Source organism: Mobula birostris, chromosome 30 (assembly GCF_030028105.1).
Source record: "Mobula birostris isolate sMobBir1 chromosome 30, sMobBir1.hap1, whole genome shotgun sequence".
Classification (NCBI taxonomy): Eukaryota; Metazoa; Chordata; class Chondrichthyes; order Myliobatiformes; family Myliobatidae; genus Mobula; species Mobula birostris.
In genome coordinates, this window is record NC_092399.1 from 4,346,252 (window position 1) to 4,418,340 (window position 72,089).

Sequence of the window (72,089 nt, forward strand, 5' to 3'; positions counted from 1 at the left end):
CACTTAATCACACATTGCTCTGCGATGACACTGGTGCCAAGCTGTATGGGTCCTAATGCCCTTCCCTTGGACAACATCGGTGTCGTGGAGAGGGGAGACTTGCAGCATGGGCAACTGCTGGTCTTCCATACAACCTTGTATGGAGTGAAGACTTTCCAGGCACAGATCCATGGTCTCGCAAGACTAACGGATGCCTTTAAACAGTATCCAGTGATGTTGTGACCACAGGCAGTCCAGAGGAAGGTGCTTGCTAACAAATCAACCAGTTACACTAAAGCAAGGACAGATATGAGTTAGGCTGTAAAACTAATACGGCTGAGAAGCCTACCAAGCCTCACTGGTTCAGTCTGCTCATGGACATTGGCTGCGGTCCAGGGGAGATACCCAACATTCAGTCTTTAACTTGTTCAGGAGGGAATAGAAAACAAAGATGAAAATAGACACGCAAGCTAACTTATTCACTCTACCACAACACTTTCTGGTCCCACACTAGAATAAAGCATATTTGTATCGCAGACCGAAATCAGGGGTGTCCAACCTAGGGTCCACGGACCCCTCAGTTAAGGTGGGGGTCCATGGCATAATAAGGGTTGGGAATCCTTGGCCTAATTCAACACAGGCCTGAGCTAGGGTTGTCAACTCATGTGGATGTCCAGGAATTAAAGACTGATTCTCTAGAGAAGGTTGTGAGAAATTATTTGCTAGTTTTAAACAAGTACAGGAGACAGGGAGGAAGGAACAAATGGCTGTTCCATTTACAATTCATACAGATGGCATTGGAAAGTGGGTGAAATGAGTGATTTCTCAAACATCCAGTGACAGGAGTCTGAGGGTTAGAGCGCAAAAGGTCACACTGTGTAGCATGGCACGTGTGTAGCTTACCTTCATGAAGCAGTGGTTCCTTGAGGCCAAGAAGTTCTCCCCATCCTCCCCTAGCAAGGAGGCCACGTGTAGCCCGGCTGAACCGTACGAGTCATAGATGCGTTTCTTCCTTTGGTCAGAGAGGATCCTGTGGGCTCTGTTTATTTCCTTGAAATTCTCAGCTGCCGTGGGGTCATCGGGATTTTTATCTGGATGGTACCTCAGAGCTAGCTTTCTGCATTGCAATCAGACCAATCACCAGCAGCCAGCCAAACAAAAATTGTTTTGATGAAAGCACAAATCCTCCTTATTAAACGAATCCAACCCTCTTGGTCAGCCTTTCATCCAACACCTTCCAGAAAGCTGAGTCACCCAAAACCCATCTTCGATTCTCTCTGTACCAAGTACCTTCCCTCATTATTTATTTATTTATTTATTCTTAGAAATAACATACAAAGTTCCAGCCCTTCAAGCCACACAACCCGGCAACCCTGATTTAACTCTAACCTAACCACAGGACAATTTACAACGATCAATTCACCTCCAACAGGCATGCCTTTGGACTGTGGGAGGAAACTGGAGCACCTGGAGAAACCCCACACATTCCACGAGGAGAACGTACAGAGACTCCTTACAGAGGATGCCAGGATTGAAATCTGAACGCCAATGTCCTGAGCCTCATTTACATTCATCTGCATTCCTTCTTGGTGCAGAAAGGCCCAGATTTAAAAATTCTACATCCTTCTCTCTAAGCTCCCCACCCAGTCCCATAACCTTGTCTCTGCCTCATTGTCCCTGCACCTTTTCACCTTACCATAAGACGCAAGAGCAGAATTAGGCCATTCAGTCCATCGAGTCTGCTCTGCCATTCGATTATGGCTATTTATTATCCCACTAAACTGCATCCTCCTGCTTTCTCCCCATACCCTCTGAGCCCTGGCTAACCAAGGACTGATTCTTAAAGTGCTTAAAATTCTCTCTGCCAATATAGGCCGCTCACTAACTTCTGAGTTACATTCTTACACTTCAAGACCACCTGGAGGTTCCTTCAGGTTGTAATAGCTGGGGCTGGTAATGGGGATAAGCTCCCACTACCTATTAAATGTTCCCAGTGGTGTGAACCTCAAATAGCCTCTGACAACAAAGTCTAGCTCCTGGCTTTCACATGTGGCTTGGCTACTAAGCCCAATGAAACCATTTCTACTGACAGGAGAAGGGGCAAAGGTGGATTCCTGGTGCCTTAAAACCAGTTGCTTCAGGCAGATAGGGCTCATCAGCAATGGTTGACAGCTCATCTAGGAGCTCATCAAGGTCTGATCTCAAGTGTACGCTGCCTTGCGACAGTAAAGCCCAAGGGAAAATTCTGGAGCTGTAGTCCCTAAGGCAGCTCTATGTTGAGTTCAACACTGGCTGGCAACTCGTGCGACACTGCTGTGCCAGACTGTATTGGTCTCTGCCGTTCCTTTGGGTTCATCAGATATATGGAGAGGGGGAGCGTGCTACAAGGGTAACAGCTCGCTCTCCACATTGTACTGCCCAAGCTTGCGTACTGGATAGCTGGGTCACAACGTCTATGGTCAATCCTGACGGATGGAGGCCTCAGTCCCTCAGCCCACCGAGTCTCCAACTGACTGAACTCTTAGCTGAAATATTCCTTTCCCCTGTGTCTTACTGCTTCGCTGCCTCTTTTATTTAAGACACTCCTGGTTATGCAGTTTACAGCCAAATTTTATTGGGATAGAAACATAAGCAGCATATAAGTGCAAGTTGTTATCAGTTATGTTGGTAATATGTGTCACTTATAAAGTACAAAGTCACACGGATCAATTCTTGAAGATAGCTCTTCACCGAATTGCAGTGAAGATTTCATTACCTGGGACATGCTCGACTCAAATTGATTCCAGTTACTCAACTTACCTTCTCAGTATTATTTATTTGTTTATTTAATATTTCTTTTTTGTATTTGCATAGATTAACTTCTTTTGCACATTGGTTGTTTGCCGGTCTTGGCATGCAGTTTTTCATTGATCCTATTGTAAACCTTTGCTCTACTGTGAATGCCTGCTATAAGATGAATCTCAGGCCGGTATATGGTGACATATACATACTTTAAAAATAAATTTACTTTCAACTTAGAACTTCTGAATTTTGAATTGTGTCACATGTTTAAGAACTATTCTAGCCATTCTTACAGCTCAGTTACTCCTTCACATTTTTTCCTTTTTTCACTTTTTCCTCCCCTTTCCCTCTTCTTCTGTTCCCCGCTCTTTCCTCTTACCTCTTCTCACCTGCCCATCACCTCCTGCTGGGTCCCCTCCTCCTTCCCTTTCTCCTATGGTCCACTCTCCTCTCCTAACAACACACACAAAATGCTGAAGGAACTCAGCAGCTCAGCAAGAACGTAAACAGTCAACATTTCAGGCCTTCTGGATTCCTGAAGAAGGGTCTCGGCCCAAGTGTTGACTGTTTATTCATATCCATAGGTGCGGCCTGACCAGTTCAGTTCCTGCAATATTGTGTGTGTTACCCCTTCGGCCAGATTCTGCCTTCAGTGTGTCTGTTCTTTTGCCCTCACCCCTCCCCTGGCCTGGCTGGTGGCTTAGTGTGGTGCAGCCCCTCCCTTCCTCTGCAGGCCTGTGCCTCAAAATAGCTGCTTCCCCAGCCGAGCCCTGCTCTCTGCTTGATCACTCCCCTCACTAGGGCTTGTCTCTTTAGGGCGAAAGAAGGTGAGAGGTGATTTGACAGAGGTGATAAGAGGCATAAATAGAACGGACAGCCCATGCCTTTCTCCCTGGGCAGCAATGGCTAACACAAAAGGGCATCATTTTAAGCTGATTGTAGTGGTGTACAGGGGGATGTCAAAGATAGATTTTTTTCGCACGGGGAGTGTTAAGTGCATGGAATGCACTCCAGGTCTGGTGGCAGAAAAAGATAACTAGAGACATTTAAAAGGCTCTTAGATAGGCACGTGGATGAAGGAGAAATGCAGAGCTCTGTAGGAGGTGTATCTATTTTCTGTCTGCCTGTATTGTATTTTGCGTTGTGCATTTACTGTAGGTAATTTGTCAAATGGGTTGGGATGTGGTAGAAGCAAAAGAGTACAGTTACATATTCACACTTTGTTTCAGGTCAGCTTAGTCTGGTTAGAGGCAGGGAGTAGGCCGGGGAATGATCTTTTTTGTCGAACACTAACGCGTAAATACTTAAATACTATTGCTATCGCTTAGACTGCTTACTTCATTATACCACTAGTTTTCATTTCATTAATTTTGTATCGCTACAAAATTGTTTGTCTTTGCTGGTTTCTCATTAAAGGATTGAATATACTGTTGTGATCTTTGGAACTTTGTTATTATGGATAGCATCATACCATGTCAAACCCCACGCTTAGTTTCTGAACAGTTTTGGTTTGTTTTCAAGTAACCACTACAAGAGGGAAGGGCTGGATTGATAGAGTTGTAGAGTCATAGAAAAGTACAGAACAGAAATGGGCCCTTCAGCCCATCGAGTTGGAGTCAATCCATTTGAACTGCCTACTCCCATCGACCTTCATCAGGACCATACCCTACCATCCACGTACCTATCCAAACTTCTCTTAAACGTTGAAATCGAGCTCGCATGCACCACTGGTGCTGGCAGCTCGTTCTACACTCTCTCGACCCTCTGAGTGAAGAAGTTTTCATCATGTTCCTCTTCACCTTTCACTCTTAAACCATGACCTCCAGTTATAGTCCCAGCTAACCTCAGTGAAAAAGTCTGCTTGCATTTACCCTATCCATACCCCTGAAAATTTTGCATACAAACTGATCTTGGAGCAGACTGAAAGGTCAGCACAACATTGTGGGCTGAAAAGCATGTGTTGTTTTATGTTCTATGTGTCTTCTGTGTTCATACAGCCCCTCTGTTTGAGTCATTGAAGCGGAGTGCAATACAGTACAGAAATAGCTTTCAATCCAGCTTGTCTATACCAATCAATATGCTCAGCTAAAACCATTGCATTTGCCTGTGTCCGGCCCATATCCTGGAAGCCTTTCTTATTCATAATGCTGTCCAGTTGTCAGCTCAGCTCCTTTCTCTGAAATATTCCTGGGTAGAATGCCCTGGATTTTGATGTACCGGATATCCAGAGATGTATTGTGTCTGTTTTACCAACTTGTCCAACATCCAATGCAAGGAAACAATTTCACCTGCTGGAGCAGTCCAGAACAAACACACGTAAAATGAAGCTGAGACCTAGGTCACTCTCCGCTCTTGAGGCCAGAGGTCAATTGGAAGTTGAATACTGAGATCAGTAGATTTGCACAGAAAACAATCTAAAAGTACCAAAGAATGTGGTAAGGATTAAATAAATAGAAAAGATACAAAAACACTTTGATCTAATTTTAGAATGGAAGATCTGATTGGCCCCCTTATAGTCTTACCTATATGCTGCCTTGACCTCTTCCGGTGAAGATTTCCTTGGCAATTGTAAAATTCTGTAAAGAGTTTCACCTTGCATTGAGTTGGATCGCTCCAGTCTGTTGGTCATCGTTGACTTCCTTTGCAAAGTGAAGAGAACGTGACAGAGGATAACTTTCAGAAGTTCAAAGATCAAAGTTCAAAGCAAATTTCTGTCACCACGTACTATCCTGAGATTCCTTTTCATGTGGGCAACCACAGTAAATTTCTAGAAACACACTAAAATCCATGAAAGACCACATCCAGCAGGACAGTCAACAACCAAGGTGCGCAAGCAAACAAACGATGCAAATCCGAAAAGAAAGACAAAATAATAACAAATAAATAAACAATAAACATTGAGAACATGAGATGAAGAGTCCTTGAAAGTGAGCGCAGTTCAGTGGGAACATTTCAATGACGGAGCAAGTAAATATGAGTGATGTTATCCCCTCTGGTTCAAGAGCCTGATGGTTGAGGGGTAATAACTGTTTCTGAAGCTGGTGATGTGTGTCCTGAGGCTCCTGTGCCTCCTTCCTGATGGCAACAGTGAGAAGACAGCATGGTGTGGGTGATGGGTATCCCTTATGATGAACTTAAGATTGCAGGCTTGCACTCTTAGCAGAATAAGAGGTGAGCCCATGAAAGTAAAGTAAATTCTTAAGAGGCTTTCCAGAGTGGTGGTGGAGCTGATGTTTCCTCGTGACTAGAGTGTCTTCCCAGAGGAAGGTGTGCAACATTCAGGACAGAGATGAAAAGTTAATGCTTTATCCTGTGTATGGAATTTACTACCCAAGAGAACTGTGGAGGTTCAGTCTCTAAAACAGATTGAGATACTTTATCTCTAGATGTTAAATCAATCTGAGGCTAAAAGTTTAGTGGGGGACAGTGGCATCGAGCTAAAATATAGTCCAGAGGAGGTTCACAAGAATCATCTCAGGAAAGAAAGGGTTAACATATGAGGAGCATTTGAAGGTTCTGGACCTGAACTTACTAGAATTTAGAAGATTGAGTGGGATGGGGATCGTATTAAAACCTACTGAATATTGAAAAGCCTAGATAGAGTGGACATGGAGAGGATGTTTCTTGTGGTGGGGAAAACAGAGAGAACAACCTCAGAATACAAGGGCATCCCTTTAGCCAACCTTGAACTTTAATTAGATTATTAATTTTACTGTATCTCACATATACCGAGAAACAGTAAAAAGCTTTGTTTTACATGCCATCCATATAGATCGTTCAAAACATAAGTATATCGAGGCAACAGAAGGCAAAACTATAACAGGATGCAGAATATCAAGGTTCAAAGTAAGTGAACATTATTCAATTTTGAGATTCATCTCCTTACAGGCAGTCACAAAACAAAGAAACGCAGAAGAACCCATTAAAAAAAGATCGACAAACCCTTAATGTGCAGAGAGAACTCCAAAACGTGCAAGCAATGAAAGTAAGCAAATTGCATTTCGAATGAAAGTGAGTCCTCAGACACAAAACCTGGGGCAGCCGAAGCAGGCCCACATCCTCAGCCTCAGTGTTTCATACAGAAAGTGCAGAGCAGTGAGGCAGCTGAAGTGGAAGGGACCATGAACAGGTAAATCGTGACATCAGTAGTTCACGGTGAATGAATTTAGACGACATGGCTTTGTGGCCTTGAGATGAGCCTGTGAGTATTCGGTCACATGAATGGCCTGTGCCTACAGAGGTCATTTACAATCCCTGGCCCACACAGAGTGAGAGAAGGGACAAGATGAAAGCGAGCACAGAATAAACAGGAATCAATCTCTGGACCAGTTAAAATATTCGAGGAAATTAAATTTAATTGGTGTCAATGAACAACATGCAAGAAGCCCAGACTTGACCACATCACACATTACATATTGTGGTGACTGATCTGTACAAATTTCACTCAAATGGTCACTGGAAGCTCTATGACTGGCTAGTCCTGATTTAGATTCCAGATTGTCATAAATTTCCAAATTGTCATAAGTTTCCAAATTTTGTTGTCCAAACTCAACTCAAATCTCTGTCGTACTGCTCATTTTTAACTAAAATTAACCCCTATCTTTAACGATATGTCAATTCTTGATGTAATTTTCACTCCTCCCTCTCTCTCTCTACATTCTCGACTTCAACTTTACATTTTCCACGTCTGTATCTTACCTCTCCTCATTCCTGCTTTCTCATTTCCACCTCTGTATATTTTTCACCTGCGAGTTCCTCTTCCTTCCAATCTCCTCTCCTCTATTCTACAGTCTGTCATTCCCTCTCTCCCCTCCTCTCCCCCCACCCCCCAGCTCCATTACTCTGCTGCTCTCTCTCACCCCATCTTCCATCAGCGTCACGTTTGGATATTTTTTCAACTTTGCATTTTACTTGGTTTCCGGGAACAATCACAGGCTGAATTTGGTAAATACAACAGCTGCACCTGAGGCACCTACACAACACGTAACTGAGAGCTTTCAATAGAGTTGTGCTAGGCATTCGCTCTTCTTTTCATACCTGAAATCTCTGCTATTGTTGAGAGAATGCAGACAGTCACTTCAGCAGTTCGTGTATAACTGGGCTGAAAATCTTGAGCACTGACTTCTGCTTCCAAAGCTCTGTTCTGTATGTGTATTAGTCTTGTGACCAGTATCTAATAGAAAGTAAAATTGCTTTCCTCATTAGGGAGCATAAGACACACCCTCCTGATTGACTGACTGTATAGAAAGCAAGAATAACACACATAAAATGCTGGAAGAACTCAGCAGGTCAGGCAGCATCTACGGAAAGGAATAAACAGCCGAGACTTCATCAGCACTGGAAAGGAAAGGGGAAGGAGCCAGAATAAGGAGGTGAGGGAGAGGAAGAAGTGTAAGCTGGAAGGTCATAGGTGAAGCCAGATGAGGCAAGGCAGTAGGTAGGTGAGGGAGGAATCATAGTCATAGTCATAGTCATAGTCATAATTTATTGATCCCGGGGGAAATTGGTTTTCGTTACTGTTGCACCATAAATAATAAATAGTAATAAAACCATAAATAGTTAAATAGTAATATGTAAATTATGCCAGGAAATAAGTCCAGGACCAGCCTATTGGCTCAGGGTGTCTGACCCTCCAAGGGAGGAGTTGTAAAGTTTGATGGCCACAGGCAGGAATGACTTCCAATGACGCTCTGTGTTGCATCTCGGTGGAATGAGTCTCTGGCTGAATGTACTCCTGTGCCCACCCAGTACATTACGTAGTGGATGGGAGACATTGTCCAAGATGGCATGCAACTTGTTCAGCATCCTCTTTTCAGACACCACCGTCAGAGAGTCCAGTTCCATCCCCACAACATCACTGGCCTTACGAATGAGTTTGTTGATTCTGTTGGTGTCTGCTACCCTGAAGATGAAGTGAGAAGCTGGGAGGTGATAGTTAGAAAAAGTAAAGGGCTGAAGAAGAAGGAATCAGATAGGAGAGGAGAATGGATGATGGGAGAAAGGGAAGGAGAGGCACCTGAGGACAGGTGAGGAGAAGAGAAGCAGGAGAAGGGAGCCAGAATGGACATTGGGAAAGAAGAGAAGTGGGGGGGGGGGGGGCGGGGGTGGAATGACCAGAAGTATAGAAAGCAATATATTCTTTCAACCTTCAAGCATGGTTGTACTTGTGAATAGACCACCTAACTGGGAACTGATCTATGCTCTGGATAGAACCAGCCTCGATTCCAGACCAATCCAGTTAATGGGTTTTAGCCCGGAGAGTTAATAGGGAATGTAATGAATTCTGGTGCCCTGACCTGTATCATCAGAAAGCAGGAGCAAGGCACAGGCTGTAATGCTCTTTGTGGTTGAGTGGCCAATGCAGATCTGCCTCCTTGGCTCTTAATGACAACCAGGTTGTTAGTCAAGTTATCAAGGAACATCTAAATCTTTACCTCAGTAGGTCTTGAGATGGAAAAAAGAATGAAAAAGAGTAAGTACGCAGATATACACTATGTAGGAAGACACTAAAAATATTTCATGATACTTATTCAAAAAATTACACCGTTTTATTTGATCGGATTGAAGTTGCAGGCAAGGAATTCCATATGTAATTCAGGCTTACATTTGAACACTTACAAATACAGTTAATTGGGACTCATTGGGTCCAGTACCTTTTGGCTCAATTAGGCAGCTGCCCCAATTAGCCGAATCTTCATGGAAATAGTTAATAGGTATAAAAAAGATAAACTAAATATCAAATTATGTAGTTAAATGAAAAATAGAACAAATTAGAAACATAGAAAACCTACAGCACAATACAGGCCCTTCAGCCCACAAAGCTGTGCTGAACATGTCCCTACCTTAGAACTACCTGTGTAGGTTTACCCATAGCCCTCTATTTTTCTGAGCTCCATGTACCTGTCCAGGAGTCTCTTAACAGACCCTATCGCTTCCGCCTCCACCACCGCTGCCAGCAGCCCATTCCACGCACTCACCACTCTCTGCATAAAAAACTTACCCCTGACATCTCCTCTGTACCAACTTCCAAGCACCTTAAAACTATGCCCTCTCATGCTAGCCATTTCAGCCCTGGGGAAAAGCCTCTGACTATCCACACGATCAATGCCTCTCATTATCTTGAACACCTCTATCAAGTCACCTCTCATCCTCCATCACTCCAAGGAGAAAAGGCTGAGTTCACTCAACCTATTCTCATAAGGCATGCCCCCCAATCCAGGCAATATCCTTGTAAATCTCCTCTGCACCCTTTCTATGGTTTCCACGTCCTTCCTGTAATGAGGTGACCAGAACCGAGCACAGTACTCCAAGTGGGGTCTGACCAGGGTCTATATAGCTGCAACATTACCTCTCGGCTCTTAGTACTACTAGAGCACTATAAAACTGTGTATTAGTTCCTAATAGTTATCAATAGAGAAATTCATCCACTGTACACTGCCATGTTCTCTTGATTGACTGTAAATGAACAAAATCAGAGCAGACACTTACTGCAGATAATGGACTGCCTTCATACAATGCTTTTGATGATTACATGCTCCAAATCTTCATTTTCATTGTGATGTTCAAGGTGATTGTTGATACCTTCCAATTTTTTGTAGTTTCTCACTTGTTGAAGTAGTAAGATCATTTCATTTTCACTCCCAGCCATTTCTGGCATTTTCACCATGAAATTTGAAACCGCAGTGATCAAAACGGTTTTGATTTGTCTTACTGCTTATTTCTAGCCAAACATCAGTGACAAAAATTACTGCTTTTTGAAGACAAACACATGCAACTGACACGAGTTAAAGTTCAAAGTAAATCTATTATCAAAGTATATATATACCACCATATACAATGCTGAGATTCATTTTCTTGCGGGCATTCTCAGTAAATCCAGGAAAAATAATAGAATCGGAGAGACCTGTTTGCTTTAAGCATGGTGTAGTGTCCAATGGCCATGTAAGTGGTTAGAAACAGTTTGGCAACAGTCTCCTGTCCCAATTAAGCAGCATAATGTCCCAAATAAATGAAGGGAATCCTGGATTTTTCCTGGATATTTGCTCAATTAGTTTTTGTTCTTTAAGAGTTTTTTTTCCCAAAACTACTTTATTCAGAAGTATTACAAAATAAAGTTATATACTTATAAAAAAAACATTCATTGACCCTGAGTCCTTATTCAATAAATAAAGTTATTTACAATAAAATTATGTGTTGACTCTGTGGTCATATACAAATGAAAGATGTTTACAATAAATCATTCATTTACTCTCAACCCTTGGTCAAGAGTTAAGACTTACTTACAATAAAATTATCAACAATAAAGGCAGGCGTTGGCTCTAAATCCTTTTCCAAATTAACAATTCCACCCACTCCTGGGGCACCATGTTGATTATCTGTCCACACCGCTGATGAGGGTTATTCTCCTCCCCACCCGACCCCTCACACTCCCACGGGTGATGAACCTTAAACTGCGGTCCTTCCCCACCGGGCCTTCGCGGTGGCCGCACCAAGCTTGAGTGCATCCCTCAGCACGTACTCCTGCAGGCGAGAGTGAGCCAGTCGGCAGCATTCAGTCACGGACATCTCCATGGGCTGGCAGACCAAAGCGCGTCTTTCACTGAATTGATGATCTGCCGGCAGCACGGGATGCTTTGTTCTTTAAGAGTTGGCCCAAAAAAGCAAGTGCTCTGATTAACCAGAATCCACTGTATTATCTTTGAAATAAAACCAGAATACTCTGTCATGAAAGGCTCACTGACTGTATAATTATGATGTCAGCACGTTCTATTGCTATGGTTTCAGGAACAAGTTCTGATGGGCATAATGAATTCTCGTGTGAAAGATGTTGTGATGGTTACTACAAAAGAACAAGGCTGTGGAGATTTGTTCATAGGTCAAGCCGATACTGAAAATCTGAGGCAAGGGTTGAGTGCTGGAGGGTAGACAAATGCTTGTGGAACTGGTCTGTCGCACTGGCTATGCTCTTTAGGAAGAATATTATCGAGAAAAGGCAACATTTAAAAATGGCAGAAACACCAGAATATTTGCAGCCAAATAACAAATTCTGCAGTGGTTGACAGTTTCTACGTTTGTAGTAACATACCAGTGTACTTTTCCAATCACGGCTACATTAGCCTCTGCTGTTCCATGTTTGCTGGTCCTCTATTTCCAACAGCCTTTTCATGAAGAATTAGGGTAGTCCTGTTCAGGACAGATGCGGTGCAGGGACACCTACAACAGAGTGAGCAGATAGAGAATGCCGTCCCTCTGCCACTCTCAGAACGTCAAACTTCTGTGCAGTGGAGTAACTCCTGTTTATCCATCAACTCATTGTTTGCTGACTGTCGCACTGGGGTGTAATATTGTTATTCTTTTTGTAGTTTAACTTTCTTTTGCTTGATTTATATAAACAGATAAGATTCTACAGATGCTGGAAATCCACTGTAACACATGCAAAATGTTAGGGGAATGCAGCAGGTCAGGCAGCATTTCTGGAAAGGAGTAAAGTGTTGTTGTTTCTGGCCAAGACCCTTCATGAATGGTCTCAGTCTGAAATGTTGACTATTCCTTTTCCACTCCCTTTGGGTGACGGGATGGAGATCCGCCTCTTTGACCTTATGACTCGATAACATTGTGTGCGCCAGAATGTGTGGCAATACTTGCGGGCTGCCCCCAGCACATCCTTGGGTGTGTTGGTTATTAAACTAAGCAAAGCATTTTACTGAATGTTTATGCACATGTGATAAATAAATCTCATGGTAATCATCAGCTTAGCTAATCTCAAGCCATTGGGTAGGCCAATCTCCCACAGTGCCATTGATATCACTGATCATCAAAAACAACCCAAGTATTCCCTCTGATCTGCAGATCAACTGGTCATTAGCATCAATCCTGTGTCCTTCCAGGCAAGATGGTGCCTGCAGTCGACATCTTCTGGATAGATCATGAAACCATATATTTCACTTCTTTTTTGTCTTTTAAGATTGTTTCTCATCTTAAATGTGACTCTGGAACTGTTGGAGCCTGTGATTTGCAGTTTGGGGATAATTTGGGTGTTTCAGCACTCTGCAGTCTCCAGGGGCATTCCAGCAAGCAGGGACAGTGTGCGGGAACCTGGTGGCGAGAAGACTGCGAGCTGATGTTGAAATCCATTTTGCCTATTAAAGCTTCCATTGTTCATCAATCAAAGCGACGAGGGAGATTGAAACGCCAGCTTCATGCCTTTTTTTTGCTGGGGGATTGCTCTGCTGCTGGAGAGGGAGGACTGCCTTTTTATTGCTGGTGAGGGAAAATGTTCCCCGCGTTTTCTGTGTTTTGGATGTGGAGTTGGACTATGAACTTGTTTTCAGTGTTATGATTTTTTTGTATTCTGTGTTTTTGGCATGATCTTTCTCATTTTTTTGTGTGCGGAGGAGGGACTTGAGAGCTGCCGTTTCTTTCTTTCTTGGTTTCATGGCTATTAGGAGAAAAAGAACTTGAGAGTTGTGTACTTTGATAATAAGTGAACCTTTTAACCTTTGGATCTTGATTCATCCTAAAGTATCTGATCTCATCTGAAGTTATGTTAAGGATGATCAGTTTTGTTTGCAACACCCCTTTGGGATGGCATCCTTCAATATTTGCTAAGAGGTTCACATAACCCCATTATGCTACACTAGTCAAGTGATGTCTCCCTCATTCCCAGTTAAGAAACAGATCATGTTTTGTTTCCGTCAGCATCATTTTCCTCTCCAAAATTCAAAGAATATGGAAGACAGTGACAACATTGTGACCCCCTTGAGAATTACTGTCGAATTCCAAGAGGGTCTGTGAAAATCGTAGGGGTTGATTACCCAGACATCAACAGGTTTTGCAAATTTCAGCCCAATGACTAGTTGCTGCCCCCTACTGTACAGTCTGTGTATCGAACTGTTGCATCAGATGGATTTAAAGATTCAAGATTCAAGACTTAAGATTGCATATCTTCATTTGTCAGTACATGAGTGTAAAGGAGGACGAGTTGATTGTTACTCCGGATCTGATGCAGCACAAAAAAAAACCCCACAAAAGATAGAGAACATAATAATAATAAAAAATAAAAATACAATAAATATAAAAAGATAGCTTATATACATGATTGATTGTACGTCCATAAAGTGACACTAAGCTGTATGAAAGGTGACTAACAGTAAGCAATAAAGTAGTGGTGGAGTTAGTATAAAGAAGAATGAAATGATTGATACTCTGGGTCCAATGCAGCACAAAAAACATAATAAAACTCAATAAATATAAATTCATGATATTAGCTTATATTGTATGTCCATAAAGTGACACTACGTACAGGGGTGAAGGCAATAATCTGCAATAGATTTCCTGCATTCACATTTTATGAGTTACAATTCAGACATGATCTGGAGAGTCTGGGGGGATGTCTGCAAAAAGGAAATCATTACTGGGAGAGGAAAAAGAACAATTAAAAGTGGATTACGTAAAGGAAACTCACTTATACATAAAGTTTCTAATTTCTCAGATATCAGTCTGTGTTTGCATTGCAGATGGATGGGACAGTTAACCTACAACAGATATGTCTCACACTCATAGAAAATACATTCACCCATAAATAGATACTTGATTTTTCCATCAGTTATACATAAATCCACATGGCACCCATATGTATAGAAACTCTGATATTCAAATTCTCTCTCCCTCTCTTTTGGACACACATACTCCCCATACTTTCTCATACGTCCACATATACGTTCATGCACCCACACACAGATACACACAAATATGCACGTATTTGCACTAATAAACATCATCTCTCCATCAGATATACGTGCAGTGGTCACTTTATTAGGTACATCTCGTTAATGCAAATATCTAACCAGCCAATCATGTGGCAGCAACTCAAGGCATAAGAGCATGCAGACATGGTCAAGAGGTTCAGTTGTTGTTCAGACTATCAGAATGGCGAAGAAATGTGAGCTAAGTGACTTTGACTGTGAAATAGTTGTTGGTGCCAGAAAGGGTGGTTTGATTATCTCAGAAACTCCTGGTCTCCTGCAATTTCCACAACAGACTAGAGATTAGATAGAGTGATGCAAAACACAAAAAAAATCCAGCAAATGGCAGTTCTGTGGGTGAAAACGCTTTGTTAACGAGAGAGGTCAGAGGACATTGGCCAGACGGATTCAAGCTGACAGGAAGGCAACAGTAACTCAAATAAACATGTGTTACAACAGTGCTAGAACATCTCTGAACGCAAACACGTCGAACCTTGAAGTGGATGGGCTACTGCACATGAAGACCAGACCAGATTCCACTCCTGTACTTAATAAAGTAACCACTGAGTGTACATAAACACACAAGGCAGCCATATGTACAGACATTTATTGGTACTTTCACATACATATTCTCCTCTCTTTCTTATACACACATCCTCCACATTTTTCCCTCACCCACACATACAGATACACACTCAAGCATGCACTCATTCTCACAAAGAACAATCCCCAATTCAAGGACAGTTTCTCAGAGCACGTTACGGGGCAATGTTAAAATGTCAACTCTTTGCAGATATGAAGGAGCTGGTGTGGAATGAGGCATTCTTAAGTTCAAAATTTAAAGTAATGAGGGATGCATGAAGCTCATGTACTTAAGCAGCATCCATCAGCAGGTGCTTGCTTGGTCCCAGAAGGAAAGGCTGATGAAGGTAGAAGGAAGGAATGTGGGATGAGGAACAATGTGGTGCTGGGGTAATAGTGGAAACTCTGCCATGGACGGTCCCAAAACGGCAGGGAAAGAAGGAGGGTTGGGCAACCCTACCTGATAAAAACACTGAGCTACAGAAACGCCACCAGAAGCTCCAACGGTCTCATCCCTAGGAGAGGAAGGATCTTCACCAGTAAAACGTATGCAGTCATGTGGCAAACGTGGAAGCCACCACGCCAATCACCTTCCGTCAGCCCAGGACAGAAGACTCTGGCGAGCTTCTGTCGGTGGCCTATGGCCCAGTACGGGTGGTGAGCTTAAGAGTATGAAGAATAAGGAATAGCGGAAGTACTTGCTGGAGAAATAACTGAAGCAGATTTGTGAGCCTGTGAAGAGATCTGAAAATGATCACCAGGATCTTAAAAGAAATATTCAAAGATTTGTCACTTGTAACCCAGCTTATCGCATCTGTTGATCATCTCAACATTATTTGCAAGGATGGTATAATAAATGTTTGATGATTTGGGATCTGTACAGCATTTTGTATATCTTCTGGCCATTCCAAGGTATACCTTGATCACAGGAGCACTTCAGTGTGGTGAAATAGGAAACTCAGTAAACAACAAATACTTAGCAAGTTGTGCCAAACAACCATTAGGTAAGTGAGGAGGTAAACTACACGGAGCGATGCTGGCTGGACACTGGAAGGAACTCTCCAGCTCTTCTCCAAAATGGTGGCTGGGATATTGTGTCCATCTGAGAAGGCAGGCAGGAACTCGATTTAATATCTTGTTAAATCATGGCATATCCTGTAGTGTAGCACCATCTTCCTTTTGCAGAGTCAGCGTAGATTTGTACTTGTCGGGAATGAGTGAACCCGCAACCTTCCGACTCGGAAGCCAATGCCAAACCAAGGCTGACATTTTAAGGTATAATGCACTGGAGTCCATGGTTCATCCTAAAGCTTCTTTGGATTGTTGTTCAAGGGTTGAGAGCCAGAGATTGAGAAACCAGAGAATAGAAGAATTTTCTAGGACAGTTTTTAACTTTCAAAAAGTTATACACTGGACAAATCAAAGAAATAGAGCATGGATTCCCAATGCTTTTTATGCCATGGACCCCTACAATCAACTGAGGGGTCTGTGCACCCCAGATTTGGAAGCCCTGAAATAGAGAATGGTGGGAGAGAGAGGAAACTCGGGTCAGTTTATATTGTGTTTTCCCAGCCATTGAGCACGTCTACATGAAACCCTGCCATAGAAAAGCAGCATCCATCATCAAAGATCCTCACCACCCAGGCCATGCATTTTTGATACTGCTGCCACCAGGTAGAAGGTACAAGAGCCTCAGGACTTGCACCACCAGCTTCAAGAACAGTTACTAACACGCAACCATTCGGCTCTTGAACAAAAGAAGATAGCTACACTCATTTAAGGACTCTTTTTTCTTGTTATTTCATGCTCTTGGACAACTTGGCAGGATGCTGTCCAAGTTGCATGCCATCTTGGACAATCTCTCCCATCCACTATGTAATGTACTGGGTGGGCACAGGAGTACATTCAGCCAGAGACTCATTCCACCGAGATGCAACACAGAGCATCATAGGAAGTCATTCCTGCCTGTGGCCATCATACTTTACAACTCCTCCCTTGGAGGGTCAGACTCCCTGAGCCAATAGGCTGGTCCTGGACTTATTTCCTGGATATTATTTAATTATTTATGGTGCAACTGTAACGAAAACCAATTTCCCCCGGGATCAGTAAAGTATGACTATGACTCATTATTTATTGCCACTGATTTATTATCGACATTTGCACATTTTGTTTACAGTTTACAGTTCCTGGTGTTTTCAGTTTACAGATCCTGTTTACAGTTACTGTTCTATAGATTTGCTAAGTATGCCTGCAGAAAAAAGAAACTCAGGGTTGTATGTGATGACATATATACTATAATAATAAATTTTACTTTGAACTTTTGGAAATAGATATGGTTTTATTACAGGGTGGTGGGGTGGAGATGTGTCTCTACCAAAGGACATAGGTATAAGTCGCTTCTTCCCTCCACTAGCCTGCAGGTTACCCTTGGGCAACGTGTAGCAGCTGCTTAGCACAACCCCCCCAGCCCCCGCCTGATCAGGGTCACATAAATCCATGGGAGCAGGTGATGGACGGTACACATCAGAAGTCCTGGTTCTGCGACCATTGACACCAGGCAGACAATCTCTGAAGAGTGTTAATAATGGGCGGGATCACCCGTCTTATAAAGACACTGCCCAGAAGAAGGAAAATCACTTCTGTAGAAAAATTTGCCAAGCACAATCATGGTCAAGACCATGATCACCCACATGTAACACCGCACATAATGATAGTGTGTGTGTGTGAGAGAGAGAGTAAATTCAGAGATAGCAGACATCCCCCAATTCAATACCAATCTACATTGTAATATATATGACTGTAGTTTACAGACACATTACATAGTTGATAATAAGCCGTGGACTTACATAAGGTGGAGATAGCGACAAGGAGGAAGAGAGAGAGAGAGAGAGAGAGAACCAACATTCAATAAAATTGTCTTGTGGAATAGTGACCCCTGTTGTGCACAGTTATCATAAAAGGAACAGTCAAGGCAATCATGCATCTTTTAGACCTCATAAATAATATCCAGGAGTAAAGGCTGCCAGGCAAATGTCCTGGTGCTTATTCTCTCGGCCTTATCAGCTGTTGCTAATTCCTACATGGACTTCGTGGAGAGGGCTCAGAGTTCATCACCCTTACGCCTTAAATGCTTCTTCAGATACCTCGATAACACTTTTGTAGTGTGGCCTCATGGACTCCAGGCACTCCAACAGTTCCACGACCATCTCAACAGTATACATCCGAACATTTAAACTACAATGGAGATGGAGAAGAATAAATGTCTCCCGTTCCTGAACATTCTGATATGACAGAAACTAGACGGTGGCCTTGGACATGGCGTCTATCAGAAATCCACTCACACGGACATATACCTCAACAATAACAGCCACCATCACTCCTCCCAACATAGAGTGATTCTTTCTACTTTGATTTACCAAGCGTAAACTATTTTGGACCCAGAAAGTCTTCCTGAGGAAATAAGACAATTACACATGACTTTCCTGTAGAATGACTACAAGGTGAAAGAAATCAATCGGGCCTTTAAAAGGGCCGACGGAATAACCAGGAAACCTAACAATGAGGAGGTACCCATCACTACCGCCTGTCTTCCCGATGTTTACACAGTTTCTGGAATGATTGCCAGGACCCTGAAGAGATACCAGATTAATACCATCCACAAACCTGTTAGGAAGCTCAAGTCACAGTTTATATGGATCAAAGATGACCTGGAACTCCGGCTGGCTGGCATTTAGATTAGATTCAACTTTATTGTCATTGTGCTGAGTACAGACACAAATCCAATGAAATGCAGTTAGCATCTAACCAGAAATGCAAAGAATAGTGTTATTTACAAAATAACTGCGAATAAAAAGTAAATGCTACAGCACACAAATATGAAAGTACTGAGACAATACAATATGGGTGCAATACTGCTTAGCGCTGTGATGTGAGATTCAGCAGGGTCACAGCCTCAGGGAAGAAGCTCTTCCTGTGCCTGCTGGTGCGGGAGCAGTGGCTCCTGTAGCGCCTACCGGATGGGAGGAGAGTGAAAAGTCCATGGTTAGGGTGAGATGCATCTTTGAAAATTTTTTTCAACAATTTTTTTCTGGGTGGAACCTGTATCGAAGAGCACAGGAGATGTATCAGTTTGGATTACCCAGAGAAATTGGCAGTAACAGAACCTTGGATTTGCAATGGCCATTGGATTGACTCCGACGACACAATGCTACTGTGCCATGACAACAGTTTTTGGGACCACCTGCTAAAGCAAGACTTTGAAATAAAACTGGAGGGAAAGAATTCTAATGAAGACGAAGGTCTCGCTCTAAGCAGGATCTGGAATTTGAATGTAGGCAAGGTGGGAGAGCAGAAACCTGATTGGATGAGGACTAACCAATCAGGAGGGACGGACTACTGGGGTTGTAAGTACTGGACTAGACATGTCCTGGCATCGAAATGTCGGTTATAATCAATCCCTGTATCCGGCTGGAAGCCTGAGAAGAGTTTATTAGTCTTATTCAAATCACAATGATTTGCAGAACATTTGCACGTGGGAATTTGAAGTGCTTTAGCTTCTCTTTTGGAATCTGAGCCATCAATATGGCAGTTTTGATACTTTACTGACCAATTGCAAATCTTCACTAGCAGCGCCAACAGTCTTTAAAGAATCAAAACAAAAATAGATTGACCAAGACCAGAGTTCTGCTGTCTCTATTTTGTTAGGAAATCCAAAGACAGCCAGACTCTCCAATTCAGTACCAATCTAGATGCACTGTAATTCATGCAATGCATGAAGTATTAAGGGTTGTAAGGGCAAGGGTTCCTCTATAGAATTATTTGTTCGTTCCATTTTGGGGTGAAACCTTACAAGTGAATCCAAAAACATTGTCACTGTTGTACATGTTACATGGCCTGCAGATTCGCCTGGATTTCTCAAATGATCTTTAGATTTTTTAAAAATGAGAATAGGCAAAAAGTGACAAAAGTTACGTGGCTCCAGGAACTCTTTCCTATGAAGTTGCAATTGTATATTGGTTTATTATTTTCACATGCAGTGAGATGAAGGGCAAAACGCTGTTTTACATGCCGTCCAGTTAGATCTTTTCAGCACACCAGTACATAGGAAGTGCAGGAGAAAAACAATAACAGAATATAGTTACAACTTTATACAGAAAGTGCAGTGCAAACAATCAGGTATAAAGCCATAAGCAAGTAGATTCTGAGGTCATGAAACACAGCTTGAATTGCTAATGGAACAGAAATAGTTCCAAAAATGGAAATACTGTCCATTCTTGCCTTAGTAACTTCACGCCAGTATAAACATGGCGGCGCTTAAGGTAGTCACAGTTAGTTGGAGCAGTGGAGGGTTCCGACGTCACATCTTGACGTTCTACGCGATGATGTCGCACGTCTTTGGCGCTGTCTGGAAGCCGTTAGTGACGGAAAAGCGCCGAAACAGCGACGGTGAGGCCTCGGCGATTTCTCGGTAGTTAGCGGCGCTCGGAGGCCGCGAGTGGGCCGGTGGGCCCGGCAGCCTTGCTCGCAGTCGGCAGTCGGTCATTTCGGGCGGAAATAGAGGGGAAAATGGCGAGCGCTGTGCCTGTCGGGGATGTGGTGGTGGTGGCGGCCGAGGCCACGAGCCTGGAGGGGGAGAGCTCAGAGGAGAACAAGACCCAAGTCATCCTGCAACTGCAGTCGGTGCAGCACGGGTAAGCGAGGCCACAGGCCCGGGCCCAGGGGCTTCAGTCCACGGCAGCACACTCCCCATCAAAGCCTCGGCGAGCAGGGCTCACATTCAATGCATTAATAGATACGTATGTAAATAAAATAACCTAAAACCATTAAAATATTAAACTTTTAGTGCATGAGGATAGTTTTAAATATCACTAAATACTAAATCGTTCATTATAAATGTAAATAGATTGAAGAATGTCCATTTGAACATGAAGTTCTTCAAGTTAATTTGCGGAAATGTAAACAGCTAAATATTAAAATAAACATATTCAAAGCAATACACAAATGCTGGGGGAGCTCAGCAGGTCAGGCAGCATCTATGGAAATTAACATCGATTAACAGTCGATGTTTGGGGCTGGGACCATTCAGGACTATATTTCATACTTTGGTTTATACATTACTCTAAACAGCTTATTAAAATATGAAGAAAACTTTGCAATGAATTAATGTAAAAACTTGAATTATAAATGTAGTGAAGAAATCCAAACTGGAAAACAGCATTATTAAAGCCAATTTCAAATTTAACTGTAAATATAAGAAGTATTAGCCATGTAATTCTGATAGGGTAAAATAGTAACCTATTAGAATAACCTATTATAAATAGGATTGATTATCATTTTAAAATGAGTTTGTAAAGAGATTGTTTCCTGTTTAAAATCTGCTGTTAGAATATGAGACTAAAGAATGAATATGCTGTAAATATATTGTGCTCTGGGCAGTATTATGAAGAGCTCATGCTTCTGGGAGAGGGCTACATAAATTTAAGTTGATCGCTAGTAAATCTAATAGGGAGTTGAAAAGAAAGCCTTCTAACAAGAGTTACTTCCTGGAGTGGTTCTCTTGGATGATCATTTTAAGGAAAAGCTACGTGAATGCCTTGGGGAGAAAAGAACAGGTTATGTTATTTGAGCTGGATGAAATCAGGTGGGACAAGGTGCTATGGTGTATAAACACAGACCAATTGGGGTTAATGGCCTGTTTCTGTAATTGTAAAATCATATAAAATCAAACACGTAGTTGAATGCAACTTTTAAAGCTCTATTGGCAAAGCATTATATACCAAACCTGACTTATAAATACTGTATAAAATACAGATTATCTAAAATTAAATGTTTTAAGGTAAGCTTAAATTCTTATAGCTAATTTGTTAATATTTGGTAAATGTAATCTGAAATCACATTTAAAGTCCTATATATGGTACTGTATTTACAGTGCAGGTATATTTGAAATGTTACATGTAGAAAATTCAAAGTCGATGTCCCCCTTTGGACTACTGAGCACAAGATCTAAGGTGTCAGAAAGAACAACACACAGTTGGAATTACCACCTTAAGTCCAGGTCTTCTGGAGTAAATTGAAAAAATTCTATACCTGTTGGAAGTTATGTACAAGTGAGTACTGTGTGTCAGCCAATATAAATCATTCAGCATTATTGGTCAAAACAGATGATCTGCTCATTATCTTATTGTGCAATATTCCCTACAGGTCAGGCAGAAAATAGTTTTAATTGGCTGAAAAACACTTAGATGTGTTTTGGGACCAGGATCCAAACTTTCTATTCAAATCATGCTTTTACAATTCACCATATTATAGTTACCCACGTTGCCTTCAGCCTTCTTGACTTTACATTGGATGAAAATGTCTTTGACAGTTATTTCATTTACCTTGGAGCAATTAGAAATGCCTGATCAAGTTCCATATTACTGACTTCCAGCGCTTTTTGCATTTTGACCGGTCATCTTCAGGAACAATTACAGTGCCGTAATTTGGAGACCGGACCATGGAAAGAAGAGTTGGGGAATATATTACTAGAATAACATTGGAATCAGTATTGTTCACTATAAAATGATTGGGATGCAAAATATCGCTGGCAGTGGATGCTCCTGAGGGAGGGAAATCTGATATTGTTAGGCTTGTCCTATCCATTATGATTCTGGGATGCTGCATCATGCCACTTGACTATTAGACCCGTCACAAAATGTCAGGAGAACTGGGCAGGTCATCCAGTATCAACAAGAGTATACCCAGAGCACTTGGTCCTGCAAAATTCCCTTACATGAGTAGCTGAAGTGAGAGAGCTGCCTTGCACGTTATTTGAAACAATAGCCTGACTTGATCATGCTTATTGTTTTAGCCAACGTCCAAGACTAGCTTCAGTGACATAGTTGGAATTGACTACAGCATCTGCAAATTGCTTAAAGCTTTTTTTGTAGCATGGAATGAAGCCTGCTAGACTGTTTATTATCAATACATAGCTGTATAGAAAGCCCTGAATTATCCTCATTTACTTCCACATCGAGCCCTATTTATGTTGAAAGCAAATGCATGTTAAACCATCCATTGATGATGCCACCTTAAAGCATATACCCACAAGTTCTTGGCACCATTAGCTATCCAGAAGCCTTACTGGACCAATAAAATGCTGTCTTGATCTAAGTTGGAAGGGGACAGTGGAATTTTGTCGTGTTTTGCTCATCAGAGTTGTCCAGTATATCAGGCCATTATCTGGAATGATGCTAGGAACAGCACATGAAGCTGTGATGTGACAGATGTTGTAAGTACATCATGGGAACCCTCTGCTCCATTCTATGCTTGAGGGTTAGTTGGTCAAGTGGAGATGATAAATGGAAATTGGCTAATCCATTAAATATTTCCAGGAAGCATACTGATATTTCTGAATGCATTTATTCCAAAGGCTTGCCAAGGTGTTTATCATGGTCCATACATATGTAAAGTAATAATTTTGCTAAGATACTGAAGAACTTGCCTTTAGACCTGACACAGCAAAATGACCTAAAATGAAGAGCATTTCAGAGGTCAGTTTCAACAGGTTTAATGAAGTTCATTGGGTAGATGAGGCTCATTTTATTTCAGCATCATTTGCCATTTAAATGCTGTCATTATCAATATGATATTGGTGGATAAGAGGATTGAAGTGACTGAGAGAATGGGAGAAATCCCTTCTGTGTCAGAAGTCTGTAAATTGAAGTCTTACACTAGTAGTGATCTAGGTTAGTGTTAGAGTGCAGTAGAATGTCTTGCTGTACTTTAGTCCAGATATAAAGACTATCCAAGTTCCCATGGCACTGTTTCAAAATGGAGTTGGACTTGATTGGTACTGTAACCAAAATTCTTTCTCTGCAAGAGATGCAGCCACAAATAATTCATTCAGTATAGTATTGAGAGAAGTTTTATGTGTTGAGATGCTATTCAAATGAGTATTTTTAATATAATATATCAGTACCTTATGATTGATTCTCAGTCTTGCATTACATGCATTACTGTTCTTCAGAATTTGAAATATATTTTTCAGACAGCTGCAAGTTTGGCTAGATTAAGTCTTTTTCCATTCTGAAGGGCGAGGGTTTATGTTTGCTTAACATATTGGTTTCTCAGGGATACTTGGGGATCTTTTACTGCAGTTGTGGTGTGAACTGGACAAAGAGTAAGTAAATTTAATAGTTGCCCACACCAGCATAAATTCAATATATGGACATCAAACTTGAAGAATTTTTTTCTCTCAGAATCCCCAGAGGCACGACTATATGTTCTGTCCAAGCTACTTTTTATTTGTCTTTGTGTAGTCAGTGAGTTCTTTCTTTCGGCTCTAATGCCCATTTGAAATTATTTCAATAGAATGTGTGAAGAAGGAACTGAGTCGAACTGCAATGCTTCAGTTGTTACTGTGGAGACTCACACTTTACAGAAGTTAGCAGATGGTGAAGGTAAGAGTTTGAGAACTTATCCTTCTCTTTGTTATTGTTGTGTGCTTCTATTGTTCGCATGATTTGTTTTTTTTCTCTGTGCACATTCGGGTTCCATTTAATCAAACATTGTTGAGATAAAACTTTTGTCTTCAAGTATCATATCCACTGAATGCTGAGTTGAACAATTTATGAACGCAGCAATTTTTAAAACAACTCATTAAACTTGTCAGGTAAATGTATGAGTGGTTATGGTGGTAACCTGTAAACTTAAAAAGGATAAAAGGATAGAAATTACAGAATTTAGAGGATAGAAGGATGCTGTTTTTCCCTAACATTTGTTGGAATCAAAATAAATAACATTTCAATGACACTCTGACCTCAGATAATACCTTGAAGGTACATATGTGACAGTTTCCTAAGTAGTGTCATTCAGTAGCTCAGGCCATTTGCCATTCTCTGGGCCCTGAGTTGGCCCGTCCTGGTGCTGGAAGCCTGTCTGGGTGTGTGAATGGAAAGGTCGGGAAAAGGGCTTGTTTTGTTCTTCTTGCTGCCTGTGCTGTTCTTTGGAGCATTGTTGCCATGATGTGTGGTGACACTTGCGGGCTGCCCCCAACATATCCTCAACACAAATGAGACATTTCCCTGTATATTTTGATATACATATGCTAATCAGAATCGGAATATTTTTCGAACTTTAGCAAATGCTGCAACTTGCCTAAGTTGCTTCAAATTCTGCTTGAAGTGTTACTATCTTGACGTTATTAGTTATAGTGATGGGGTTAGTTATGTTTGTGTAAAATGCTTAAAATAATTTTTTTTAAACACAAGCACCAATGTCATAGAATGTTTATTTGTGAAATTGCATTTGTTCTGTGATTTCATTATATACTGTGATTTCTACAGACATTTCATCATTCATGGGAGAACCTGTCCTTTATTTTTATGGATTCCTGGGGCTTTTTCAGGAGATGTTTCCTACCATAATATGTATCAAAAGTTCAATTTGTTGTCATGGCAAAACCCTAATTTTTTTTTTATTTAAGTACAATTGTGAACAATAGCCAGATCAGAAGTGCTGATCAAGTTAAATAGTTCTCAAAGAGAACTCTGATAGGCCAATCAGATAGTTCACTGCTGCTCAGCAATAGAACATAAAAAAATCATGTGTACAATTAAAAAACATTAAAGAATAGTAGAATTACTGGAGTCATGATCATGATGAGGTCTGCTGGAGAGAGACATTTGTACACATGCTGTCCTCCGTAATTCAAAGAGATTGAAGGATAAGGTTGCAGGGTGACAAAACGTGGCAGGAGCACTTGGAACTAAAAACTAATCCCTACTGGGAGAAAACAGTACCTGTTCTTTCCGCACTGTTCTCCAGCAGTTTAAAGACTAAGTTCAGCCGGAACATAACTCACAAGTGCTCTTGAAAGTCAGGTATTAACCCTACCTACCAACAACCAAGCATTGCCATCTTGGTCCCCTTCATGGTAGCTTGGCAAGTCAAGTCACTTTTTATTGTCATTTCGACCGTAACTGCTGGTACAGTACACAGTAAAAACGAGACGACGTTTTTCGGGACCATGGTGCTACATGAACAATACAAAAACTACACTGAACTACGTAAAAAACAACACAAAACTACACTAGACTACAGACCTATCCAGGACTGCATAAAGTGCAGGCATTACAATAAATAATAAACAAGACAATATGCATTGTAGAGGACAGTAGGTTGATGTCAGTCCAGGCTCTGGGTATTGAGGAGTCTGATGACTTGGGGGAAGAAACTGTTACATAGTCTGGTCGTGAGAGCCCAAATACTTTGGTTCCTTTTGCCAGATGGCAGGAGGGAGAATTTGTATGAGGGGTGTGTGGGGTCCTTCATAATGCTGTTTGCTTCATGGATGCAGCGTGTGGTGTAAATGTCTCTATTGGCAGGATGAGAGACCCTGACGATCTTCTCAGCTGACCTCACTATCCGCTGCAGGGTCTTGCGATCCAAGATGGTGCAATTTCCGAACCAGGCAGTGATGCAGCTGCTCAGGATGCTCTCAGTACAGCCTCTGTAGAACGTGGTGAGGATGGGGGGGGGGGTGGGAGATGGACTTTTCTCAGCCTTCGCAGAAAGTAGAGACGCTGCTGGGCTTTCTTTGCTATGGAGCTGGTTTTGAGGGACCAGGTGAGATTCTCTCGCCACGTGAACACCTTCATAACACCTTTATGAAGAAGCATGTGACTTCCCTCCCAGAAATGATAGGTGTTTGTGCACTCAACTCTTGAAGGCTTGGACCCCATCGTCGCAAATGTTTCCAACCACAGCATCTGGAAGGCTGTTCCAAATTCTGATAGCACAGTGAAGGAAGCTTCTATCCAGTGTGTAGGTTCTCACATCAGGCATAGAAACAACATGAGCAGGCATAGATAAACTTAATCGTGTGGTGCGCCATCTTTCATAAGATGAAGGCAGCATGGCGCGAAGGTCTGCAGGGCTGTAGCTGGTGTGCATTTTATACAGTACAGTAGCTGCAGCAACCTGTCATCTGTGGTGTAAGCTACTGATGGCTAGCTTCTCATGAGCTGTGGCTTCATCTACACCTATAATCCTGAGAGCCTTTCTTTGAATGGAATCAAGCTGGCTGAGGACACTCTGAGGCATTCATCCATGATAAGTTGTGCTGTTTCTTCGATTTTGCTCTTTGTTGACTTTGAGATCAGTTGGAGAGTAGGGCTCTGGCACTCGTTTCAGTTCCCTAATATTAAAAAATTCAGCAAATCAATGTTCCACTTGTTCACTGAGTTTAACAAAATGCTCCTAGCTGGCATATTACTTTGGATCTACTCGATCTCTTTTGTAGGTAGTAGGTTTGCAGTTAGGACTTGTGCTCAAAATGAACCCCCTTGTGTTGAGAAAAGAAAAAAACAAAGAAGTTATCTGTGGTTATCCTTTTGAGATTGCTGTATGGTCATCTTTGTGTAAAAAAAAAAGGTGATGTGCGGACAGGTGAGGAGAGGTTTCTTTACTCAGTGTTATAAATCTCAAGAGGGCTGTGATGCTGTATTGTTGCTTTATCCAAAACTGAGGTCTGTAGATCAGTAGGACATTGAAGGATATGTGGGTTTGGTAAGAACGCAGATGAGGTCCAGGTACTGTCATGATCTTATTCAATGACCAAGGGACTATTGGTTCCTTCCTGTTTTGCTGAGGTGCTCTATCTCAACAAGAATCTGTGTGGATGTTCTGTTATAGATAGCAGTATGTTTTTCACTGACTTTGGGTGAAGCTTTAGTTATGAGAATAGTGAAGCACAGAAGTGATTCATTCATACTACTGAGACCACACCAGCTCTTTCACTGAATCTCTATAATTATTTTTCTTTGTATTTAACCATTTCCCCTCACACTTTGAAATGTTTATTTAACACATTAGATGGGCAATTTCAAATCTTTGGCCCTTGAACATCAAATTTCAGCCAGTGGTGCTCATGAATTAGTCAGTTAGCCTAACCTCAGTGGCTGGGAAGGTGTTGGAGTTTATTATTAAGGATGAGGTTTTGGGGTACTTGGAGACTAATGATAAAATAAGTCAAAGTCCTCATATTTTTTGTAAAGGGAAATTTTGCCTGAGAAATGTGTTAGAGTTCTTCGAGGAAGCAACAAGCAGGGTGGACAAAGGAGAGGCAGTGGATGTCATTTATTTGGACTTTCAGAAGGCCTTTGATAAGGCGCCATACATGAGGCTGCTTAACAAGATAAAATCCTGTGCCATGACAGGAAGGATACTGACATGCATAAAAGAATGGCTGACAAGCAGGAGGCAGCAAGTGGGAATAAAGAGGGCCTTTTCTGGTTGGCTGCCAGTGACTAGTGGTGTTCCTCGGGAGTCAATATTGGGACCTCTGCTTTTAACATTGTCAGTAATTTAGATAATGAAATTGATGGCTTGTGGCAAAGTTTGTGGATGATATGAATATAGGTGGAGGGGTAGGTACTGCTGAGGAAGCACTGCAATTGCAGCAGGGCTTAGACAAGTTGGAAGAATGAGCACAAAAGTCATAGATGGAATATAGTGTTGGGAAATGTATGATAATGCATTTGTAAAAGGAACAGAAGTGCAGATTATTATCCAAATGGGGAGAAAACTCAAAAATCAGAGGTGCAAAGGGACTTGGTCCTTGTGCAAGACTCCCAGAAGGTTAATTAACAGGTTGAGACTGTGGTAAAGAAGGCAAATGCAAAGTTGGCATTCATTTCAAGGGGAACAGAATGTAAAAGTAAGGAGATAATGCTGAGGCTTTATACGACACTAGTCAGTCCACACTTGGGGAATTGTCAACAGCTTTGGGCCGCATATCTCAAAATAAGTTATGAGGAGAGCTAGGGTGTTTCTCTTTGATGCAAAGGAGGATGAGAGGTGACTTGATAAAGGTGTATCAGATCATGAAAGGCATAAATGGAGGGGGCACCCAACACCTTTGTCCCAGGGTGGTGATGGCTAATGCCAGAGGACATTATTTAAGGTGAGTAGAGGAGATATCAGAGGTAGTTTTATGCAAAGTCATAGGTGCTTGGAACACACTGCTGAGGTGGTGGTAGGGGCAGATACAGTACTGTGCAAAAATCTTAGGCGCATCTATAATATAGCTAGGGTGCATATGACATGCACAGTACTGTATTTGTCAACGTGGAGCACAGTGTTTGTAAATCTGGTGGGAACAAAGAATGCTGGATCAAGGGTGGAGTGCAACAGGAGGGGTGTGGGACAGGTGGCTGAGGAGGAGTGCCAGGGGCAGGGGGTGCCGTGGGTGCAGGCACACCAGGCAAGGTCATTTGATTCCAGACAATTGGTTTATGATCATTACACAGTGTCTTTCTGGTGCTTCCTGCTCCCTCCACTCACCCTCACCCTTCCCACTCTCAGTCCACAATAGAGACCCATATTAAAATCAAGCTTATCACTCACAGATGTCATGATATTTGATTTTTTGCAGCAGCAGCATAATGCAATACAGAAAATTACTACACTACTGTACTAAAGTCTTGGGTGCCCTAGATATATTTATGTGCTAAGACTTTTGCACAGTACTGTACATTAAGAACATTTAAGAGACTGTTCTGGGTGAATGGAGGGTTACGAACTGTAAGGGATGGGTTAGATTGGTTGTGGCATAGGCTTCTATAGCTCAGCACAACTTTGTGGCGTGAAGGGCCTCTGCTGTACTGTACTGTTCTGTGTTCTTTCAGATGTGCTGATTAACAGTGACTCTGTCCTTGCAAGCATAAAAGACATCTCGGCAGAAATTTGAAAAAGAGAAATATTTAGACAAATGAATTAATTGAAAAATAATATTTTCCTTTAACTGTCATCAGTAAAATGAGTGATCTGGTCATTATTTCATTACTGTGTATGGAGCCTGGCGATGTGCAAATGAAAGGCTATTTTTCCTACATCATAGCAATAATTGTACATCATTACACGCACTGTATAAATGTCTCTCTTCTGTTCAAGTTCATTGAAACAATGCAGAGTGAATATGTTAGTCTCAGATCTGGATGCTGGAGACAAATCTCCTAAGTAGTGTTTTATTCTCTGATCTACAGCATTATAAGACTGAGTTTTAAACTGGCTAATGTAAGGTGGTATGGCTACTGTTTTGTTTCAAAGTTGATGGAAGTTCACGGTGTTGACGGGGAAAGGATTTCCACAATTACTTTGAGAAAACATTTAAACCTGCTTTTATCTTAAATAGAGATGATTTGTTCATTCTGTAAAATAGAAAAGCTTGTGGACCAGGAAGTTTAGATGACAGTTTGACAGTAGGTTTTGAAACCTTGCGCTGAGAAGACTTGGTGTTGTCTGAGTATTAGTTGAGAATGAAAGGTTCTTTGTGGTTCATAGTGCCCTTTTAATAACTTCTCATCACAGCTTCTACCTTGCTGTAATAACTTTTAAATAGTTCCCCAGTGTGATGAGATGGATCCTTGACCTCAGTCTACCTCAATATTCTTGCATTTTGTTTGCCTGTACTTTCTGTAGCTGTTATACTTTATTCTGCATTGTTATTGTTTTAACTTATGCTACCTCAGTATCCTGTGGAATGATTTGATCTGTATGAACAGTGTGCAAAATTGAGCTTTATTCACTGTATCTTGGTGCATGTGACAATAATAAACCAATACTAATACATGGTCTCTGTTGTGAGCCACATGTTGAATTATTGCTAATTGCTCTAGTAGGTTGGGCATCATTAATAACTGGCACACAATCAATCCAGTGTTTATAGGTATATAACTGCTAATGATGCTCTAGTTCTAAATGAACCTTCACTCATTACTTCAAAATAACCTCTTAAGTCACTGAAGGTGCTTGTAAGGTGCACAGTCCATCAATATGGCTGGCGTCTGGAGAGCATGTCAATGTGGGGCAACCAGGCTGTCGTGTTGGGCAGTAGACCAAGTCAGTGCAGAAACTGTGTCCTCAGGCACTGCTCTAGATTGAATGCTTCCCACCTACTTTACTGCTGGATCCAATTTGAAAATGAAAAAGCTAAGATGTGGTTGAGAATGAACAAGAAGGTTGAGAAATTAAAGGGAGAAAGAATTGAAGTGAATCCTGATTTTATATTTTATTTAAAAAGTTTTAATAATTCTGACTGTATATTTCCTTTATTTTGTCTCTTATTGGGTAGTGTTTTTCATAGTAGGGCCAGTGTAGAATGAGTTATGTGATAGACCCAGATTTGACTCCTAGGGCGTTCTGATTCTACCTGCAGAATTGAGACAAATACTACACAGGGACTTTGCCCCCATAGGTCAGTAAAGCAAAATCACTGTTTGTCGCACTTAGAATCATCTGGGATCTCCAGCTAGAGAGAATATGAATGACTTTTGAGTTTGTTTATGGTGCTCAGTGGTATGCTAGCTGGCCAAAGCTCTGTCCCACACCATAAGTGTGCCAGAGAGTACTTATTGCTTGTAGAACAGTAATTGTATGTGATGGTGCAATTATGTGAATCACAATATAGCACCATAATGTTGGAAAGAGGTAATGGACCATTTAGTATGAGTCTGATTAATAAGTAGTAGGGAATTGAACCAAAAGTGTTTTGCAATTATTTGAAATAACTAATATATCTAATAATGTGTTTGTTAAGTGAGTGGGTGAGAACGTGGCAGATGGAATATCTGAGTACACAAAAGTGGGAAGTCTTCCACTTTACACAAAGAAAAATCAGGTTCTGACTGGGTAGTTTTACTGAATCGCTAAGTGTGTGTGCGCGCGCACTGGTTCACATTGAAGGCATTTCCTCTCTCTGCATCTGAAGTTCCCTCTCTCATCTAAGAAGTAGTAAGCTGGCTTGCAAGTCCCCATGAAAAGAGGACATGGGGAAATTGTAAGACAGACTGTAGTTCAAAAGAGTAGTTTGGATGGTTATTAGAAATCAATGCTTCATTTAAATATGTACTTTTCTCTCCTGGTTTCTTGGAACTGTGTAACTTGTACTCCACTTTCTAGCTGCTGAATTTTCTTGTCAAAATACTGCTATATATGTTGGTTTTGATAAAAAGATTTTCGTTTGTCCTCTGCCTCTGTTTTTTGTCTGCTAATGTTTACACAGTGATGTGGGCAGTTTTAGGTTTGAAAGCACCGTAGTAATGCAGATTGTTGTGGGGGGGGTAGAGGGTGGTGTTGCTTTACCTTTTGAATGTGGCATAGTGTTTAATTTGATACCCAGAGTAGAAGATGCTCCTGGTTATGTCTAAGAGTCCCTGCAAAGTGTTGAATAACATAGAGAGTTGATTGTTTTGCCGTGTACTTTGGCATGCTGATAACTGAATCCTTACCTCCGACATATCAACCAAGATGACAAACTGGGACTCGGTGATTGCTCTGCTAAATTGTTGTGGCTCATTGCCACAGTGGGCTTTCATTTATATTCAGTACAAGATATTTAGAAGCAGTTAATGCAGTTTTTCCTGGCATGTACCTCTTACCCCAAGTAAAGAATATTTGCTTTGTCAAAGAAAGATTCCTGGATGTACAGGAGGAGTTGATTTGATACCTAAAGGAATTTGGCACATTGGAATCCAATGCCTCCTACCTGAGCAGTATATTGTTTAAATCCAGGCCAGTTTAATGCCGTAAAAAAAAATCATTCCCATTCAGCTGTGAAGGTTCTAAAATGAGTTACAAGACACAATCAACAGTCATTCAGTTGAAGTGTCACTCAAATATCACTGGATGTCATGTATTAGGAGGCTAAACTATTAAAATGGTACTATATATGGAGTAAGCAGTGATTGCTGTATTGGGCTGTGCTGTGGCTAGATGTTTGCATGTTTGATGGTAATAGTGTAGAAGGTGGGTTGTGCTGCATCTGAAACCCATGCTTGATGTAGCCATGTCCAAGAGCTTTTCAGTTGTTTTGTAGACTGGGGGATTGCAGAATCAGGATAGCGCACTGGCTGAGCGCTGGAGGTTTTTTAAAAAAGCAAAGGAGGAATGAAATGAGAGCAAAATAAGCAAGAAAGTAGTGAAGTTGTTTTTCTATTTGCTGTTGGGGGTAGATGGAACAAGCTGCCAGAGGAAGTGGTAGGAACAGTACAATTAGAATGTTTAAAATAGATCTAGGTAGGTATATTTATCAGAAGGGCCTACAGCGATTATAGACGGAATGCAGTCAAAAGTGACTGGGTCAGGTAGGCAGGGGGTATGGCTGAGTTCAAACAAAGGGCCTGTTCTGTGCTGTATGCCTGTACAATTTCTTTACTGTGCTATATTGGAAAGTATGTTGTGCTTATTTGGAGATGCCTGATTTTTATTCCTGCTTTAGTCCTCTTGTGCCGAATCCAGTCCTTGGGCCTTTATTGTTCTATTATGTTTCCGTAATGTTCCCTCTTCTAGTCCTGTAACCTGCCCAAGAACTCTATATGTCTTCATCATGCTTGGATTAACTGCTCTGCTTTCAACTGTCGAGACCGAAAGCTCAAGGTTTCTTTGTTAAACCTTCACTCGCTACTCATTTTTTTAATGTGTATTTTTAAATTTGTGTGATAGGAACTGGCAAACGCTAAGCTCTGAACTGGTCATTGGGCAAAGAGCTATAGATAGGTTTTGTTCTGCACTAAATGGAAATGGAAGATTGGTTCGAAAATAGGTTACAGCAGTTTTGGATGATATCCAGTTGATGTTCAAAGGGGTATTCAGAATAGTGATTTACTGCTGAGTTCCTCCAGCGTGTTTTGAGTGTTGCTTTGACCCCAGCATCTGTAGAGTATTTTGTGTTAGTGATTTATTGAAACAATTTCGATAAAAGACATCATCTCAGCTTAAAAGATCAGCTATTTAGGACTGAAGAGAAATTAATCAAGGCTAGTTTATCTTTGAAATCATCAGTCTCTGGCTATTAGTCTGTTGTCAGCTGAGCATACATTCCAAGTTTTTTGAAAATATTTTTTGGAACTTTTGGGATCATGATCAGATTATGACAGTGGGATTAAGGTGCTGCATTGGCTGTGATATTTAATAGTGCTACGTGCCCAAGTGACTTGCTTCCATTCTGTTTTTCTTTCTGCCATTAGTTCAGGATTTTAACTTGTTTTCCAAAGGGACGTAGAAATAATTATTATCAGAGACGTGGTCATTTTTTTTGTCCTAGTTTACTCCTCAGGGTATGAGTGTCATTGCCCATGCAAGCTTTTACTTCAATGTTACTTGGCCTTAATAAGGAGGTGGGTAGCAACTTTATTAATTTGTTGAAGTTAACCATGTTGCTTCGGGTCTGAAGCCACACATAGGTCAGAATAGGTAAAGATAGACATTTCCTTCCCAAAGGGATTCTGTTGTAAAAGTCAGCTGGTTCATCAGTCTGATTTATTCACAGTCCATTTCTGAAATCAACTAAATCACTAATAAATTGATTGCTATGCAGATCTAGCTCCTATAGTAGGATTTGAATAGGTTTTTGATTACTTGTCCAATATCATAACAACAATGGGTACCTAATGAGTGCTGTAATAAAATGTTTTTTTTAAACTTTCAGATATCTGCAATGAGGATGTTGAAATCGCTTATCCTATTACTTGTGGGGAAAGCAAGGCCATCTTAATGTGGAAGAAGTTTGTTTGCCCGGGGATTAACGTGAAATGTGTAAAGGTATGAACAGCATAAAAATGTTCTAGCTATAACTATTCTGGTATTTTCAATGAGTAATTGATGTGTTGCCTAATATTGTGATGAGTCAGAATAGCAAAGGGCTGTGGACTTTTGGCTGGTGCAGAATTGTGTCTCAAATGGCACAGGAATAAGGGTGGTGCAGTTAGATTAACCCTCTTTGACTTTAGTAGAGAAAATGTATCTCACTGCCTATTTCTTATTGTTCATACATTAATTTCTCCCACGCATGTAAAATGTGCTTCATGGCAGTGTTATGGAAAAGCTGCATTTGTAGTTTTGACTTGCAAATGAGGGGCAATCTTTTATCCATGTATGAAGATTTGGACCCCACCATGGGTCAGTTCTTTATTTGCAGCTGTCCTGTTTTGAAAGGTTGGTAAGCCCAATCTTGGATCACATGAGCTAGCATTCCTCAAGAATGTCTTCTGAGCAGTGAATCTTCAGAATTATTCATTTTAGAGTGCAAGGGTGTCAAAGTATGGGGAGTGAGTGGGAAAGTTACTGAACTCAAGATTCAATAATGCATGATCTTATTAAATGGTGGGGAAGGCTCAAGAAGCTAATTAATCTATTCTACTCCTGCTTATGTTTATGTTCCTACTACCAGCAGAGCTAATGGTTCAAATTTAAGCTGATTTCTTCTGTTTTTCTTTTGTTTTCTAGTTTAATGAGCAGCTCATAAGCCCAAAGCAATTTGTACACTTTGCAGGGAAATCTACTCTGAAAGACTGGAAAAGAGCAATTAGAATAGGTGGTGTAATGTTGAGGTTAGTATCATTTTTCCAGAGTTGTTGTTTTTGTTGACTGCTTCACTTATGTAATTTTGAATTACCATGTTGAGTAGTTGGTTTTAATTTTCAAAACACTTTTGTAATCTGAGAACTACTTTCAGCACCTTTGAATCTCTCAACCTTAATTGCTTATCATTTACCTACCATTCCTGGCTTTTCTCTCCTACTTTAATCACTTCCCCAGGCAAAATATTTTATCCCATTTTTTTTTGTTTAACTATTACTGCCACTTCTATTGAGGTTAAATGAGTAATGAATCATGAGTCCTACATTTGATTCCTGCCTATGGATTTGAAGAAGTGATACTTTGCTGTTGGTTGTAAACTTTATGATCTAGTGAATTATAAATAAAAGGCTGAAAATTCTCAGCAGATTAGGCAGCATCTGAAGAAAGTGAAACACTGTTTGAATCAAAAAGCTTTAGTCAGATCTAGGCAAAAGAGCTTATGGTCGACTGAGTCCTGCTATCAGCAATTCCCCTTAATCAATCAAACCTGATATGTCAGTGCAGTACTTAAGGAGATTTGCTGTTGCTAATATCGCTTTTCAGCTATACTAAACTGAAATGTCTTCATTTCAAGTTGATGTATAACATCCCATGCACTTATTTGAAGATGAGTACTGAGTAATTGCTCAAGTTTCTTGGCCATTATTTATTCCTCAGCCAAAAGAACCACACGCAAAAAAAAAAGCTGCTCATGACCTTATTGCTGTTTATAGACTATGGATATTCTTGGATCAAGAGATATAAAAGTGTAAAATTCATTGTTAAATGCACCCACCCTTTATCCATCTGTAATAGTTCCTGAAACTTCCACATTTGGATCAGCATTTTGTTCTTGTACTGCTACATTTTCAATGTCTTGATTTTTTTAATATGGCAAAGTTCCAAGTTTAGCAGCTGAATGATACTGTTCCTTTTGAGGAGTTCAGATGTCTGTTATGTAAATGCAAACATCTTGGGTTGTGAACTACGGGTTGTGACTTGCACCCAGCTTGTCAAAGAGACTCAGCTATACTACAAACATTTTAGATATCTATTATAGTACCTATCCTACCATCACTTATTTTCCTTTTCCCCCTCGTCAAGCCCCATCTGTTTAACCATCTCTAAATTTTCACCGTTTTCATATTTACTCATTCATTAATCAGTGATAAACTCTGCCAAGGATGTTATGCTGACTGGATGAACACATCCCTGACATGGTCCTTAGTGAACCAGCAATTCTATTTGCAATGCACTTGTCAATACTGCCACAGGGACTTTTGTGGTATCCTACACAGAATATGGGCTGACCGGTGATGAATTGGCATCAGTACTGGACCTTGAGGCAGATGGCTTTGAGTTGAGTCTGGCCAGGTCCCAACCTGGGCAGCAGCAATATCTGCATGGAAAAAAGACCTGGCAATCTACTTCTGTATCTTGCGAAGAAGACCCTACGGACAGCTACTGTGTCTATAGCATTGTCATGAGTCGATGGTGACTTGATGACACTCAACAACAACAACAACACAGGATATGCTCTATCCCATTCCCAATAAATTGCTTTGTGGTGTTGAGCTCTGATTTTAATCATGCGTTGGTTTAGTTTGCAGAATTTCCCCATAGTCCATTGAAATGGTTTTGGGCTCTGGCCCGTCACTGTTGCTTTGCCTGTAGTGTGGATTTTAGTTTGCGAAGCAGGTGGAACAAATGCTACAGAACTATCAGTGTATTCAACAGCTGAAGCCTTTTGACAGTGAGGTGGAAGGGTCTATAAGGTTGAGGCTTTATAAGGTGCTGGTGAGGCCTCATTTGAGGTATTGTGAGCAGTTTTGGCCCTTGTCTAAGAAAGGATGTGCTGATATTGGAGAGGGTTCAAAGGAGGTTCACAGATTCCTGGGGGATTGAAAGGCTTATATACAAAGCGTTTGATGGCTCTGGGCTGTACTCACTGGAAATCAGAAAAACGAGGAGGGATCTGATTGAAACCTATTGAATGTTGGAAGACCTCAATGGAGTAGATTTGGAGTGGATATTTCCCATGGTGGGGAAGTCTGAGACCAGAGGATACAGCCACAGAACAGAAGGACACCCATTTAGAATGGAGATAAGGAAGAATTTCTTCAGCCAGAGATTGATGAATCTGTGGAATTCGTTGCCATGGGCGGCTGTGGAGTCCAAGTCATTGGGTATATTTAAGGCAGAGATGGATAGATTCTTGATTACTTGGGACATGAAGGGATACGGGGAGAAGGCAGGAAATTGGGGCTGAGAAAGAAATGAATCAGCCATTTGAAATGGAGCAAACTTGATGGCCAAATGGCCTAATTCTGCTCCAATATCTTATGTCTTATGGTCTTTGAAGCAATTGATGTAGTATTAGGTGAAGAATACATATCATATTTTTGGTCTTCCAGAACTTTGCAGTCACTGTAGCTGTCTGAGATGATTGCACTGATCTGGACCCAAGCAGCTGCCTATCTTTGTGTCAAAAATGACTACTGCATTATTGTGAGGTGATCCACACTACCAGGTTAAAAGCTCTAGGAAATCCTTGAAGGAAAGTTTCAGGATGAGCTTAATTGGAATGAAATAGTGATCATCCTATGGATTGTGTATGTCTTTTATTTTCTAGCTTATTTATTTTTAAATTGAAAAGTCAGGTATTGGATTAAAATCTATAGTCCCAAATGTTATTAAAATTGCTTTTTATGATTTTAATCTTTATCAATTTAGTGACCCTTTCTATTTAAACTAAAGTTGAGCACCCCTTATCTGTAATGCTGGGGGTCGGAAGTGTTCTGGATTTCGGATTTTGGAATATTTGCACGTATGTAATGAGATACCTTGGAGATCCCAAGTCTAAACACAAAATCCATATGCATTTTCATATACAGCTGTACATATACTTTGCAGGTATCTATATAATTTTTTTAAACTTTGTGCATGAAACAATGTGTATATTGAACCATCAGAAAGGTAAGTTATCACTACCTCAGGTGGACAGTCAGTGACTGGCATCACCATCATTCCAGACTCTGAATTGATGTGCTGTTGGTAAGCAGTCTTTGTCTTGCACTTGTTTATCACACATATGTACTGCAGCAGCCATTCAGCATATTAGATTTTAATCGGTGACGACCTTGGAAAACTCATTAAAGAATTTCTCTGCTGTTTTGTGATCAGCAGGCACCTTATCACCACAAATTCTTAAAGATTTACTGCAGTACCTTTTCTTAATTTCTGCAACCAGCTGCTGAATATTCGCAATTAACTTCAATACTCAGCTTGTTGTGGTAGATCTTTGCTTGTTTTCATGGTAAGCATACTGTTAAGCAGCGTATTTTCACTTCAGCGCTAACTAATCCACTCTCTCGATACACAATCAGGATCTTAATTTTTCACTTTATGCAGTGTTTTTCTATTTCTCATTAACTTTTGTTCATTACATATATGAGTTCTCTTCTTAGAACTGTGGTGCCTGGAACTTTGTTTTATGGAATTTTCCATTTGTGACGTCATGTCAGCGCTTTTAAAAAAAAAAAATCAGGTTTTTGAATTTCAGATAAGGGGAGATCAACCTGTAGTAGATTATAGAAACATTAAGAGTTCCATAACCAAGAAAAAAATGGCCCCTTTTTCGGGCAGGCAATACTTTCTTATCTCAAAAGGGAAAAGCTTTTTCTATTTGCTCTATATATTAAAACAATTAGAATAACATTAACTCTGATTATCACAATAAATAAATGTTTGTTTTTCTTTCAGATACAATATTTTAAAACTATTTAGTTCCTCCTTTGTTTATCTCGATCTTTACAATTTTCTCCTCTTCAATATCCATCGTTTCCATTTGGAAGGTTGCAATTATCAGATATTGGTTTTTTTTTTTGGAATCAAGAAAAGGGGAAGGAGCAAAAGTGAGTACCAGCTCAGCCAAGATCCTATTACAGGATAAAATCTAAAATGGAAATCAAAGACCTTGGCGTTTGGCATGCTAGAAGGGGCTCTATGTATTGTGTGTCTAACATATGGTTGCATTATTGGTAGGAAGATGATGGATTCTGGGCAGTTGGACTTTTTTCAACACGATAAAGTCTGCACCAACACCTGCCGCAGCACGAAGTTCGATCTTCTGATCAGTAGTGCTAGGGCACCAGTTCCCAGTCAGCAGAGCAATGTGATACAGACTCCAACCTCTATTGAAGGTAAGTGTAACACCACAATGATGCAGTGAAAGGACTATGAGTGATGGAGATGTACAGTGATGGTAGAAAAGGTTGCAAATTCATCAGGGAGCTGTGAATTGTGTGCAATTTCCGTAGCCACAAGGAGGCTGATAAACCTGATAAAATGCAAGCTATGTTGAGTGTAACCAAAAAAAAACCTCTGGGATTGGAATGATCAGGTGTCACGTGAAAGTCTTCAGCAAAAATCCTGTTGGAATGCTGAGTAAGTGACATGTCTCAGCATTTCATGTTTTTGGCATTTACTGTTTACATCCCCTGTTTCAATAATGTTAGTAAACTTTTATTCTACTGACCATGCATTCAGGCTGCACTATGGCGGTTGAGAGTTTGAGCTGTTCTTTGTAAGTAACTCAAGTTAAGGTTTCATTATAAATTAGGGGTGGAAACGTGTTGTCCTTGTCCTGCCTTGCCAATATTAATCTATTTCTACATGGACATAGTTCATTTAATATTGAGGCCACTTAAAAGTGCGATGAGTGAACCCTAATGGCAACAGGGCACTATTGCATCTAGCAATATAGGATAGAGGGCAGCATTCAGTAAGGAGTTGATATGATCTCCACTCCTTGGGTTGCCTATGTCCCAGCCTTGCATTATAATATGAGATAATGCAGACTAAATGTATTTACAATACTTGTGTAAAGCCTAATGCAGAGTGAATTCTGTGGCTGGAATGTCTGGAGCAGTAGTTGGTTGAAGGGCTGCCTAATGTTAGCAAATTGGACCTCGTGGCATCCCCTACCTACCTCATTCTTTAACATTTGTTTGTCAGCTGTGCACTGTATTGTTTAAGTGGACGTTGGGCCTTCTGGCTCAGTCATACAGTACTCTGCATTGTTTTTCATGTAGATTACTTACTGAAGTATAGAAAATATTTACAGGTTAGAATTGCGTATTTAAGATGGATCATTGCAGTTTGATAGATTGGGGTGGACTGGGGTTATGCAATTAAACTACGCCTAAAGTAGGAATAGGCTAGATGTTAGGCGGTTCTCTTTTTTCCTAGAGAGTAGTGAGCTTCTGGAATGCATTGCCGGTTGGTGTGCTGGGTGCTGACTCTCTGCAGGCCTTCGTGAGAGAGGGAGAGAGAGCTGGACCGATCCCTGGCTGGGACTGAGATCACATCATATAGAAGGTAAGTCAATTAGCAGTTAACTGTATTGCTTAAGTGGGTCAGAAAGGAATTTCCCGTGGTAAATTACCCTCTCCTGACCACTCCAACCATGTATTGGTCATTTTTTTTGTGACCTTAAATTAGATGTATGTTGACAGTGAATTGAATTGTTGTTCTGCTCCAGGTGTCATGAGTGTGGTGCAGACTTGTTGAGTCAGCGAGTTTTCTTCTGGTTTCCATTTCCATATGTAGGATTGTGTGAGTTGGTAAAGGGTAGTGCAGGCAGGTTGTAAATGAAGCAATCTGACTCTGAGGAAAGGGCTTCAATTTGGTAATAACATTTATTTAACTTGTATGCTCTAAGGACTGTTGATTTTTCAGGCAATGGGACACACATCACCGTATCCGAAGACAATACTGAAGAATGCATTGAGTGGAGTCCAGCTCTTACCACAGTGGCAGTTACTACAGAGGATCTAAACAGGAAAGATGGTGAAGAAATCTCTGGTAATGTTCAGGTTTTGAGTTAGTAGTTGTTTTGATTGCCTTGTTGGAATGATATCTTTTTTCAATAAAATTGTTTGTCTGCTCTGGTTATAAAGTGCAGTCTCCCATAATGCTGAAGCAAATACAAGCACTTTCCCATTAACTCTGAAGGCCAACAAGTTCATACTGAAATTCTCTCTCCTTTCGGTTTATCTCGAGTAGGAAAGGATTAAAGTCAACTGGCCTCTCCACTTACCTTAGAAGCCACAAGTCTACTGTGGAAGCAAATCATCCTCCATCCCAAGGGACTGCCTAAGAAGAAGAATAAAGTTGTATCAGTTGATAATACAATGCTGTGGTCAATGTCTCTGTCCAGCATCTGAACACAATAAGCAGTGTTGAGAGAGTGCTGCCTTATCAAAGAGGTATTGTCTTTGAAGAAGACATTATTGATGTCTCATTTACCTCTACTGATTTCTTGCCCAGTATCTTTCATTAAGATAACACCACCAAGACAGGTTTTGATTTTAATCTCATTTATTTAAGTGACTGCTGTGCATTAACTGCCTACATAGTGTAAGTGGCAGCACTTCAAAAATAATTCATTTCTGATTACCTCCTCAGGCAAGTCCTTGGATCTGAAAAGGCAAAATTTTAAGTATAGTTAGAGTCATTCTATTAATTTTTCAACACTTTTGACTAAGGTGCTACTGCTGAAAACATAAAGCAACTGATGAGTCTTGGACCGGTATTCACTGTACTTGGGCCGAGCAAGTGGATATTCATAGTCCAGATTTAAATGTGAAATTATAAAATTCAGTGAACATGAGTTGAAAAAACAATGCCAAGGCATAATGTGTAGAAACAGTCATTCTCCAAAGGAGGCCATTTGGCACTGTTCTTGTGCAGGGTCTTTAAAAAGAATTGTCACTTAGTCTTCCCTTTCTATTTCTTCTCCTATAGCCCTGTAAATACTTCCTTTCCAGTTGTGTTTCTACACAAAATTATAAAGAGTTCAAAAGTCTCGGTGAGTGCCCAGTGGATTCATTGATAGGCCACTAAACCATTTTCTGGTTCAATCTCTAGTACGGTCTGATCCAATCACTTTGATTTTATCTAGCAGCAGGATGCTGCAATTGTGTTCAGTGCTCCAGGTCTGTGGAGGAAATAGTGGAACACAACTGCAGTAAGCCAGTCAATACGAATAGTGATAATTTTTAATATCATTAGGCTGAATTGTGCCTACTCACTTGCTGCTTGTGCTGTTCTTTGGAGCCTGGGTGTCCTTGGGTAGCTCGTACCTCACTGTTGCAAAGCAGTAGAAATTGAAGCTATATCCCTGAACTGACTTTGGCCTTTTGACAGTGTGATACTAACAGAACCCTTTAAGCTGTTTTAAAATATCTCTCATAATCAGAAATATTCAAAAGCGAAAGCATTTGTTTATGACACAAAGGTTGGGGGTGTTGTGGATAGTGTGGAGAGCTGTTGGACATTACAGCGAGACATTGATAGGATGCAAAACTAATCTGAGAAGTGGCAGATGGAGTTCAACCCAGATATGTGTGAAGTGGTTCATTTTGGTTGGTCAAATATGATGGCAGAATATGGTATTAATAGTAAGGCTCTTGGCAATGTGGAGGATCAGAGGGATCTTGGGGTCTGAGTCCATAGGACACTCAAAGCTGCTGCACAGGTTGACTCTGTGGTTAAGAAAGCATATGGTGCATTGGTCTTCATCAGTCGTGGGAATGAGTTTAGGAGTTGAGAGGTAATGTTACAGCTATAAAGTATATAGGACCCGGGTCAGACCCCACTTGGAGTACTATGCTCAGTTCTGGTCGCCTCACTACAGAAAAGACGTGGAAACCATAGAAAGAGTGCAGAAGAGATTTACAAAGATGTTGCTTGGATTGGGGAGCATGCCTTATGAGAATAGGTTGAGTGAACTCAGCCTTTTTTCCTTGGAGTGATGGAGGATGAGAGGTGACCTGATAGAGGTGTATAAAATGAGAGGCATTGATCATGTGGATAGTCAGAGGCTTTTTCCCAGGGCTGAAATGGCTAGCACGAGAGGGCACAGTTTTAAGTTGCTTGGAAGTAGGTACAGAGGAGATGTCAGGGGTAAGTTTTTTACACAGAGAGTGGTGAGTGCGTGGAGTGGGCTGTCAGCAACGGTGGTGGAGGCGGATGTGATAGGGTCTTTTAAGAGACTCCTGGATAGGTACATGGAGCTTAGAAAAATGGAGGGATATGGGTAACCCTAGGTACATGTTCAGCACAGTTTTGTGGGCTAAAGGGCCTGTATCGTGCTGTAGGTTTTCTGTGTTTAAATGTTTTCTTTGTGTTTAATATTACATTAATTATTTTTTTAAATCCTTCATTTTTTTCCAAAAAAGTTGTATGTGACCCTGTTGAAATCAAAATGTTGCGCTGCTGAAGAGCTTAATGCATCTGACCCCCGACTCACAATAAATTTGTTCCATACCCAATTCGTTACTCAATCTAATGGAAAATCAGGAGATGGGATTTTCTGTTCATTCTACATACCCATGTTGTATTGAAACCAGGTACAAATGAACTGTACACTATAGCATACTGGCAATGTTTTATGCAGTTACTGTTTTGAGGCTTTTACTGCTCATGTTGGTCAAAGAAGTGGAATGCTTGCTTTGCATTCACCGTGATTATTGGCTGCTAAAGTAATATACTACATTAAGGCATATGAGCAGAATTAGGCCATTTGGTTCATTGAGTCAACTCCATCATTTGATCATGTCTGATTTATTATCCTTCTCAACTCCACTCTCCTGCCTTTTCCAGGTAGCCTTTGACACCCTTACTAATCAAGAACCTATCAACCTCCACTTTAAATATACCCAGTAACTTGCCTCCACTGCCATCTGTGGCAATGAATTCCACAGATTAATTATCCTCTGGCTAAAGAAATTTCTCCTTATCTGTCCTAAAGGTTTGTCCTAGTATTCTTTGTCCTCTGGTCCTAGATTGTCCCACTATTGGTACCAATTTTCAATGAAATTACCCCCTTCCCAGCCCCATGCCCCGTTGTTTTAAACTCCAGCAAATATAGGCCCAGGCCATCAAATGCTCCTCATACGTTAACCTTTTTATTCTGGGGATCATTCTCGTAAACCGTCTCTGAACCTTTTTCCAATGCCAGCACATCCTTTCTTAGATATGGAACCCAAAACTGCTCACAATATTCCAGCCCTGATCTGAAAAATGCCTTAAAGTCTCAGCATTGCATCCTTTTCATTATGAGCTGATCTGGTGCTGGGAGAATATCAAATTTATAGACTTGTTTTACTTGGTGCAGAGGATACTTTGGCTTTCTGGAAAGGAATAGCAGACGTGGGTTTGCTGGGGGAAGTTGTCACCAATATTCAAAAGGAGCTGATGGAGATGCTGTCTGGTGTTCAGCAACGGATGGGTCAAACTCCACTTCAAATTACAGGTAAGTAGAGTAGTGTTATGCTTCACATAATAGAGTACTGTCTATCAAATGATAATTTTGCAAAAGTGGTTTTCAACCTAGTCCCTGCTTAGGATCTTGCATAGAACCTTCAGCCCAATATGTTGTGCTGACTCTTTAACCTACTCTAAGATTAATCTATCCCTTCCCTTCACTTCCCACTTAGATCCACCAACTTGTCTAATCACTTTACTGTTCAAATAATTACTTAAGTGGAAGATAAATTACTATAAAGCTGCTATTCATAAAATCCAGTTCATCCCTATTCCTATTGATTGTCTCATTATGACTAGTTATCTACTCCAAGCACATTTAATACCACCTCCTAAAATCTATTTAGTTACTAGTTTGCTGCCAGTTTCCTCATATCTTGAACTGTCTTGGATCACTTTGTACATGATAGATGAAATCCAACCATCTGTGATGTTGAAAATGTTCGACTATTTTGTTTCTCTTTCTAGTATGAGGTTTAATTTAGTGGTGTCTAGACTAGGCTAGAGCTGATAAAACCATACTATGTATGGCACTTTAACTAAACTTTTGAGAGCTCTTTGCATTTTCCCTTGTTTGGCCTCTTAAGATGTATATATATCTGGTGTTTTGGAAGAATTCTTGATTCACTAGTGGGTACTTTCTAAATTAGAATCCAAAATATATTGGTATTGACAAGTTGAGATAAACCATAACTCCGTAAGTATACCTAGTTGGCTCTGAATGTTAAAGGTTGGAAAAGGCTTATCAGGGATAGCCCTTGTGATAGGAGGTTATATCTTAAAAGTTTGAGGTTTTTTTGAAGAGGTGATGAAGATGATTTGAGGTTAGGGCAGTGGGTTTATTTATGTGGTCTTTAGAAGAGCTGCAATAAAGTACCTCACGGTAGGCTGATTGAGAAGACTAAGGCATGTGGGAGCCATGGAGATTTGGTGTACTGGATTCAAAATTTGCTTAGCTATAAAAGACTGAAGGTAGTAGTGAAGGAGTGTTCTTCTGATTGGACATCTGTGACCAGTAGTGCTCCACAAGACCTAGTCAAATGATTTGGGTAAAAATGTATGTGGACTGACTCATAAGTTTGCAGTTAACCCACATGGCAGAGTTGTGGATAATGAGGAAGGCTGGCAAAAGATTCAGCAGGATCTAGACCAGTTGGAAATGTGGGCAGGTGGAATTTAATCCAGACAAGTGTGAAGTGATGCACTAGCACAGCTGGTAACTTCACTACCTCACAGTGCTGGAGACCTGGGTTCAATCCTGACCTCGAGTACTGTGAAGCTTGTGTGTTCTTCCTGTAACTGCAAGGTTCTTCTGATTTCTTCTCTCATCCCAAAGCCATGTGGGTTGTTAGCAAATTCTTCTGGTGTGTTATGGTAGAATCTGGGGTGCGGGGGGAATTGTAGGGCTGCAATTGTTGTAAATGCTTGATGATCGGACCAACATGGAATTAGTGGGCCTGTTTCTATGCTATACCTCTCTTATGACAGATCTTCAGCTTCAACTGCTCTTTCCTCACTGACTTCCTCATTCTCAAAATCCAGTCATCGCTACCTTGAAAATATTCAATGCTTCAGCATCTGTAGCTCTCTAGTTAATTTTTAGAAAATCCAGCCTTCTTGAGTGAATAAATTACTTGCATCTACCATAATAGGTTGAATCTTTATTCTGAAATTGAGCTCTGGTTTGGGGTTAGAACGACATAGCAGAATATTTTATGTTTTGGTTTCAGATGCTGCAGTTCTGAACAACATGGCACACACTTTTGGTCTCCTAGAGACTGTGAAGAAAGTATTAGACAACAGGAAGAGTCAGACTGATCAAAGCCAAGAACAGATTCATAATGATCTTGCTGGTGAGTTACTTTTTCAACCTATAATGAAGGAATTCATTAGGTTGTGCTCTTGCTTTGGGGGCAAATATGTCATTTCTTGGGCATCTGCTATTTTGCAGGGTAGTTCTAGCTTCAAGAGATACCAAGCCACTTGTTATTGTACCAGTCAAATTAGAGTCGGACATTGCCATTAAAGGAAGCTGAAAGCATCGAACTCCCACGTTTGTCAGCTCTGGTCACTTTTATTACTTGAGGTACTCTGTAGAATTAAGATCTGGAATAGTTAGGTTGTCTTACAGAGGATAATTTGCTTCCTTGGTGATTTTTGCACCTTTAACTGCTGAAAACTAAAGACAAATTCACTCTGAAGTGTGAATAGAGATCATTCATCATTAATCAGCTGGACTCTCAAAATATCTGAATCTCACAATATAGTACCTATTCCTAGGGATGGCATTCATTTTGGTCAGATAAGCCCTTCAACTAGGATTCTTTATGTTACATTGGCAATGATAAAACATGCTGCTAGGCTTCTGAATCTTAAGTACTCTTAATATGAAAGATTTGCCATCCAGTCTGATTGGGATCATTGATTTATCAGCTTCTCTGACAAATTCTAACATTTCAATAACTGACACCTCCCATTCAATTTACAAAATATCACAGGTTTAACACAAAACATCCCATTTACATAGTAGGAGAACTATCAAAACAAATCTTGACGTGGCACTACATAGACATTAAGGCAATTGTTCAGAAACTCAGAAGCAGACTTCAGAGAACCTTGAGTGAATTAGAAGTGTGCAAGTTACTGAAGGGAATTTCAGAGCTTGAGGCTCAAGGGGCTGAATGGAAGGCCTCTAATGGTGTACAAGTGACGAAAACTGGAGGGGGAGTGGTCAATGGATTGGCGAAGGTTTTAGATAACAGGAAGTAATCAAAGAACCTTGGTGAAAGGAGGAGGATTGTAAAATCTCTTGATTACAGGTATGTACTGTTACATATAATAGTGGAATGTTTTATATTCAGGTTAACTCCTTTGAATATTAGTTTTAATATTCATTATACCTTGATTCACTCCATCACTGAATTTTTCTCACAATTTATGGACAAACTTTCAGGGACTCTTCATCTCACGTTCTCTTTATTAATTTATTTTCTTTCTTTTTGTATTTGCAGTTTGTCTTTTGCAGAATGGTTGTCTGTCTTGTTGGGTGTAGTCTTTAATTGATGCTATTGTTTCTTGTATTTACTATGAATGTCTGCAAGAAAGTTAATCTCTGGTGTTTACATTTGAACTTTTTAATTATACCCAGTAATTTTTAATTCCTATAATTTTGCATGTGTTGAGCCCCAAGCATGAGGTGTAGTAGGGGCATATGCAGCTGGCAATGTTACCATTTTGATATTGGAAAAAACATTTGTTTTCCTTTTCCCAATTCCTACCAATAGAACTGGAACGTCAGCTGGAGGAGCAGAGGAGACGAGCCAAGGAACAAAAGTTGAAAAACCAAACGTTACAAAATGTGGTGCTGATGCCAATTGCTACTCCCAAACCCAACAAACGCCCTCGACTCCAGAGACCGGCCTCAGCCAGCATTTTGACCCCAACCACACCTGTTCAACAGCCCCAGTTCACTGTCTTGTCACCTATTGCGATCACACCAATAGGAACAAACTTTTCTGTTGCCAATGTCACAACCATGCCCGTGGCCATTGCTCAGCAATCCAGCCCTGTCACTGTCCACACACTGTCAGGTGGATCACAGCTTTTCACCAGGTATGCCGCCGTAGTCAGTGCGCCCAAGACAACTACCTCTGACACGGTTACCATTCATCCTGCCTCCAGCCTTGCCCTGCTGAGCACGGCCGCCATCCAAGACAGCAATGCCATCACGACAATGGCTGGTGTCAGTGTCAGCCCTGTGGAGCTGGTCACAGTGGACTCTGGTCTGGCCTCTGTCGTTCAGAGCCATAGTGTTGACCAGTCAACAGCAGAATCACAGACTGTGATCGAAATTCACCCTGGGCCGGCTATGGATTCAGACCAAGATGGTGTGGCAGAAGCAGATTGTGATGACAAGACACCTGACACGGACAATGAAGCCCAAATACAAGCCATTGAAATTGTGGCCCATGAGGATCAGCAGGATGAGGGAAATGAGGAAAATTAAAGACACAAAGCAAACATTTGAGCTTTAAAAGTAATCGCTTGGCTGTATCTGAATGTACTGTTACCAAAATGTAGTTAAGTGTAAAAGGTATGAATTTTGACATGATTTTTTAAAGGAAGGAATGCAATATTATGATGCGTTCTCTGTGCTCCGTTCCAGCCGTGGATTAGAATCCGCTCCAGTTTCCTTCATTTTGTACGCTGCTTTTAACCAAGTGTTTGAGTAGCATGTAATCATCTCACGTTGTTTGCCCCTTCTCAAAACAACTTGTAATGAAGATGCAGTCTTTGGTTTTCTGATGTAATTGAATGCAAAGTATGTACTAGATCCACATTCTTAAAATTGTTTATCACGAATTAGCCACTGCTGGCATTTGTAAAACAAAGTGAATTGATTCGGTTTAACTTGAGCCATATTCTGTACGTGGCATCCACATTTGATTCCTTTACCTGAAAGAGGTAGGAGTTGTTCAATCTTAAAGAAAAGATTTTGAAGGACAAATAGCAGTGGGTGACAAAATCACTTAACAAAAGTTGTACTCTTGCACTGTTGCGTTGGATAATTGGAGAGGAATTTGGGAAGCAGTTACTGCTGGTGTAATAGGTGAGAAATCAACAACTCCAGATGGTGCAGATTGATGTGAAATAACAAGTGGTTGGAAACGAACAGCGCATACATCAGCATTTGGGGGAAAATGTCTGCATCTTGAGACTCTCCTTCACTCTTAGTAATGAAAAAGTCAACAAAAGATTAATGTCTCCTCTTTTTGGATGCTGCACATCTTGCTATTCACTGGTGTTTTTACTCCTTTAATTGTAACCTCCTTGCCTACCCTTGCCAAAATTTGAACAGGTTCCTTTTGTGGAAGGGCAGCTTCATTGTGTCTCCTTTTCGATGATGTTTCTCAATGTGAGCCTGTAATGTTTTCATTTGCTTATTATGAATCCACAATATGTACATTTTTTAAACTAAACCAACAAAAGATTAATAGCATTCCTATATAGCAATTAAATGCATGTGACAGAAGGTGATTGAAATTAATCAAATGCTTTTATTTCTTTGTCCTGTGTAAATATACATTTATTTTTGTAATTCACCTCTTCCACTGGCTTTTGCTAACAGGTACAAAATCGAACTTGATGACAATTGATTTAATTTTAATAAGCTGATCTTAACCAGGCAATTAATACAGCTGGTCCCAGCTCCTTTGAATTATGGAAAGCCCAGACCACTTACCTGCTCTTTAGTATCTGTTTGGACATTGGATAGAAAGCTATCTGACTCTTTCAGAGTCACAATAACCTATGGGGATATATTGTCTATATTTGCACACCAAATCAAACTAGATTTTAGAGTGTTTCAAAACAATTGTTTATGTTGAATCAGTTGTCCTTTAACACTAATAGGATGAAATCACGAGTCAGTCAGCTTTGGCTAGTGTGGGTCAGGTCATGAGTTCTTCCCTCTGAGGAGAGAATAACTATGATTTACAATCTTATCAAAAAGTCCTACAACCAGCAAATCCCTGCTGCAGTCCAGGAACTCTGCTTTGGTCTTAGTGAGACATCTGGCTTAAGTCAGACTTCAAGGAAGGGTCACGTTGTCATGAAGCACTTGTTGTTTAAGCTATGTGGTAGTGTATCGTAGCTAAAAGACTGTTCCTTTCAAGAAATAATGGGAGGGAATGGTATGTAGACTTCTCAAATAATAATTGTAAAACCCATCCTTTCTTGACCAAACCTTTACTCAGTAGTCTTAGAAAATGGTGACTATTTTAAGTACTTTGTTTACGCCTACCTCTACAGATTCTCTCTACACCTGAGGGCTGTCCCTGAGCATTTCTCTCATTCTGCCCGTTCAGTCCTTCGCTCAGCCTTTAGGAATCAATACATCAACCAGGGACCCAGAGAAAGCCCACACATTCCACAGGGAGGATGTACAGAGGACACTGGGATTGAACTCTGAATTCCGAGACCCCAATCTGTAATAGCTTCACACTTATGTCTAGGGAAATACCATTTTGTGAGAAGTGAAACTAGCTTAATGGACTGGCCATAATCTTCTGAATACCACTACCTATTATTTCTGATAGAAAGTGTCAAAAAAAACTTTCCTAAATTTTGCATTACTGTATGATGTCCATTATTTTAGGTTATTAGAAATTGCAAAGTGACTGGTAGCCAATGCTAGACATTTGAATTCCATTCCCCAGATCTGCAATATTTTACAGGTTTTTATTTTGAAAGTTGAGTCATTCCCTTTTAAATTATAAACTACATATTGATCAATTGAAACAGGGCCTTGTGTGGATTTGCAAGGAACAGGGAAAATGGGATTGATGGCAAACACATTAAAGGCAGGGCAAATGGAAAGGGGGTATGGTCTGCTCCTGTTCATATTGTCTTCTTCATTTCCATCGTCGTAAGGCATTCCATTGTCGAACAGTTTCCACTAGTTATACTTATTTTTCTAGTGTTGGCCCTTAGCCTTTCTGCTAATTTTATTTTTATTTATTTGAAGATCCCACACAGAATAGGCCCTTTTGGGCCTTCATGCTGCACTGCCCAACAACCCCTGACAACCCTGATTTGGCCCTAATCCACTCACAGGACAATTTACAATGACTATTTAAGCCACTGGGAGGAAACCTGAGGGCCCAGAGAAAGCCCACATATTCCACGGGGAGGATGTACCGAGGACACCGCGATTGAACTCCAAATTCTGACACCCCAAGTGTAATAGTGTTACGGTGAAACTAATTTCTAATTGGTGAAACTGTCTTAATGGACTGAAAATTGCAATTTAAGATACAGCATTTAAAATCTGAAGCAAAATTGTAAATCATGAGATTCAGTGCATTGTAATTGTGCTAGAGAGTCTGATTTTTTTTTCATTAAGTGCAATCGTGAACAATAGCCAGATCAGAAATGCTGATCAAGTCAACTAGTTCTCAAAGAGAACTCCGATAGGCCAATCAGATGGTTCACTGCTGCTCAGCGATAGAACACAGAAAAATAATACAGGCACAAGGGTCGCTAGCTCCTGTACCCCAGAAACACACCTGAACAATGCGGCAGAGGTATGTGCTATGCATGACCTGATCTGAAAGCATCATGTTGACTCGTAACATATCTTGTTCACGGTGGAACAGCTTGGTCAAGGATGGGGTGATCAGCACTGATGGACAAATTATACCTCCACTACCCCGATTGCTAGCCATTGACTATTATCACATTGCCCAAATTGGAGATGAGTTACACAAATACGGTACTGCAAATATTTGTTACAGAGATGTTGATAGCAAGATAACAAATTGGCTTGTATTACTTAAACATTAAAGATCAGTATCTAGTATCACCCAGCTTAAGTAACTAAACTGCAAGCATACTAAAAGGGTGGGAAAAGTTGCCAAATCTTTCCAAAAATGATGTACAATTCTAGAAAGGATATGCACTACTGTGGAAAAGTCTTGGGTACATGTATGTACATCTGACTTTTGGACAATACTGTATTTGTCAACGTGCATGAGTCAAGAGCAAGTTTGTAAATCTGGCGGGAGCAAAGGATGTTGGGAATGGTGAGTGTGGAGTGCCATGGGAGGGGTGCAGGATAGTTGGCAGAAGAGTGCCAGGGTGGTACAGGTGCAGACACTCCCCACCCTGAGACACCGGCAAGGTCATTTGATTCCAAACAATTGGTTTATTGATCATTATAGAGCATATCTCTGGGTGCTTCCCTCTCCCATTCCCTTTTCCTAACCATGATTCCTCTCTCCCTGCCCCCTTCCCACTCAGTCCACAGTACAGACTATATCAGAATCAGGTTTATCATCACAGTACAGTATTTCTTGGGGTTTCTAGTGGCACATCAGAGAACCTTTGCTGGACTCCTTGCAAGTGATTATATTGTGAGAATTTAAAAAATAGTGTAAGGTAGATAAGAGTTTGAAGGGGAAGGGTAAATTATTTACTGTGCCATGTAAAAGGTATTCAGCCCTCCAGTTCTTCACAGAAGTCAACTGAGAGTTAATCGTAAATCACATGCTTTTTTTGCACAGTAGGCCCAAAAAAACGGAAAATTGTAAAGCATTAAAAACCAAAAGTTCAAAAACTGAAATGTCAGCAGTACAAATGTAAGAAGGGTCTCAGCCCAAAACGTCGACTATCTATTCATTTCCATATATGTTGCCTGACCTGCTGAGTTCCTCCAGCATTTTTGTGCATGTTGCTTTGGGTTCTCAGTATCTGTAGAATCTGTTGTGTTCACCCCCTTTGCTCAGTGCTTAGTTGAGTCACTTCTTACAGCTGTTACAGCCAGTAGTCTTTTTGGATAAGTCTCTTATTAGCTTTGCATGTGATGGAGCAAGATTTTCCCATTCCTCCTCACAAAATTGCTCAAGCTGTGCCAGGTTAGTTGGGAACAGTGGCGGAGAGCAGTCTTGAGATCTTGCCAGAGATGTTGAATATCTGCCATACTGTTAGACCTTACAGAGAGAGGGGGTATTTATTCCTATAAATTCATTGAAAACAGAAGCTCCTCCAATTTTCTTCATCAACAAATTGGGTGAATCTGTATATACAGTATTACACTTGTGAAAAGTGCAATTACAAAGGAGATGAATACTTCCCTCAGCTTCAATTTTGGGTTTAAATTTTAATAAATTATTCACAGGTTTAGCTATTTTTCTTTTGATTTGACATGCATAATGTTTTGTAGTTCAGCTCAAAATTCCTACTTCAATATAAAAGTAGAAAATGAGAGTGAAATGTGAAAATAGTTGTGGGGGATGAATACCTTTCAAGGCACTGTAAGCTGGTGGAGAATTAAGTGCTCTGGTTTCTTCCCACAGTCCAAAGATGTACTGGATAAGTTAATTGGTCGTTGTAAATTGTCCCATGCTTAGATTAGGGTTAATTGAGGTTGTGGGGTGGCACGAAGTGCCTATTCCCCACTGTATCACTAAATAAATAGAGCTATGAATGTACCATTGAGAGCGTACTCACCAACTGCATCTCAGTGTGGTAAGGCAATTGTCCCGTATCGGACTGCAAAGCACTCCAGCGTGTGGTGAAAACTGCCCAGCAGATTATCGGCACCCAATTGCCCACCATTGAGAACTGCCTGGGCAGGGCGAAAAGCATTATCAGGGATGCATCTTACCCTAACCATGGACTTTTTACTCTCCTCCCATCCAGTAGGCACTACAGGAGCCTCCGCTCCTGCACCAGCAGGCACAGGAAGAACTTCCCTGAGGCTGTGACACTGCTGAACCTCTCATCATAGCGCTAAGCAGTATTGCGTCCCTATTGTACTGTCTCAGTACTTTTATATTTGTGTGCTGTGGCACTTCTTTTATTTGCAGTTATTTTGTAAATAACACTGCATTTCTGGTCAGATGCTAAATGCATTTCGTTGGCTTTATATCTGTACTCGGCACAATAACAATAAAGTTGAATCTAATCTGAAAATCAGAGTTCAGACAATTAGGAGAAAAGGCAAATATCTGGTTGCTAATGGTGGGATAAATAGAACCAACTAGTTCCCCTCCACCATCAACCTCTGTCTGACAAATACCTGACAAATTTTCCTTTGGCTCCTCTCACTTTCTCCAGACTCAGGGTAGCCATGGGCCCCAACTATGTCTGCTTCTTTGGTGTCTACATAGAACAGTACATGTTCCAAACCTTCCCTGATAATGCTCCTGAACTCTTCCTTCAATACTTTGACTGTATTGGTGCTGATTCATACACCTATACTGAGCTTGTCAATTTCATTAACTTTGCTACTAACTTCTACCCTGCCCTTCAATTCAATTGGTCCGTTTCTGACACCTCCCTCCCCTTGCTCAATTTCTCTGTCTCCATATCTGGAGACTAACTGTTGGTCAACATCTTTTATAAACCTACCGATTCCCACAGTTATCTTAACTGTACCTCTCGTCACCCTGGTTCCTATAAAAATGCTATTCCCTTTTCTCAGTTCCTTCATCTCTATCTGCAGCATTCTATTCCAGGATGTCAGAGATATTCTCCTTCTTCAAAGACCGTTTCTCTTCCTCCACCATTAACGTGCCCTCATTGGCATCACTTCCATTTCCCAAATATCTGCACTCACCCCATCTTCCTGCTTCCTTAACAGTAATAGTTCCTTTTGTCTTTACTTACCACCCGAAGAGCATCCACATCCAACATACCTTCCTGCAACTTCCACCATCTCCAAAAGGTTCCTACTGCCAATCATCACCACAACCCCCAACCCATTTTCCACAGAGATTGTGCATGATCCTGCATGATTCTCTTGTCCATTTGTCCCTGCAAATGGATTAAGTGCCCGCTAACTTCCTCCCTCACCTCCTTTCAGGACCTCAAATATTCCATCCAGGTGAGGCACATCTTCACCTGTGAATCTGCTGGTGTTGTCTATTCAGTCCAGTGCTCCTGATGTGGCCGCCTCTACATTGGTGAGACCCATTGAAAATTGGAGGACCATTTTGCCGAGCACATCTGCTCCATTGGCCAAAAGCGGAACTTCATGGTGGCCAAACATTTTAATTCTGATTCCCATTACTGTTCCAACATGTCAGTCCATGGTTTCCTCTTGTGCCAAAATAAGGCCACCCTCAGGGTACATGAACAACATCTTGTACTCTGCATGGATAGTTTCCAAGCTGATGGCATGAAAGTCGATTTCATCTTCTGATTTAAAAAAATACCTCTCTCCCTCCCCCTCCCCATTCTGGCCTCTTACCTTTTCTCACCTGCCTATCACCTCACCCTGGGTCATCTTCCCCTTTCTCCTATTGTCTTCCCTCCTATCAGATTCCTCCTTCTCCAGCCTTTACTTTCACTACTCAGCTGGCTTCACCTATCACCTAGTTGTCCTCCTTCCCCTCCCCCCCCCCACCTTTTTATGCTGGGGCTTTCCCCCTTCCTTTCCAGTCCTGAAGAAGAGTCTTGGCTGGAAACACGGACTGTTTAATTTCCATAGATGCTGAGTTCCTCCAGCATTTTGTGTGTGTTGCTTTGGATTTCCAGTATCTGCAGACTTGTGTTAATAGTTTTAAAAGTCCAGTCAATGTGATGGGAGGGTGGGAAGGGTTAGTGTTAGAACTGAGGGAAAGCTGGTGATGAGGTAAATTTCAACAATTATCAAACCAAGTGGTGAAACAGTCAAGGGGTTAAATATTATAGTTCTGTTTCTGAACTTCCACGTTTATTTATTTTTAATTATAGATACAGCACAGTACAGACCCTTCCAGCCCAGAAACCCACAAGTTTTACCCTAGCCTAATCAAAGGGCAAATTACAATGACCAATTAACCTACTAACCAGTATGACTTTGGACTGTGGGAGGAAACTGGAGCACCTGAAGAAAACCCATGCATTCCACAGGGAAGACACACAGAGGATGCTGGGATTGAACTCTGAACTCCATCCCAAGCTGTAATCTTGTGCACTAACTGCTACACTACTCCAGCACCCAAACTTGCCATATTGACATAGTGGAGGCAGTTGTTGGGGAAGAATCTTGTCATATTAGCTTTGTTATCTGATTGGTCAAAACATCCTTTCGTTACAGATGAGAATGAGGAAATGGCTGAAAACAACTTTGGGGAGGGGATTGATAAGTATTCAGATTAATCTTCAGCATGAATCATCACCCATCACTAGGGAAGAATTGTCTTGAACTGGGCTGAACTATATAGAGCCTCTAAATCTTTGCATCTCAATCCTAATTTTATATATTTGAACATCATTGGATATTTGGAAGGGATTATAATCTTGCTTGTGATATTTACTTGCGTAATCAGTGAATGGGAAGAAGTTCTGGGACAGCTGGTTGCCTGCAACTGCACCAGGTATTTGAATACGCAGTGCATATTGATATCTGTGAAGCACCAAAGAGGCCTGGCTTTGGTGGAGATCAATTTGTGATATTATGCATGGATAAATATGAAAGATATCATAGAGCAAGGAGTTCTTGACATTCCATCAATACTTGTTGCCTAACTTCCAGCGGATTATTTGGTTGATAATTGCATTGCTGATTGTGGTATAACACACACTGGCTGCTGAAATTTCTACTTTACAACAGTGAATGTCATTCAAATGTGCCTCATTTAGCAATAAAGTGCTTTGGGGAGTCCTGAGGTCATGAAAGGTGCTATGCAGGTACATGCCTAAGATCTACTAACAACTCAGATCCCAAAAAAATGTGGATCATTGTGTAAACTTTGTTTTGTTACTTACAAAGGCAAATGATGTGGGAATTTTCTGTTACTTGGTAATATCAGCTCTACCTTCAGGGTTCTGCAAGTACATGGAATAACAAAAAAGCCCAGAAAATGCAGGAAAAGCTTTGCCATTTAAGCAGCATCTATGGAGAAATGTATTTCTTTCCACATTGGGTGGCACCTTGCTGTTTTTTTACAAGGCCAAGGTGCTGGCTTGGCTCTCAAACCAGCACAGGTGGAAAGCATGCAAGGAGGCGGCCAGATTTGAACTTGCGACCATTCACCTCAAAGTCTGGTTCTGGCGCTGATGCCACTATACCACTGGCCAGTTATCTGTGGAGAAAGAATCCAGTTAATGTTTGGGTCAGGATCCCTTCTGAAGTGGGAGAGCAGTGGATAGCTTAGTTTTTAAAACAGCTGTACAAGGGTAAACTGTAAAGCAGAAGACTATGGAGATTATTTCAGACAAATGAGGTGATATGGAACATATGTACTGATAATTAGGAACACATTTTATAGAAACTGAGAAGAGGATGTAAGGATATTGATGAGTAATAATGAGACCACAGTTTACTGTAGGTTGGAAATGTCAGAAGGTTGTGTGCCTGATAGAAGATGCACCTGTTTCTCTAATTTACGTTGAGCCTCATTTGGTCGTGGAAAAGCATATTAGAAAAGGAGTGTTGTCACAAAATAAAGCTCTGTGGACACTCCACAAACGACCACAAACGATGCATTTGTAGAGAAAACCACAATGACTACTGAGTGCAATGAACTAGTTCAAAAGAAGTGAAAGTGAATCACTAGCTCACCTGGAATGATTCTTTGGGTGTCTGGATGGTCGGAAGTGAAGAATGGACTGGACTTGCATCTCCATCAGTTCCAGAGAAAGATGCGGTCAACTGGGAATCTGTTTGGTGGGGATACAAAAGTATATTATGGAGTCAAAGTGAGTGGTCCAAATGAAATTCAGAAAGGGAAGAAAGAAGATGCCATTGGTGGCTGGATCGTATTGCAATGGGCAGGAATTGCCAGCTACAAAATTAATTAGAATTTTTCCAAATGAAGTATGGATTCAATTGAACTTTATTTGATGTTTGCAATTTAAGTTCCCCTGCATTGGAGAACCAAATGCAGACCATAAGATATAGGAGCAGAAGTAGGCCATTTGGTCCTTTGAGTCTGCTCACCATTCAATCATGGCTGATCCAATTCTTCCAGTCATCCCAACTCCCCTGCCTTCTCCCCATACCCTTTGGTGCCCTGGCTAATCAAGAACCTATCAATCTCTGCCTTAAATGCACCCAATGACTTGGCCTCCACGGCTGGTCATGGCAACAAATTCTACAGATTTACCACCCTCTGACTAAAGTAATTTCTCCGCATCTCAGTTCTAAATGGACGTCCTTCAAAGCTGGAGTCATGCCCTCTTGTCCCAGACTCTCCTACCATGGGAAATAACTTTGCCATATCTAATCTTTTCAGGCCTTTTAATATTCAGAATGTTTCTATGAGATCCCCTCTCATTTTCCTGAACTCCAGTGAATACAGCCCAAGAGCTGCCAGACATTCCTCATACGGTAACCCTTTCGTTCCTGGAGCTTCTGGGTTCAGTCTGTAGCAGTGTTTGCATGCCATGTTCATTCTAAATCCCATTCCTCATCTGATCGCAGTGGCCTCCTCTGCCACTGTAAACTAGGGCAACAACACCTTCCATCTAGGCACTTTGCAACCTTCAGTACTTGTGCCCCGTAACAAATTGTTTGCTTATTTAGCAATACAATGTGGAGTAGGCTCTTCCACACTGCTCCTGCAACCCCACAACTATGATTAACGCTAAACTAATTATGGGACAAATTCCAATGACCAATTAACCAGTATGGGCCCATACCTTGAACTGTGAGAGGAAACCAGAGGATCCAAAGAAAACCCATGCATTCCACGGGGGCAATGTATGGAGACTCCTTACAGAACGATGCCAGAATTATGTCTTAATCAATCTCCATTGCCTCTGTGTCCACTTCATTATGTACACCTGTACATTGGCTCTTTAATGCAAATATCTAATTAGCCAATCACATTGGCAACAACTCAGTGCATAAAAGCATGCAGAACTAGTTAAGAGATTCAGTTGTTGTTCAGACCAAACATCAGAATGGGGAAGAACTGTGTTCTAAGTGACTTTGTGGAATAATTGTTGGTAAAAGGCAGGATGGTTTGAGTATCTCAGAAACAGCTGATCTGGGACTTTCCCACACAACAGTCTCTGGAGAAGTGGTTCCCAAGCCGGGGTCGTTGGAGCCCTTGTTTAATGGTATTGGTCCATGGCATAAAAATGGTTGGGAACTCCTGCTCTAGAGTTTACAGAGAATGGTGCAAAAAAATAAATAAACTTGCAGTGAGCGGCATTTCTGTGGGAGAAGACACTTTGTTAATGAGAGAAGTCAGAGGAGAATAGCCAGACTGGTTCAAGCCGGCAGGATGGTGACAGTAACTCAAATAACCACACGCTACAATGGTTGTGTGCAGAAGAGCATCTCTGAACACATAACGTGTCGAACCTTGAAATGGGTGGGCAACAGCAGCAAAAGAATATGACCATACTTTCATTTTCAGCAGGTACAGGAGATACCTAATAAAGAGTCTACTGGGTGCATAGTCATTTGTCTTGTACCTCACTCATCCCTCAGTTCTGTTTTGAAAACTAAACTCTCTGAGGAAGGGTCCCTGATCTGAAACATTTACTATTTTTTCCCTTCTTTCCACAATTGCAGCTTCACTGGCTGAGATCTCCCCATATTTTAATTCTTATTTCAGACTGCAGCATCTGCAGCTTTATTTATCTTGCATTAAATGAATTTTAAGTTAGAAAATTAAGCATTCTTTTTGGTTAACATTTGATACATGTATCTAGTTTGAGAGTTGGAAGTCTAGTTCTGTTGATAACTAGGTAATTCATTCGGTAATTTGACAGCAGTTGCTTGTTTTGATTTATACTCGTGCATTGATTCAATCAAAAATATGGATTTCAGGGATTTCAGATGACTGCAATGTCAGAGAAAGTTGATAATAACTGATGATTTTTCCTGCACTTTTGGTGTTTGATGGTCTTTTGTTTTGATGGGTTCTATTAGGTTTCTTTTTTTGTGGCTGCAAGAAAACGAATCTCAAAGTTGTATGAAGAATACATACTTTGATAATAAATGTACTTTGAACTTTGTTATTCATAGAACTATACAGCACATTTGACTCATTGTATCGTCTTCCAAAGTTGGCACAGCATTAAAGTGTTTAAAATGTTCCATGTGGTCTGTGGGCACTACTCGCAGGCCAGTGTATTCACTACTTCAATTGCTCCTGAAGGTGGAAGTAGTCGTGAATCTTTAGGGCTTGCGTTCCTTCTGGCGAAAGTATTCCTGTGGTGTTATTCTGTTAACAGGTATAAGATTTGTATCCATCAATGATGGAACAGGTTGCATATGCAGCCAGGAGAGGAATTTCCAGGTAGTCATGTGTCTGTGTGCCTGCTGCCCTTGTTCTTTCTAAGTTATCAAAAATGAGAAGTGTAGGAGGTGTTAGTGGCATAGCTTTGGCAAGTCTTAGACTAAAGAGAATGAATGATGAGGGAGGAAGTAAAAATTTAACTCTTAATGTTATGTATCTCACATCTGAAACAATGTGCCATTGTGGAAACCAAACCCTTAAAAGGATGTATAGTATGTCTTGGGAGTCTTGGTAATGTATCAGTGAATCTTTGCTGCACTCCTTGCAAGAGATTATATTATGAAAATAAATTGCATATTCAATTTCCATGGGAATATTTTTTTAAATGATTGTAGTGTGATAAGTATGCTCTCCAAGAAGTTCTGAACTCAAACTTTTTGAGGGATCAAAGGTATACTTTTATCAGAAGGAAAGAGTGAGCAATTTCAAGTTTCTGGGTGTCAATATTGTGATGATATCCTGAGTTATTCATTATGGACTATGCTTTTAAAAAGAGAGAGAGAGTGTGCAGCTGTACAGCACAAACAACTTGTTACTGAGAGAGAGGCGAAGGCTGCTCACAGTTTGTTTGGAATTTCTGCAAGGACACTGCCAGCTTCTGAGTTCCTACAGAGAGAGAAGGGAGGAGCTACTTGATGGACAGCTGGTGTTCAACACAACAGTATTTAAACCAGCGTAATTGCTTGTTTCACAGGACACGCAGACGCACTAAGGTGTGGTGAAGTTACCACTATTCTGTTCAGGTGCCCACGAGTGTGGGACTGAGGATCAATTGTGAGGAATCGATCTGTGATTATTAGTGCATGAAAGAGCGACCCTGTGGAGTCTACCAGTGTGTCTAACTCTTGCCTGAGTTGGTAGATTATCACTTGAAGACGGTGCTCTTAAGTTGGTCAAGTTTGGCTAACTTGGAAGTTTCGGAGGACAACGGGAAGATCGACGGCATCAACTCACCTGAAGAACCAGACACCTCTCTCTCTCCATCACTACTCAACTCAATACCACAAACTGAACTGATTTCATTGACCCGTCATCGTATGACTGTATCTGTGTATCCTCTAGGCTTGGAGAAGCTTGGTTTTTATATTTCCACACTTAGATATATAATCATTGTTGACCTGTTTGATTTATCTGATTTTATATTACTGTATTGTGTAGTTACTAATAAATAGCGTTAGTTAACAGCAATACTACACTCCAAGGTGTCTTCCATTTCTGCTGGTTCTTTAACCCGTCACGGGGTCTACGTGACAAAATGCCTGAGGATCTATTCTGGACCCAACATGTTGATGCAGCTATGAAGAAGGCGCAACAGCAGCTATTAGGAGTTTGATGAGATTTGGTATGTCACAAAAACACTCGCAAATTTCTACAGGTGTAGTGTGGAGAGCATTCTAACTGGCTACTGCACCATCTGGTACGGGTGGGGGGGCGCTACTGCACAGAATTAAAATGAGCTGCAGAGAGTTGTAAACTTAGTCAGCTCCATCATGGGCAATAGCCTCTGCTGTATCTAGGACACCAAGAATCAATGCCTCAAAAAGGAAGCATCCGTCATTAAGGACCAACCCCCGCCCCCCCCCCCCCCCCCATCACCCTGGCATGCCTTGTTTTTTCATTGCTACCATCAGGAAGGAGATACAGAAGCCTGAAGGCACACACTCAATAATTCAAGAACGGCTTCTCCTCTCTGCCATCCGATTTCTGAATGGGCATTGAATCCGTGAACACTAGCTCACTGCTTTTTTATTTCTATTTTTGCTCTACTTATTTAATTTAACTATTTAGCGTGTGTACATGTACATTTACTGTAATTTAGTTTTTTGCTATAATTATGTATTTCATTGTACTGCTGCCTCAAAAACAACAAATTTCTCAACATATTAAACCTGATTCTGAAGATGTCAAGTCCTATCCTATGTAGATAGCTATGGTACCCTCACTAAAGGGAGTTCATACTGCAGCCACCTACTCTTCAAAGGCTAGATCACATACCCACTATTTGAGTAGTGAGAGGAGATACTTCCAGTCAGTGAAGTAGTTGAAACACAGTTCATCTAGTTTTAGTGATACACATTTAAAATCAGAAAGCTTTCTTGAAAAACGCTTAAAAACTCATGAAGGATTTCTATTGTATGAATGACTTCCAAATTACAAACAATTTCTAAAACTCAAAGGATTTCCAAAACACAGGTACAATTCCTATAAGCTAAAAAGACATGCCAATCTTGCAGATGAACAAGTCGTCTATCACAGAGTTTGAAGGCAAAAGATTGGATTTTAGTAACCCTGTATTTTTGCCATTATTTTAGTCATCCTCTGACCATTCCTAACAAGCTTGACTACTCTCTAACATTTATACTGTTTCCTTGCCTCTTGGGTGACTTCACACAGATGGTCTGAAAGGGAGATCCCAACCACCCACAAATAATGCTGTAAGGGCTGACTCTCTGAGAACACAAAGCTTCCAACTATTGATAGATCAGCAGTTTGATGTGCTGTGATAGTATCAATCTGGTCTGTAAACTATCTTGAACTAAACAACTTAGCCACTGCATCTCTTGAACAGCCAGTTCTGTATGGTAGACCATCATCCTGTGCTCTAGAGATGGTGTTGTTTGTTTTCCAAACTGTCTTTTAACTTCAAACTGATTATTGATTAATAATGGAAGACTGGCTCCTATTTATGACAAAGAATCTTGGTTGGAAGTTTAACTTATTCAAAAACAACACTTTGATCTCTAGAAGTGTGAACTGTTGTGTTAAAAAGCTAAGCTTGGCAAAAAGCTCCCTGCCTCTGTACAGTGAATATCCCGCCCAGTAGGTAGATAGTGAAGTCCTTTAGCTGGTGGAGACGTAATGGTCAAGAGTCATGGATTTAAAATTAGAGCTCCGTTAATTGGGAGTGAAGTTAGGGCAAATACCTGCATACAAATGGTGAAATGTGGAAGAGGTTTTAAAATTGCTAATGGTTTTATAATTCCACCGTGCTGTGGGAAAAACACATGGAGGAGGCCTACAAGCAGAAAAGAGCCAAGTATGAAGATCTGAAGAACAACTGCCAAAGAAGAGACTGGAGAGCAAAGTGTTGGCCCGTGGAGGTTGGGTGTCGCGGCTTTGCAGGCCAGTCGCTCTGCAAAGTATACGCTGCACTTGGAATCATGGGAGAGAGAAGAAGAGCCATTTCTACCTCCACAGATGCAGCAGAGAAAGCGTCAAGATGGCTCTGGATAAAGAGGGCAGGTCTGTGGGTTGCTGCTAGGGCACTGGCCAGGGTCTGATCAACTCCGGGGCTGGGTCGCCTGGGCGAGGGTGTATGATGTTGAAAGACCGGAAACATCTGACGACCCCAGGTAACATCACTGATGATGTGCCCTAGCTTAGCATCATGCAGATGTTTCTGTAAGAACAATTTGGGTAGAATATTAACTCAAGGTGATGGGAGGGGGTGCCATCGACCACGAGGGGAAGATGGTGATGAGGTAAATAACAACCATAATCTAACCAAAGAGTGAAACAGTGTCAAGGGGCTAAATATTATAGTTCTGTTTCTATTTCCCACTTTTACTGGCTACCCTGACTTAGTAGAGGCACCTGTTGTCATTTTAGCTATGTTATTTCAGTGGGAGAATAATGTGCTTATACCCATACCCATTCTTCAAGGCCGAGGATGAGGAAATGGCTAAAGATACCTTTGGAGAAGGGATTAATAAGTATTCAGACTAATCTTCAAAATGAATCATCACCCAATACTATGGCAAAGAACTGTTTTGAACTGGGATGAACATATATATATCTTTTAAAACTTTGCATCACAACCTAATTGTATATGTTTAAGTATTATTGGAAGTGACTATAAATTTTCCTTCAGGATTCACCTTCGAGGCTTATATTCCTTCACGTGAAAGTACCCCCTGTAGTATTATCCAGTTAATAGGTAAAATTATATCCAACAATGAAGGGATAGGTCAGCTGTGCAGCAAGGAGAGGAGATGCCAGGTGGTCACCTGTCTATGTGCCTGCTGCCCTTGTTCTTCTCAGGTTATTAGAAATGGTAATTGTGGGAGATGTTAGTGGCATAGCTTTGGTAAGTCATAGACTAATGAGAATGAATGATGAGGGAGGAAGTAAAAATATAACCCTAAATGTTATGTAGTCAAGTCTTCAGCCTTATTAGTTCCAAAGGAAATAATATCCACCCTTATTTCTGGCAGTCTATACTTGTAAATCTTATTTGTATCTTTTCTAGAACTATTACCTACTGTAATTAATTATCAGAACTTAAAAGTAAAATCACTACTGGCACAATGATCTAATAATTCTAAAAACTTGTAAGTGTTTTCTCAAATAAGGTCTATCTTCCAGGGAGGGGAATTGGTTTATACTGAACAATTCTAACAAATAGCAAGTTATAGTTTGTTTGGCTTCCTCATGTAAGCCTTGACTCAAATATTTATTTTCCATTTCTTACCTAATGACCTTAACACTTAACTGATTCCGTAAACAATTTGAAAAGGCCTTCATAATACTTTCCTTGGACGGGGTGTGCAATCTAAGTTTGCCTATTCGTGGATCATTCCAGTCTCACAACTGGTCTTCCATAACGATTGCTGTCCTGAGGTCAATTTGAATTCCATGGTACTCGCAGAGAAGGATATTTGCATGAACATCTCCCAAAGTATACTGAATCCTCTGAGGTCAATGAAATACCTCTGGAATAAAGGCATTGGAGCTATAAGACAATGTGATAGTTAATTAGCACACAGCATGATAGAAAATTGTGATTATATCGTATCTACAGCACAGGAGGAAATTGAGCATATTAATTCTGTGCTGCTCTGTGTTGAGTTGAAACAGTTCAACTCCCTGGCCCCTTTCCAATAGCCCAGCATTTTTTTAACCTTCAATTTTACCCTCATAAACTACCATTCAGTTTTCATCCACTGCACTGTAATACTTTGCTTTTTGTATCATTTGTTCATAGTGTAAAAATATAACTATGGATCTTTTTGCCAGCCACTTTAAATCTATGAGAGGCATGGTCCTTCACTCCTTTCCTTAAGCCCATAATTTTGTAAGTCAATGTCAGAAATTCTTGAACTCAAAAAAAAGTTGGAACTATTCAGTCAAAGAGCAATCAACAGACGCTGGAAAAGTTACATACATAGTGGATTCTGATTAATTGGGACACGTCAGAACCAATATAGATTATGAGAACACTCAGTCCTCGTTTATTGTCATTTAGAAATGCATGCATGCATTAAGAAATGATACAATGTTCATCCAGAGTTATATCACAGAAAAACAGGACAAACCAAAGACTAACACTGACAGAACCACATAATTACAACATATAGTTACAGCAGTGCAAAGCAATACCATAAATTGATGAAGAGCAGACCATGGGCACGGTAAAAAAAAGTCTCAAAGTCCCGATTGACTCCCAAGTCCCCAATAGCAGGTGGCAAAAGGGAGAAACTCCCTGCCATAAACCTCCAGGTACCGACAACTGCCGATGCATTGGAAGCACCCGACAACAGCCAACACTGAGTCCGTCCGTCGGAAAACTTCGAGCTTCCAACCAGCCCCTCCGATACAGCCTTCTGAGCGCCATCCTCTGCAGAGCGTCTTCCACCTCGCCCCGGCCGCCAAAACAAGCAAAGCCGAGGATTCGGGTCCTTCTCCTCCGGAGATTCCGGTTACCACACAGTAGCAGCGGCAGCGAAGCGGGCATTTCAGAAGTTTCTCCAGGGGTTCCTCCGTACTCTCATGTCTGTCTCCGTCAAATCAGAATTGTGCCTAATATATTTTTGCCTAAATTAACCTGCTGCCCCAATTAACCGAAGTTTCATGGAAATTGTTAAAAAGGTGTAAAAAAGACAAACCACCATTTAACTGAGTAATAAATTATGTATTTAAATGAAATACAGAACAAATTGGAACACTATCAATACTATTACAGTACTTTAAGACCATAAAATACAGCAGCAGAATTACTCCATTTGGCCCATTGCGTCTTCTCTGCCACTTCATCATGGCTGATCCAATTTTCCTCTCAGCTCCAACCTCCTGCCTTCTCCTCATATCCCTTCATGCCTTAACCAGTCAAGAATCTATCAACCTCTGCCTTAAATGTACAGAAAGACTTGGCCTCCACAGCTGCTTGTGGCAAATAATTCCACAGATTCACCACTCTCTGGCTCAAGGAATTCTTCCTCATCTCCGTTCTAAAATGACACCCCTCTATTCTGAGGCTGTGTCCTCTGGTCTTAGACTCTCCCACCATAGGAAACATCCTCTCCACATCCACTCTATCAAGGCCTTTTACCATTCAATAAGTTTCAATGAGATCATTGAGGTCACCCCTCATTCTTCTCGATTCTAATCAATACAGGCCCAGAGCCATCAAACGCTCTTCATATAACAAGGCATTCAAACCTGGAATCATTTTTGTGAACCTCCTTTGAGCCCTCTCAGAATCAGAATCAGGTTTATTATCGCAAGCAACAGGAATTCTGCAGATGCTGGAAATTCAAGCAACACACATCAAAGTTGCTGGTGAACACAGCAGGCCAGGCAGCATCTCTAGGAAGAGGTCCCTCCCCACTGATCTCCCTCCTGGCACTTATCCATGTAAGCGGAACAAGTGCTACACATGCCCTTACACTTCCTCCCTTACCATCATTCAGGGCCCCAGACAATCCTTCCAGGTGAGGCAACACTTCACCTGTGAGTTGGCTGGGGGTGATATACTGCGTCTGGTGCTCCCGATGTGGCCTTTTATATATTAGCGAGACCCAACGCAGACTGGGAGACCGCTTTGCTGAACACCTATGCTCTGTCCGCCAGAGAAAGCAGGATCTCCCAGTGGCCACACATTTTAATTCCACATCCCATTCCCATTCTGATATGTCTATCCATGGCCTCCTCTACTGTAAAGATGAAGCCACACTCAGGTTGGAGGAACAACACTTATATTCCGTCTGGGTAGCCTCCAACCTGATGGTATGAACATCGACTTCTCTAACTTCTGCTAATGCCCCACCTCCCCCTTGTACCCCATCTGTTATTTATTTTTATACACATATTCTTTCTCTCACTCTCCTTTTTCTCCCTCTGTCCCTCTGAATATACCCCTTGCCCATCCTCTGGGTCCCCCCCCCAGTCTTTCTTCCCGGACCTCCTGTCCCATGATCCTCTCATATCCCTTTTGCCTATCACCTGTCCAGCTCTTGGCTCCATCCCTCCCCCTCCTGTCTTCTCCTATCATTTTGGATCTCCCCCTCCCCCTCCAACTTTCAAATCCCTTACTCACTCTTTCTTCAGTTAGTCCTGACGAAGGGTCTTGGCCTGAAACGTCGACTGTACCTCTTCCTAGAGATGCTGCCTGGCCTGCTGCGTTCACCAGCAACTTTTATGTGTGTTGCTCAGGTTTATTATCACCGGCATGTGACGTGAAATTTGTTAACTTAGCAGCAGCAGTTCAATGCAATATACTGTATAATCTAGCAGAGAAGAAAAATAATAATAATAAATAAACAAGTAAATTAATTACAGTGTATGTATATTGAATAGATTTTTTAAAACGTGCAAAAACAGAAATACTGTATATTTTTTAAAAAGTAAGGTAGTGTCCAAAGATTCAATGTCCATTTAGGAATCGGATGGCAGAGGGGAAGAAGCTGTTCCTGAATCGCTGAGTGTGTGCCTACAGGCTTCTGTACTTCCTACCTGATGGTAACAGTGAGAAAAGAGCATGCCCTGGGTGCTGGGTATCCTTAATAATGGACTCTGCCTTTCTGAGAGACCGCTCCCTAAAGATGTCCTGGGTACTTTGTAGGCTAGTACCCAAGATGGAGCTGACTAGATTTACAACCTCCTGCTGCTTCTTTCGGTCCTGTGCAGTAGCCCCTCCATACCAGACAGTGATGCAGCCTGTCAGAATGCTCTCCACAGTACAACTATAGAAGTGTTTGACGTGCCAAATCTTTTAAAACTCCTAATAAAGTATAGCTGCTGCCTTGCCTTCTTTATAACTACGTTTGCACATCGATATGTTGGGAACTTGAAACTGCTCACTCTCTCCACTTCTGATCCCTCTATGAGTTTCAGTACATCCTTTCTAAGATAAGGGGCCCAAAACTGCTCACAATACTCCAAGTGAGGCCTCACCAGTGTGTTTTATAAAGTCTCAACATTTCTTCCTTGCTTTTATATTCTAGTCCACTTGAAATGAATGCAAACATTGCATTTGCCTTCCTCATACCAGACTCAACCTGCAAATTAACCTTTAGGGAATCCTGCACAAGGTCTCCCAAGTCCCTTTGTGTTCTTTGTATTTTTTCACCCTTTAGAGAATAGTCTACCCATTCATTTCTTCTATGAAGGTGCATGACAATACACTTCTCACCATTGTATTCCATCTGCCACTTCTTTGTCCATTCTCCTAATCTGTCTAAATTCTTCTGTAGCCTCTCCACTTACCTTGCTATCATCTGCAAACTTTGCAACAAAGCCATCATCTAAATCATTGACATATAATGTAGAAAGAATCCGTTTCAACACAGAACCCCGTGGACCACCACTAGTCACCGGTAGCCAACCAGAAAAGGCTCTCCTCATTCTCACTCTTTACCTCCTGCCAATCAGCCACTGCTTTATCCATGCTAGAATCTTTCCTGTAATAACGTGGGCTTGTAGCTTGTTAAGCAGCCTCATGTTTGGCACCTTGTCAAAGGCCTTCTGAAAATCTAAGTACACCGCATCAACTGATTCTCTTTTGTCTATTCTTTTTATTTCCTCAAAGAATTCCAATAGATATCTCGGTTCTTGTTTCTTGATTCTTGGTTTTTGGTTGGTGCAACTGTAATGAAACCCAATTTCCCTCGGGATCAATAAAGTATGACTTTGATTTGTCAGGCAAGATTTTCCCTTGAGGAAACCATGCTGACAATAGCCTATTTTATCACGTGCCTCCAAGTACCCTGGGACCTCATCCTTAGTAATCGACGACAGCACCGTCTCAACCACTGAGGTCAGACTAACTCTCCTATGATTTCCTTTTGTCTGCCTCTCTTCCTTCTCGAAGAGTGGGATGACATTTGCAACTCTCCATAAGCTAGTGATTCTTGAAACATCATTACTAATGCTTCCACAATCTCTTCAGCCACCTCTTTCAGAACCTTGGGGCGTACACCATCTGGTCCAGGTGCCTTATTTACCTTAAGTCCTTAAGCTTCCCAAGAACCTTCTCTCTACTTATGGTAACTCCACGTGCTTCATGACCCCTGACTCCTGGAACTTCCACCATAATGCTAGTGTCTTCCTCAGTGAAGACTGATGCAAAATAATTACTCAGTTCATCTGTCATTTCCTTGTCAGCAATTACTACCTCTCCAGCATTGTTTTCCAGTGGTCTGATATCCACTCTTTCCTCTGTTTTACACTTTATGTATCTAAAGAAATATTTAGTATTATTGGCTAGCTTACTTTTGTATTTCATCTTTACCTTCTTAATGACATTTTTATTTGCCTTCTGTTGGTTTTTAAAAGTACCCCAATCCTCTAACTTCCCAAGAATTTTTGCCCTAATATATGCCCCCTCTTTGGCTTTTTCATTGGCTTTTACTTCTCTTATTAGCCACAGTGGTGTCATCTTGGCTTTAGAATACTTCTTTCACTTTGAATATATGTATCTTGTGCCTTCTGAATTGCTTCCAGAAATTCTAGCCATTGCTGCTCTGCCGTCATCCCTGCCAGTGTTCTTTTCCAATCAATTCAGGCCAACTCCTCTCTTATGCCTCTGTGATTCCCTTTTCTCCACTGTAATACCTATACATCTGACTTTAGCTTCTCCTTCTCAAATTTCAGATATAAAACTCTGTATTAGTTCCCACTAGTTATAGACAGAGGAATTCATCCAGTGTATGGAGTGAACAAAATCAACACAGGCATATAGTGCAGATAATGGACTTCCTTCATACAATGGTATTGATGACTGCATCCTCCAAATCTTCAGTTTCATTATAGCATTCAAGATGATTGCTGATACCTTCAAATTCCAACTTGTTGAGGTAGTGAAATCGTTTCATTTTCATTCCCAGCCATTTCTGGCATCTCCAAGCCTGAACGCCTGAAACTGCACAATGAGTAAAATAGTTCTGAATTGCCTTTCTGCTTATTTCGCATCAACTATCAGTGACAACAATCACTGTTTATTGAACACAAGAGCATGAAACTGACACTATTTAAAAACTTTTCACTCAAGTATGGTGTAAGTGCAGGCATCTGACACTAGTTAAAACTGTTCAGCAACGGTCTCCTGTCTCAATTAAGCGGCAGAGTGTCCCAAATAAATGAAGGGAATCCTGTTTATTTTCTCGATTAGTATTTGTTCTTTAAGTGTTGTCCCAAATAAGTGGCTGTCCTGATTAAACGATGGACCAATTGGAATCCACTGTGTGTGTGTGTATATATATTGATTTCCAACACTTGAGCATGAAAGGTATAATTTTAAAGTTTGTGGGCAATATAAACCAGATAACATAGTAAACAGAAGGAGCAGAGCAGGATTCAGGAGAATATGGAGACACCTAATGGACCAGATCTTTGTGGATCCTGCCTGCTGCCTGGTATTGCCGGCCACACTCTCATCATGACCTTGCATAATTGAGATAGACGTGTCTGTGCAGTCTTGCTTGGCTTCTGTGTCTAGGTGGTGCTGCTTAAGCCTTGGAGATGCCTCAGTAGTGATTAGACCTCCAGTGGTGTAGGGCTGAGTCGATCACTCCTTTCTATCCAATGTTTCAGAAGTCGCTCATTTTCCTGATATATAATCTCTGAGTTAAGGACATGCTTGGATGCAGCTTTGTCACCTGCCGGAACAGTCAAGGAATCTGACAAATTTCAAGTACCTCAACATTTGTTCCCCATTCTGTAGGGTACTCATTCTGATTCCATTCACTCCGTCTACACTTCTTTCTGCAAGTAAGATAATCAAGGAGCCCTCCCAACAAGAATAACATGATTTTAAAGTGACAGAGGAAATGTCAAGTTTGAGTTCATTGTCATTCAACTGCACACATGTAATCTGCCAAACAAGGCAACATTCCTCCGTACCAAGGTGCAGAAAACAGTTCGTATAACTCACACACATAAATTAGCAAATAATAAGGTGGATGCATATACAATGCAAGTTAAAAAGTAAACAGTATAACGCTATTGGTGCTTCAATAGGGCTTTACTCTTTGGAGAGAAGGAGGATGAGAGGAGACATGATAGAGGTGTACAAGATAATAAGAGGAATAGATAGAGTGGATAGCCAGTGCCTCTTCCCCAGGGCACCACTGCTCAATACAACAGGACATAGCTTTAAGGTGGGAAGTTCAAGGGGGATATTAGAGGAAGGTTTTTTTACTCAGAGAGTGGTTGGTGCGTGGAATGCACTGCCTGAGTCAGTGGTGGAGGCAGATACACTAGTGAAGTTTAAGAGACTACTAGACAGGTATACGGAGGAATTTAAGGTGAGGGCTTGTATGGGAGGCAGGGTTTG

General features: G+C 41.0%; 2 protein-coding genes across 2 annotated transcripts in view; one reads left to right on the forward strand and one right to left on the reverse strand.

The window, feature by feature from the left end:
- Window positions 1-5,389, reverse strand: part of LOC140190502 (dnaJ homolog subfamily C member 5B-like) — an 11,204-nt gene extending 5,815 nt beyond the window's left edge. Inside the window, exons 1-2 of the mRNA XM_072247134.1 lie at window positions 5,283-5,389; window positions 883-1,096 (exon numbers count right to left, since the gene is read on the reverse strand). Coding sequence (XP_072103235.1) covers window positions 883-1,096; window positions 5,283-5,389 — 321 coding nt within the window. The remainder of the gene's footprint in view (window positions 1-882; window positions 1,097-5,282) is intronic.
- A 15,102-nt stretch (window positions 5,390-20,491) lies between these two features.
- LOC140190619 (glucocorticoid modulatory element-binding protein 1-like) lies at window positions 20,492-55,771 on the forward strand. Its single transcript, XM_072247334.1, has 9 exons — window positions 20,492-20,776; window positions 24,438-24,526; window positions 34,555-34,667; window positions 35,352-35,455; window positions 39,510-39,667; window positions 41,205-41,330; window positions 44,647-44,784; window positions 46,526-46,648; window positions 48,080-55,771. The coding sequence occupies exons 1-9, from the start codon at window positions 20,652-20,654 to the stop codon at window positions 48,799-48,801; spliced, it is 1,698 nt and encodes a 565-aa protein (XP_072103435.1). The 5' UTR covers window positions 20,492-20,651; the 3' UTR covers window positions 48,802-55,771.
- Window positions 55,772-72,089: the final 16,318 nt, after the last annotated feature.

Excerpts from the sequence above, each read along its gene's own strand:
- LOC140190619 (XM_072247334.1), top strand. The coding sequence starts at position 20,652 with ATGGCGAGCGCTGTGCCTGTCGGGGATGTGGTGGTGGTGGCGGCCGAG. Across the intron at positions 34,668-35,351 it reads TTAACGTGAAATGTGTAAAG|TTTAATGAGCAGCTCATAAG; the intron begins GTATGAACAGCA and ends TTTGTTTTCTAG. Across the intron at positions 44,785-46,525 it reads AACTCCACTTCAAATTACAG|ATGCTGCAGTTCTGAACAAC; the intron begins GTAAGTAGAGTA and ends TTTTGGTTTCAG.